Raw genomic sequence first — 60,948 nt, 5'->3', positions numbered from 1 at the left:
AGCAATTGCACTGCTGGGGATTTACCCCAAAGATACAGATGCAATGAAACGCCGGGACGCCTGCACCCCGATGTTTCTAGCAGCAATGTCCACAATAGCCAAAGTGTGGAAGGAGCCTCGGTGTCCATCAAAAGATGAATGGATAAAGAAGATGTGGTCTATGTATACAATGGAATATTACTCAGCCATTAGAAACGACAAATACCCACCATTTGCTTCAACGTGGATGGAACTGGAGGGTATTATGCTGAGTGAAGTAAGTCAGTCGGAGAAGGACAAACATTATATGGTCTCATTCATTTGGGGAATATAAATAATAGTGAAAGGGAATAAAGGGGAAAGGAGAAAAAATGAGTGGGAAGTATCAGAAAGGGAGACAGAACATAAGAGACTCCTAACTCTGGGAAACGAACTAGGGGCGGTAGAAGGGGAAGTGGGCAGGCTGTGGGGGTGACTGGGTGACGGGCACTGACGGGGGCACTTGATGGGATGAGCCCTGGGTGTTATTCTATATGTTGACAAATTGAACACCAATAAAAAAAATAAATTTTTTAATAAAAATAAAAAGAAAATAAACTTTAGACAGCCTGAGGCAGGACAAGGTCACTTGAGGATGATGACATGCGGAGTTCGGAGTTCACTGTCGCTCTCCTCACCCAGGTCTTCAGCAGCTGAATTTGTAGCCTGAGGCTTCTCTGCTGGCGCATCACCTTTCTCTCTGCAAAAAAAGAAGAATGCCTTTAACTCTGTAAAGGAACAATTAAACTTTTCATAATTAACTCATTTTAGAAAAGAAGTATAAATTGTCCCCAATCAGGTACCCTGGTTCCTTGTTGAAAATCTCATCCTCATCAGAAGAATCCCTGTCGTGTAGCTTCTGTGCCATGTTTTTCTTCCGTGTGGCATTGAGAGGTCTGTACATGTCCCGAAGCCACAGTGGCCGCCTTCTCCAGAAAAAACCCTCCTAGAAAACAGAAAGGACATAGTTAGTTCTGCATTTCCCCTGCTCTCTCCAGCCATGGGACTTTATCTTCCTCAGATTTACCTGATTCTCCCGTTGGATTGAACATCTCTTATGCAGCAGAGACTTAAAGAAGAGCCTTGGAGGAAACACATATGCAGACAATTAGTGATTCACGCCATTTCCCATGCCTCTCACAATGTGTATCTCTGGTCCTATTAGGACATCTCAGTCCATAATCACAGGAAGCAAAATCATGACAGACCTGGGATCCTGAAAACAATCCCATGCATGCTACACTTCCAGAATTTTCCCATGTCTGTCCATAATGGCCCCACAATTTCTCTGGGGAGGCCTTTGTATGTGGCTTGGCATTGAGTATACGCAAGATTTTCATCCTGCTCACCTGGGCCCTTGGCCAAGTACCCTCGTGCAGTGAACAAACTGTGCAACTCTAACACAGAAGCACCTTACTCTCTCCAGAAGCAATTTACTTTGGTCCCCTTTGGACTTTGTCTCATAGGCATCATTCGCTGGGGAGGAGGAGAGAGAGGTGTTTCTATTTTCCTAGCTGCTGTATCCTACAAGTTGATTCACACCAAATAAATGCACGAGTCCAACCAACAAAGTTACCTAACTCACTGACTTTCTCATTGCAGGCAGTGGCTAATGAGTGAGTGAGGAAGGTCACAGCCAGCACTAAAACACAAAATATTATTTTTGAATACAAACAATATAGAAAAAATCAGAATGTATACTACGTTTGTCTTAGAAACTGCTTATGTTGGCACGCCCAGGTGGCTCAGCAGTTGAGTAATGCCTTTGGCTCAGGGCGTGCGTGGTCCCGGTCTGGGGATCGACTCCACATTAGGCTCCATGAGAGGAGCCTGCTTATCCCTCTATCTCTCTGCTTCTCTCTCTGCGTCTCTCATGAGTAAATTAAAAAATATTTTTAAAAACCTGCTTATGTCTTGACAGTATGTATGTACGGAGTTGTGACATAAAATGTAGCTCGCAGCCCAAGAACAGTATAATCAGAGGAGAAGTGCCCCTCTGGAAAGGAACCATCTTCTGACACTCAGTAGCAGTATGCCCATGGGGCAATTTACCTTCCCTTTCTTCTCCATTTCCTTATTATAAAAGGAAGAGACAAACTATTACCTAAGGCCTCTCCCAGTTAACAGTCTATGGAGTCTGGACAAAGGGAATGGAGAGTGGTGGATCAAAAACTAGGAGGAGGAGGGAAGTCTTCCTGCCGCTTTACAGGAAGGAGTCCTATTTTTCTGCCTTCCATCAGCCTTGAAGACTAGGCCTCTTAGCCCAAGACTCTGTAGCCAGGCCTGATGGTCACTACCAGCAGGAACAGGTGCACCCAACCCCTCTCCACCCTTTTTCTTTAAAGGAGTAGTGACAGACAGTAGATGCTCTGTGTCAGTTCCATTCTAACTCAGATTTGCCTGGGAAGCTAATTTTGCTGGATCCAGGCAAAGCATTAGACCAAATCAATATTCTTTCTGCCTTTGGTAGTTTCCTGGGTGTAAAACAAGGGGAGTGAAATAGGAGTTCTAAAATCTAGTTCTGAAATTCTGTTTTAATAATTGCCAAGTTACCTTGAGCCTCCTTCTTCATCTTCCACTGGTGCTGCTCTATGAGACTAAATATGTTTTGGAAGAAAACATATCACAGGTACCCATCTCAATGACCATGCCTCCAAATCTGTATTCATTCCTTTGTATTTTAAGTCTTATTCAGCCTTTTTTGAGGACAGGAATTCTATTTGTTAGTAGTCCTTTGACTCTTCCATAGTCCCAACTTGGGAACTTGTGTGCAGCTGGCAATACATTTTATTGACTGTTTTAGATGACATCCAACAGGTAATTCCTATTAAAAATTCTTAGAAGTGGGATCCCTGGGTGGCACAGCGGTTTAGTGCCTGCCTTTGGCCCCCGGAGCGATCCTGGAGACCCGGGATCGAATCCCACTTTGGGCTCCCCGTGCATGGAGCTTGCTTCTTCCTGTGCCTCTCTCTCTCTGTGTGTGTGACTATCATAAATAAATAAAAATTAAAAAAAATTCTTAGAAGTAAGAAAAGAAAAGTATCTACCAGAAACCTAAATAGCAGCATTGTTTTAAAGTCTAGGACAAGAGTAGAATGCCTATTATTCCTGTTACTATTCATCATGCTGAAGAGGTCCTAATCAATGCAATAGGAAAAAACTTCTTTTAAAGATTCCAGGCATCTCAATGCAATAGGAAAAATTAAGTATTGGAAAGGAAGAAACAGAACATATTTGCATATGAAATTATGGACAACCTAAAAGGCCCAAGAGAATCAACTTAAATTTACTGGAAGTGGGATATCTGGGTTGCTCAGCAGTTGAGCACCTGCCTCTGGCTCAGGGCATGATCCCAGGGTCCTGGGATCGAGTCCCACATCAGGGTCCCTAAATGGACCCTACTTCTCCCTCTCCCTGTGTCTCTTCTTCTCTCTCTGTGTCTCTCATGAATAAGTGAAATCTTTAAAAAAATAAAAAATAAAAAAAAATAAAAATAAATAAAAATAAAAAATAAATTTTACTGGAAGTGATATGAGAATTCAGTAAGATGGCTAGATACAAAATCAAGAGCTCAACATACAAAATGCAGTAGCTTTCTTATGTTCCACAAATAACTAATTAACAAATGGAAGAATGGTTCCATTTATAATATCAATAAAAGGAAGGACACCTGGGTGGCTCAATGGTTTAGCGCCTGCCTTCAGCCCAGGGTGTGATCCTGGATCCCGGGATCGACTCCCACATCGGGCTCCCTGCATGGAGCCTGCTTCTCCCTCTGCCTGTGTCTCTGCCTCTCTCTCTGTGTGTCTCATGAATAAATAAATAAAATCCTTTAAAAAAGATTAAAAATATCAATAAAAGACATAAAGTACCTAGGAATAAATTTACAGCAAAGAATGGGCAAGACCTTTGAGATGAAAACATTAAAAGTCTTCTGAAGGACATTAAGAAATGAATATATGATACCGTGTTCCTAGAATATTGCAAAGATGTCAATTCTCCTCAAACTCAATGCAATTCTATTCAAATCCCAAGATAGTTTTTCTTTTTTTTTTAAATAAAAACTGTCCAGCTGACATATGGTAAAGGGATATGCAAGTCTAGCTATGAAATGTATGAAAAAGGAGGTCAAAGAGCAGGAGCTTAACTCTACCAGACATCAAAAGAGGTTATTATAAAGCAATTGGAATTAAGTATATAGAATGATATGGGAAAGGAAACTGGACTGATAAGAGTCCAGATAAGAAAAGTATTTTAGAGACGCCTCAGTGGCTGAGTGGTAGAGCATCTGCCTTTGACTCACAGGGTGAACCCGGGTCTGGGGATCAAGTCCCACATTGCGCTCCCTGAGACGAGCATGCTTTTCTCTCTGCCTATGTCTCTGTCTCTGTGTGTGTGTGTCTCATGAATAAATGAAATCTTACAAAAGAAAAAAAGAATAGTATTTTAGATCTGTTAAGAAAGAATGAGCAATTCAATAAAAGATTTTAAAGTAACTGGTTCTTTCTGTAGGGGGAAAATGTTAGATCCCCTACCTCAACCATACCTAAAAACAAAGCAGATTCTATACAGGTTAAAAAATATAAATTACAACAAATATAAGTAGAAGAAGATAGTATAAAGGCAACAAATGTCTCACTAACAAGACCCACATCCCATAGGCCACAAGGAAAGAACTCGCAGATATGGTGACAGACTCAAAACACCTCCTATTTTTTGTAGTCTCGCCCCCTTCATCCTTGGATTGTTGGTCATCTTCTGGTGATTGTAGTTGGGTTCCTGGAGAGGGAACTGCAGAATCCATGATCCCGGAAACTCTGTGGTCAGATCCACAAGGTGGGCACAACTTTGGCTTTGAGTCCTGAGAATTCCAGTCCCACTTTCCCCAGGTTCCCCTTCTTGGGGCTGGCCTAGTGAGGATCTCAAGCTACCAGTAAGCCCCCTCTCCTCCCAACCCCCACCACTCACCTCCAGCACATTCTTCCTGCTAGATTTCTCTTTGGGGGCCCAGGAGAGAGAGGGCCCCCTCAACTCCACTGTGTACTCAGGGGTAGAGAGCTTGGGAGGCTGCCTCTGTGGGAGAATCATTGGGGGAAGCAGAGTTACTGGGAGCCCGCAGTTCAGACAGGCCTGCCACAGCCCCTGCCTCCAATCCACCAGGCTCCCTTGGCTCAAGGGCCAGAATGGGGAAGGGGCACCCAAGGGTTCCTGGAACCCAGCGGTCCTGGGCTCGCAGGTCCTTTGCTGCCTGCCCACCCAGGAGAGGAAAAGGGAAAGGCACAGCCCTTGTCCCGGGGAGCAGGGGCCCCAGTCCCCAGTCCGCCTGCCTCCCAGGCTGGAGCGGCCACCCTCAAGGACTGCTCCCCATGCCCAGGGTGGCTGGAAGCGCTTGTCATGGGCTGAATCCACTGTCATCACCCCCTGCCAAGGCCCGGCTCCCTTGTCACTCATGATCCACTATTGCAGACCTAGCCTCTGACAAGCCAGATCAAGTAAAGAGCTGCACGAGTCAGGAGCAGATGGGGCTGGAGGTGGGGGGCAGGCAGTGTCCCTACCCTGGGAGCCTGGGCCTTACCAGGCCGCCTGCAGCTGAGGCCTTCGAGTCCTTGAAGAATGTCAGGACGCCACCCTCCAGCACCGTCCAGGAGGCACTCCAGTGCTTCTTCCTAGGTGGAGGTAGGGAAGTGGGGGGGTGGGGGGCTGGGCTTGCATTTGGCCCTGAGCTGAGGCCCCCTTCCACCCCCAGGAGCAGGGCACAGAGCTTAAGAACACAGCTCAACTTGGGCCATCCAACGGTGAGGGCTGGACTCCCAATTCTAACACTTGGTAGCCAAGGGACCCTGGGCAAGTTACTACCTCTAGGTGCCTCAGTGTCCTCATGCGACTTCTTAGCAAGCTGCTATAAGGATTAACAAGAGCCGGGAGGGGCTCGGTAAATGTCATCGTTAAGGCCCACTCTGCCGTGGTCTGGGTGCAGCCGCCTCTTACCGGAGCCGCTTCCCCTTGTCCACCGTCTTGGTGCGATGAAGCACACCGGCCTTGTCCAGAGTCTTGATCTTAGAAAGCCAAGGGGAAAGAGGAGGCAGTTAAGGGGCTGGGCCACAAGGGGGCAGAGGCTAGTCTCCTCCACAGCCAGCAACTCCTTACAGGCTGGGCCTGAGTCACCACTGAACCCTCCTTGCCGCTGGTGCAGGTGGGGTGCCAGTTCTCAGCCCAGGAGGAGAGATTTTCTCCCAGTTCCCAACCTCACGCATCCCTGGGGGGTGGGGGATGACCCAGACCCAGGCCCAGGCTAGTCGCTGGGGCCTGTGGGGGAGACATGCCCAAGTCTGTCCCGGCCCCCACAGCCTTCAGGAAGCCCCTGTGTCTTCTGTGGGGGTCCTGCCAAGGCCTACGAGCTCCTTCCCTTACCTTCTCCTCAGGGGGGCTGGCCTGGGCTGGGGTCTCACTGTCCTGGTTGGATCTGCAGATGCTTCGAGGGGCAGGGACAGGAACCTGAGGAGAGAGAGACGTCATCTATAATCCCCTCCTCTCTCCCCAAGGCTCTCCCTATCCCAGCTGGTTACCTGGGGCAGCTCCCACTGAACTGAGGTGTCTTCTGGGTTGTAGAAGTAGGGCTTCCCATGTTGGTCCTCCAACCGCACCCACTGTGGGAAGAAGGATGGTCAGGGCTCTCAGCCCACCTCATGGGAGGCAGGCAAAGTTTCCCCCTGTACCAGAGCCCAATTCAGCCCCAAGGAGTTTGGAGGGTCAGGTGCAGGCTACCGGCCCAGGAGCTGCGGTTTATGGTGTTAAGGGGAACTACTGGAACTACTAGTGAGGACGAGGTGGAGGAGTGACCGGGGGGCTGTCCGGGCACATCTGCCCGCTGCCCATACCTGCTCTTGGGTGTAGTGGTTGGTGTAGAGTGTCTGGCCCTCGGGGCTCACATGGCAAGACCAGCCCGGGGGCGCGGCCAACGGAGAGGTGGGCCGAGGCTCACTCAAAGAGCCCACGGGGGAGTAGTCCTCCTCGGGGTAACTGGTCAGCGACTCGGGGTAGTCCGTTTCAGGGGTAGGGGGCTGCAAGGAGCAGGAGACAGAGTCAGACGCTCTCCGAGCCAGTAGGGACCCTGGGCCCCGCCCTTTCATACCAGGCCACGCCCCTCTATAGCAGTCCAGGGGACTGCGGGGTGCAGGAGGCGGGGCCTGAGGCCTGAGTCACCCGCACCCCCCGCACCCCTCCCCCCCCCCCGCCCCGCGCCTCACCCTCATTCCCGGGGGGCGGGGGCAGGAGGCGGGGTCTGAGGCCTCAGTCACCCCGCCCCCCCTCCAACCCCCCCCCCCGGCCCGGCCCCGCCCCTCTCCCTCATTCCCGGGGGGCGGGGGCAGGAGGCGGGGTCCGAGGCCTCAGTCACCCCGCCCCCCCGGCCAGGCCCCGCCCCTCACCCTCATTCCCGGGGAGGGGCAGGAGGCGGGGTCCGAGGCCTCAGTCACCCCGCCCCCCCTCCAACCCTCCCCCGGCCCCGCCCCTCTCCCTCATTCCCGGGGGGCGGGGGCAGGAGGCGGGGTCCGAGGCCTCAGTCACCCCGCCCCCCCCCCCGGCCAGGCCCCGCCCCTCACCCTCATTCCCGGGGAGGGGCAGGAGGCGGGGTCCGAGGCCTCAGTCACCCCGCCCCCCCTCCAACCCTTCCCCGGCCCCGCCCCTCTCCCTTATTCCCGGGGGGCGGGGGCAGGAGGCGGGGTCCGAGGCCTCAGTCACCCCGCCCCCCCCCGGCCAGGCCCCGCCCCTCACCCTCATTCCCGGGGCGGGGCAGGAGGCGGGGCCTGAAGCCTCAGTCACTCCGCCCACCCGGGCCAGGCCCCGCCCCCTCACCCTGCGGTCCCCGGGGTCCAGTGGGCTCAGGCCTGGCTGCATGTCCTCCAGCGCGTCCTCGGGCTCGTCCTCGGGCTCGTCCTCGGGCTCGTCCTCCGGCTCGTCCTCCCAGACGGCCTCGCCCGTCAGCGGGTTGTAGAAGAACACCCTGCGGCTCTCCTCATCCCAATACTGGCCCCAGTCTGTCTCGAGGCTCTCGCGGCTGCCCACCGAGGCCGGAGAGGTGGCTGGGCTGGCGGCGCCCTCAGAGGCCTCGAAGGGCGACTCCCAGGTGGTCACGCCCGTGTCTGGGTTGTAGTAGTAGCGGCGCCCGCTGCCCGCGTCCCTGTGCGTCTCCCATGCGGGGGGGCGGGGGACCGAGGCGGTGCCGGGTGACGTGGGCAGGGGCTGCCTCTCGACGTTCTCGTACACGGGCTCCGGGGGGTCGTCCACCTGTGGGAGCAGGAAGGAGGCGTGACCGTCAGGGCAGCTCCGGGGTCACCCAGTCCCGACCCAGCCACTTCCCACCTGGGCGACCTTGGGCAAGTTGGAGTACCCCCTGCTTCAGTCCCGCCGCTGCGCAATGTCTGCCCTGCCCGCTCCGGAAATTGTAGTGAAGAGAGAATGAGGAAATATTCGTGAAGGGGCATTGTCAAATATGAAATGTCCCAGATGCGTAGGGCACTTACATTATTTATTAGCAATAATAAAATATCGATATCTTGAGTTCTCCCAGCTGCGCCCTCACTGTGCACTCCAGGGGGCCAATCAGAGGTTGGGCAGGAATAGAGACATGGCCTGGGCCCCATTCCTTTTCCTCCCCATTCAGGTCACAGAGGGGCAGGGCCCTGCTGCACTCTACAGCCCCCACCCCTCCTTCCTTCCTGTCCCTGAAATCTCTGGGACTGGAATCCGTACCACCTCTGATCTGGGACTGAAACTTCCTGAATGTGGTTTTTGCAGACCTCAGGATCAACTGCAGAGAAGGGAGAGAGGCAAGCCAGATGGGAGGAAGGAAGGAGGAGCTAGGAAAGAGGAGCCCCTCGTGCCCTCCAAAGGAAAGCGAGGTGGGCTGGAGGGTCCGGCCACACACAACATACCTCTGGTCATGCTCAACACCCCACTGCTCCTTGCGGCCTGCGGGGCAAAGTCTACGCCTTTAACAGGGCACCGGAGGGGCCTGTCGCCTCTCTGTCTACTTTATTTCCTGCCATTCCTGGCCCCCTGCCTTGAACTTTATGCTCTAGTAGCCTGGGGCTGCTGGAGGCTCCACCCTCCCTGCTGTATATCTTTTATGGGCCTGGATCCTTCAGAGTGCCTAGGCCCATCCCCACCCCTTTTTTCACCTGGCCCACTCCAATTCCTTCTTCAGGACTCGGCTCAGGTGTCAGGGTCAAGACCTTTCCTGAGATTCCTCTGGCGTGCCCACCATCGCCCAGCACCCTCAGCTGGCCAGAGGGATAGATAAGGACACTCTTAAACCCCAGGCAGCGGAAGAGCACCAGAAGATTAAGACTGTTTCTAGGATGATCTAATGCTACGGGGGAAATGCAGACTTCGACATGGGGAGCAAGTATATAGTTTCAAATCTGTGTTTTTAGAAACCCTCCAAAATGCTAACAGAGATAGTTATCTCCTCTGGGCAGTATAGTTATGGGGATGGGGTATTTATTTATTTATTTATTCTTTAAACTTTTCTCAAAATTTTGTACAATCACCCTCCCCCCCCGCCCCGCCTTTTTTAATCACAGAACTGCCTGTGATGCCTTCACTAAGCTGTAAACTTCCCAAGAGGGGAAGCCGGTCATGTCAAGGTGGCATCTCCCTGGGCCTTAGGAAGGCGCCTAAAAACACACTCGTTTGTCCCACAAAGATTCACCTGTCCGGTGCACGCACTGTTCTAGGCACTGGGGATCGCAGCAGTGAACAAAGGGACCCACATCCCTACTGGGCAGCCTGTGTAAATGGTCAGGGAGCAGGGAGGGAGATGAGCAGGGTGAGAAGTGAAATGCACAGCACAGCACGTTGTCCGTGGTAGTTACTGCTAGCAGGAGACAAAGTGTCAGAAAAGCAGTGGTAGAGTTATAGATCATCAGGGGCAGGTCCCAGGCATGGAGGGAACAGGAGGAGCTGGATACACCAGATCCTCACTCCTCTCCCTCACCCTGCAAGCGCTTGTGTGGCTGAGACAGAACCCCCCACCCCACTTCTCCTTTCTCTCTGTCCACCGCAGCCATCCCATATTCCACCCACACCGGCCCATGGACCCTCCCGCAAACACAAAGCCACCTCCTATCTCTGCACCTTTGCTCCAGTGGGTCCTTCAGCCTGGAACTCTCTGCTCTCATACCTGCCTACCCAGATCCTGCTCCTCTGCTGGTGCTCTGCTCCAAGCCTCCGGGAGAGGCCTTCTCCCTCAGGAGAGACGTCTGGCGCACGGACATGCTGTTCATCCCTCTGTTCGGGCTGGCAGCATTCCGCCTTGGGTTGTCCACTCATCTGCCTACCTCCTCTGACCCCAAAGATGGGGTTTTGTTTTTGAGCAGGGGACCCAGGATGATGTACTTGACCCCAGTTGCCCTCTAGCTGCTGGCCCAATGCCCTGAAGCACACATCCAATCCACCAAAAGTACTTATTGCTTGAGTACAAAAGCCAATTCCAAGCCACATTTCAGCAGCAAACAACAAACAAACACACCTGACACCACAGGAGACTCAAGTTAGCTTTGGACAAGGACTTCCTGGGAGTGGGGGTTCAGCACAGGAGTCTCTTTGGGAGACCAGGATGGAGGCAGTGGACAGAGGAAGGTGGGTGACCAGACACATCTCCCACCTGCCCCAGCTGGACCTGCTGAGGCAGGCGCCTTCCCCTCCTTGGGACAGGGGCTGGGAGGTCATGTGGGGCATAGATGAGCTGAGGAAGGAGCCAGGCTCTATGGAGCGGGGATTTCCACCTGCAGGCTGCTAGTCTTGGCTGTGAGTCCATGGGGAGTCCCAGGCTGGCCAGGGTGATGGGGATCTCACACGAAGTAGCCCTAGTGGGTACAGAGGTGAGACCTAGGAGCTGGATGTTTAGGCTCTCAGCATGAGGGGGCTGTCAGAGGAAGAGAAGATGCAGAATCGCACTGTGGGGCTCCAGGCTGCAGACCAGAGGCCAAATGGGGGCAGGGCAGGGCCCCTGGGAGGGGCTGCCCCAGAGACACAGGCTGCTTCAGGAGGTAGGAAGGGGCTTTCACTGGACGGGAGCAGGCAAAGTCCAACCCCCTGTCAGTGATGCTACAGCCCTGTGGTGGGAGCTGGACCACACGCAGCGGCCCTGAGGCCCCTTCAAACTCTAGAACTTTCTCCCTGTAGAGCCCCTCCAGTGCTAGGATAAAGCCAGGATCAGACTGGAAGCCAGGCAGGGCCAGTCCCCCTGTGCCCTCTGGCCTTCAAGGGGAAGCTCGTGCAGGTTAGAGCAGGGTCTGCCACCCTGCCCACGACTCCTGGAGGTCCAGGCAACACCCAGTGACAGCCCATCAGTGGGGCCCTGACTAGGCACCAACAGCTCTCGGGGCCCAGATCCCAATCACAACAGAGACACGGGGGACAACAGTAGGAAAGGGGAAGTGGTCTCCTACCTCAGCGGCAAGAGGGGCTCTGGCTCTCACCACGCCCAGCTGCCCAGCCCCGCAGCCCTCCCCTTGCCCACAAGCAGGTGGCAGGCCTGCCTCTGCCCCTGCGCTGATCACCATCTCTCAGGGTCCCCCTGCAGCCCCTCCCAGGCAGGCGAAGGCCTTGGCAAAGGGAAGAGGAAAGCAGGGAGGAGTCCCCGAAGTCTGAGATGTCCTGCTCCGAAGCTCCGCTCAGCCAGCCCCTGAGAGGGCCAGAGAACAGAGGCCCACTAGTGGCACCTTGATCCCGAGGCCCTCGGCCATCCCCACCAGAGGCTGAGCTTGCCCCCAAATGCCACGGCCCCCTACCTGTCCCCGCAGGGCCTGACTCCGCCTCCTGGTCAGCCTGGCAATCATGTCCACCATCCTGTCCCCTCAGAGCTGCTGGGACGAAGCCCTGGGCAGGCTTTAGGGGTGGAGCCAAGGGGCACAACCCCAGGGCTGGCACAAGGCAACAAGGAAACAAGAAGTGGCTTTGAGGTGGCAGGAGGCTGAGCCTCCAGCCCATTTCATGTCAGGGCTGCGGAAGTGCTGCCTGAGACAGAGGCTGCCTGCTGTGGGGGGGGGTGGGGGGGGTGAAGTGGGGGGGGTCTTAGGTCGGGGGTGTTTCTATGTGTCCAGGGAAGCGCCGGCCTTCCTACTCCATACTCTGATCACCGGCAAGGTCTGAATCCCAGGGCAGATACAGCCAGGGAGCAGGATGGCGCCAAACCGAGGTTGGGGGAGGGGAGGCCAGACAGCTGGGAGAGGGCAGAGGGGGCAGTTGGGTGCTGGGGCCCCAGGCTGGCGTAGACAGGACACGGAGTGGCCCTCAACTCCCCCAGTGCCCAGGGCGATGGGGAAGAGGAAGCTTGTGTGTGGGGTGCCGGGGCGGGGGGGCAACGTGTCAAAGAGGAAGGGGTCTGGGCAGCTGTGGCATCAGACGGAGTCAGTGTCTGGAGTTCTGCAGCCTCACAGAGGACAGGAGGGATTCTGACCACACCACAGTCCACTCGCCTGACTGCCTGAGCCTGTCCCCTCCCGGTTCGCTCTCCAAGATGCACGCATGCACCCTCGCCTGGGTGTCTAATACGTGCACAAGTATGCCTGCGTCCCCACTCTCTAAGGACCCGGAGAAGGGGACAGGGACTAGCCTCTCCACAACCCCACAACCAAGAGCTTCCCCTGGGCCTGGTCTCTCTCCTGTTTCAGGCTCTGACCCCACCTTCCACCGGGATCCCAGACCCATTGTCTCCTGCTCTTCCATTCCAGTAACCCTCCTGTCCCCAGCCCTGGTCTTACTTCCTCCCCTGCCCATGCCCCCCCAGACCACTCCTTCCCTGCACCCACTGTGGGCCCAGGACAGGGACACCCAAGGAGAGCCAGGCGTGGTGTAGATTTGGAGTGTGGGCCCTTTGGGCAGACCGCATCCAGAACAAGCCAGGGATTCATGCCCTACTCTGCCCTCCAAGCTCCTGTATTGCTCCCCTCCCATCCCAGGTGGGACTCAGAAGCCTGGAACACTGAGGGCAGAGAGGCCTGGGGTCCTCCCACTTGTCACACACATGACAAATCCCACTGCCCCCGCCCTGGGGGACATGGGCCACACGCAAAATAGGTCACCAGGAGAGATGGAGCCAGGCCCAGAAGATGGGAAAGGCCGGAAACTCTGAGCTGGCAGCAGGCAGGAGCTGGGGAAGGAGAGAGAGGACATGGGTGTGGGGACCTGAGCCCTCAGCACTGCCCCGCTGGAGAACTAGGGAGCAGGGTCTTCCTGTGGCAGGAACCAAGAGTGACAGTACAGGAGACTGGGACCACCGAAAAGGCAGCCCACGTGCTGTTCCTCCTCTGTAAGAAGCTGGGCCCCCCAGGCCTGGGGTCTTCCCAGGGGGCTCTGGCCCCCCACCACAGGGGCTGAGCCAAACCCACACAGCTCTGGCCTGCTCTTCTTGGTCAAGGAGCTTGGTTCCTCAGGCTTCCAGTCTAGGCTTCCCCTCAGCAAGAGGAGGTGTGACCACAGCAGCTCCCCAGTGGTGTCCTCCTCCCTCAACCGCATCTTCACGCCTGGCCTGGCCCTCTAGAGGCACACGGTGGAGGAGGGGACAGAACAAGCCGGCTGCTCTGTCCTCACCCCTTCTCCCCAAAACCCTCACAGGAGGCTTGTGGTAACCAGAAAAATCCTATCAGCTCTCTGAAGCCAGAGGCAAAAGAAATGCCTGCAAACCAGTGACTGGAGCCCAGAGACTGGCTCAGGGGGGCTGCCGCGGGGTCGGGACCTCCTTTGCTGACTTCAGTGCCTCCAGAGCTGAGCGGAGGGAGAGTGGAGGATGGGTTGTGATCTTTGCCTCAGGGAGCCTTGCAGGGTGCCCAGAGCTGGCGTCCTTCCCTTCCCTGAGCACGCCATCTCCAGGACGGAGTCCGGGCCTCACTGTACCCACCCCCAGCCCTGAGCCACAAGTCCACTGATGTGCAGTGGGGGAACTGGGGGTCCCCTCAGAACGGAGGGAACCACGCCTGGAGCTGTCCCCAGAGTCTGGTGTAACAGGTTTGGGCCGGGGCTCAGACCCCTCGTTTTGTACTAAAGCCCAGGTGAGGCTCAGTGTAACCTTACTGCTCGGCCTGTAGCCTGCGAAGACGAACACAGTAGCCCGAGGTCAGGTTCCTCTGTGGGGCTTAGAGCAGAGGCATCATCATTTGATTAAAGGGGGGCGGGGAGAATGACGCAGGATTCAGAGAAATGGCTTCTTGTGTCGCTGGTGCCCTAGCTTCTCCCCGGGCAGCCCCTTGAATCTCTGCGCCTCTGTTTCTTTATCCATAGAATGGTGCTGTCATGCTCTCCCCGCTCCCAGGGCTGGCTTCTGTGGAGGCGTCAAGCCGCCCCCGGGATCCTACACCCTACACTCTACACTCAGGGACGTGGGAAAGAAAGCGGGGTGACACTTCCGTTTTTTTGGTTCTGGGTTTCGATTGAGTGCCCTCGGCTCTGGACTCTGCCCTCAGCCTCTTGGTGACCTCATGGGACTGTGTGCTCGGCCTGCTCCTCAGGGTAGGTGGGGTGGGGGGTGGAGCCCCTTTGCCACTCACATGCTCTGTGCTCTGGATAAGGCTGGCTGACGCCCAGGAGGAATCAGAAACCGTCTGTCAAGGAAACTGCTGGCTGGCAAAGGCTGTCATCGTGAGCCAACCGAGGGAGAGAGATGTGACAGGGGCCTGTCCCTCCAAATGTGTCTGCACCTGTACCCACCGCACCTCCTCACTTCCCCACTGGAGGGACCAGGTTCCCCCGTCCAAGAGGGCCTCCCGAATATGGGCCCCTGAGGATCCCACTGCCTCTTGCTCAGAAGCTGCCTCTCCACAAACCTCTCACTAACCCTCCCACTTGATGGCTGCAGGCCCTTTGGCGTGGCAACAAATTCCAGGTCTCTCCATCTTAAAAAGAAAATGTGTGCTCCTGGACCCAGCTCATCCTGCCTCCTTTCCGGAGCCCACGTGTTGAAGGTGTGTGTATGTGTCTGCCGTCCTGCTTCTGACGTCCAGCCCACTGCCCGGGGGTCCTACAACTCCTTTGATGACAGCAGTGGTCCTTGGAGGGTCTGACTCTCCTCAGGACTTAGTCCTTACAGGCCTCTCCCTCCTCACCCTCTGGTGCCTCCTGGGCTGTGAGCCATGCTCCTCTTCCTCCACTTAACTCCTTGATACTGGGTCTCCCATTTGCTTCTCACTCTCCTGTCCCGGGGAAGCCCAGCCGGATCTGTTAGCTTAACTACCTGCAAGACCATCTCCAGGAGCAAAAACCTGAGTGGAGTCCTGGGGGTCCTTGGTACACCCTACAAGCTGCATATCCCAGAAACCAAGTTCACCTTCCTCCCCTCCTCCTTCCCATCTTGGCATCATCTTGTTTTTGTTTTTTTCTTTTTTTTTTTTTAAGATTTTATTTATTCACGAGAGACAGAGAGAGAGGCAGAGACACAGACAGAGGGAGAAGCAGGCTCCCTGCAGGGAGCCCAATGTGGGACTTGATCCCAGGACCCTGGGATCATGACCCAAGCAAAAGACAGCCGCTCAACCACTGAACCATCCAGGTGCCCCATCTCGGTTGTTCAAGCAGAGACCTAGAGTCCCCGAGGCTGGGGACCAGCCTAAGCCTTTCGGACCTATCAGTCCCCAGGTAACACAGGGGCTAGGGGAACATGGCAACCCCACCACAAGGAAGCAGAAATTCAAATCTAGAATAGATGTCCTATGGGGCTACCACTCTGGTCCCTGTCCAGGCAGGAGAAGAGGGAGGCAACCAGCAAGAGAGATTTAAGAGACAAATAAGATGCATGATCCTTGAGCTGATTCTGGTTCAAACAAAGTGACTATGAGAGATTTGTTTTAGGACAATGAGGGACATTTGACTATGGCCTGGATCTTAGCTGATATGAAGGAACTAATATTAATTTTGTTAGATATAATAATGGGTATAGTATTGAGGTTATGGAAAAAAACATTTTTAAGACATACAGGCTGGGGCACCTCAGAAGCTCAGTTGGTTAAGCGTCTGCCTTTGGCCCAGGTCATGATCCTGGAATCCCCGGGGCGCATAGGGCTCCCTGCTCAGCAGGGAGCCTACTTCTCCTTCTGTCTCTTTCCCCTTGCTCATGTTCTCTCTCTCACTCACTCAACATCTCTCAAATAAATAAATAAATAAATAAATAAATAAATAAATAAATAAATAAAATCTTGTTAAAAAAAGACATACAGGCTGAGTTTTTAAGGGATGAGATAGGATAAATTCTGGAATTTATTATTTCTCAGCAAAAAGAAAAAAGAGAGAGAACTAACTTGACAAGAATTGTTAAATCTAAGTAATAGGTATAATTATATTAATTATAATATTCTTTTCACTTCTTTGCATGTTTGAAAATCTTCATAATAGGGACACCTGGGTGGTTCAGTGGTTGAGTACCTGCCTTTGGCTAAGGTCATGATCCTGGGGTCCTGGGATCGAGTCCCGCATCAGGCTCCCTATAGGGAGCTTGCTTCTCCCTCTGCCTCTCTCTGTGTGTCTCTCATGAATAAATTATAAAATCTTTAAAAATTTTTTCATAATAAAAAGGGGAGAAAACCTCCCTTAAACTTGTTTACTCTTCTGGATTCTCAATGTTACTACTCCAAGGTGTTCACTGTTTCTTATCCAGAAAGACAGGCCCTTCCAGCTCTCCCCTACCCCTGGTAGTAATTTCTCTCCTTTATGATGCAGCTCTGGCTCTAGGAATTCTGGAAACATGGCAGCTTAAACATGTCCTGCTTCTTCTCTTCTCCTGGACGCTACCCTCAAGGAAGGGGCTGTGCCAGCTCCTGGGCAGGGCTGGCTGGCAGGAGTAGAGGGCCTGAGATAGAAGCTGGAACCCAGGAGACCCCGGGGCAGACCAGGCCACCATAGGACCCTAGGGGGAAAGCAGGGTGACCCCGAGGAGCTGACAGGGAGTCAAACAGGTGGGCTCAGCACTCTCTGCCCAACAGGCTGGGGATGCCGAGGAGGCAGCAGGCAGGGAGAATTCTTGATGGTGTCTTAGAAGAGGCTGCCCAGCCCGGCTGGCCCACTGGCAGAGACCACCATTCCTCTGCTCTAGGGCCGCGCCTAGTGGGGACACTTCAACAGCTCATCCCAGCCCCAGTGAGAAAAGACACATAAACCCCACTCCTCTGACAGGACAGTGGCTGGAGAGAGGTGGAGCAAAGAGAACAACCAAATCTACCCGGGCTGCAAGACCCTAATACAGCAGGGTCAGGACGTGCTAAAGACCAATCACCAATCCGGGTAGGAAGAGGAGTTTGTCAGTAAAAGGTGGCAGGATAGGTGGATGGCCATCCAGAAAAATAATTAAAGGTGGGTTGACATCCTACTCTGTCCACTCGGATATACCCCCAAATAGATCAAAGATTCAGACATAAAAAGCGAAACCATAAAAATACTTAAAGAGAAAAACATAAGCAAAATTGTATATTAAAAATAAAAAAGGCAGAAGGACACCTGGGTGGCTCAGTGGTTGCGCATCTGCCTTTGGCTCAGGCAGTGATCCCGGGGTCCTGGGACTGAGTCCTGTATTGGGCTCTCCCTGCAGGGAGCCTGCTTCTCCCTCTGCCTGTCTTTGCCTCTCTCTGTGTGTTTCTCATGAATAAATAAATAAAATCTTCAAACCAAACCAAACCAAACAAACAAAAAAGCAGAGACTCAAACTCTAAAAGCCATACATTTGACCACGTAAGTGCATCTTAAGTCATTTGCGTGGCCAGAAAATAACATTAGCAAAGTCAGAAGAGAAACTTACATGACAACTCCTGTAAGAGATAGAGGGCTGTTTTCCTTCGTATGGCAAAACCTCCTAATAACCAATAAGTAAAAGACCAATAAGTCAATGGAAAAATGAGCACTGGCTCTGAACAGGTTAACAGAAAAAGGAAAACAAACAGTCCTTAAATCTATGAGAAGATGCTCACTCTCACTGAAAAGAGAAATGCAAATTCAAGCTATCCTAAGATCATATATTTTACTATTGGATCAGCAGGAAACGACATCTTGTTGACACCTGGTTGGCAAGGCTGTGGGGGATCAGACACTCACATCTGTGTTGGTGGGAATGTAAATTGGTATAAGCCCCCAGGAAAGGGACAGCAATTTGGCAAAATTTAACAAATATCCATCGTTTATCCTTCCACCCAGCAATCCTACTTCTGGGATTTATCCTTGATTTATCTGCACGTGGGGTGAAAGATTATCTATTACAGGATTGTGCATAATAGCAAGAGATGGGAAACGATTCAAGGGCCCATCACCAGCGGACCGGTTGAAGAATTTCTGATACATCCGTACAGTGAAAACCATGTAGCTCTAAGGAAGGAGACTGATACTCTCTCTGCACAGACTCCAAGATATATTGTTAAATCAAAAAGGCAAAGAAGAAGCAAGATGCGGTGTTGTGTGTACTGCATGTTACCTTTACGGAAGAGAGACAGAAAAGCAAGTAATCAAATGTGTTTTCATACAGGTTTGTGTTTGCATAAAGAAACTCTGGCAGAATCGAGAAAGAATTAATGAAAGTGGTGACTTATGAGTTGATGGAGAGAACAGGGCACAGAAGCAGGTGTGTGTGTGGGGATTTTTACTATATACTTTTTAATATTGCTTTTATTTTTATTTTATGTTTTAAAGATTTCAGGGCAGCCCGGGTGGCTCAGCAATTTAGCGCCGCCTTCAGCCCAGGGTGTGATCCTGGAGACCCAAGATCGAGTCCCACTTCGAGCTCCCTGCATGGAGTCTGCTTCTCCCTCTGCCTGTGTCTCTGCCTCTCTTTCTGTGTGTCTCTCATGAATACATAAATAAAATCTTAAAAAAAGATGTCATTTATGTATTCATGAGAGACACACACAGAGAGGAAGAGACACAGGCAGAGGGAGAAGCAGGCTTCCTTCGAGGAGCCTGATGTGAGACTGTATCCCAGGATCCCAGGATCACTACCTGAGCCAAAGGCAGGCGCTCAACCACTGAGCCACCCAGGCACCCTATTGCTTTGATTTTTAAAAACCGTGAAAGTACATTATCTAATTTAAAAAAAAATCTTGCTATTAGCAAGATAGAAGGGCTGGAAAACACAGTGACTACTGGAACAACAACAAAAGGGAAATCTTCAGGAGATTCAAGTAAGACACTAAAGAAAAAAAAAAAAAGACTACTACTTTAGAATTTAAAATATATCATGTACTACTCATTGAAGGTGAGGACAGTCCCTTTCCAGACTCAAATTTGTGGCCTGGAAGAGAAAGCAGGAGAAATATCTCAGAACTGATGTACGCAGAGGCAAGACATAGAGGGGGCAAAGCTACAAAGCTGGAGACGCCAGTCAAGAGAGCTAACGTGCAAATGAAAGTAAAAGGCAAAGACCCCAATACTCATGCAACAAAGAGATTTCTCTAAGCTGAAAAAAGACACACGGCTATCCGGAGACTGACGGGGTTTTATGAGTTCCAGGAGGAGGAGTGTTGAGAAAAAGCATCCCTCCCTTCTGCACATCCTAGAGGGGATGTTTGATCAGGAGCCGCAGGGAAAAGCAGAAGCCACGAATGAAATGCAAGGGGTAGCAGGACAGCAGAGGAACAGGACAATCAGGAGCAACCTGATAGAAGGGGGAAAAGGAAACCCGTTAAAGATTCTGAAAAGAGTGCATTATCCCAACAAAAAGACAGTCAGTTTGGGTTTCCAAATTCAGTGGTAGGAGATATATATATGAAATAGACGTAAAAACATGATAATGTTGAATATAGAAGGATACTGAGAGATACCAGCAAGTGCAAAAAATAAAACCCAATAAAATAGAAAGAGTGGCCCTGCTTGTAACAGCAAGATGGTGATTCAGGTTGAAACCACCCACCGGGTAAAGAGGGACACCAGGGGATGATACAAAGGCACACTCTGTGATGCCAGGACAGTCAAAATCTGTGTGCACTGCCAACAAACTTGTAGTTAAATATAAAAAGCAAAACCTGAGATGCCTGGGTGGCTCAGTGGTTGAGCATCTGCCTTGGCTCAGGGTGTGATCCCGTGACGTGATCCCGGGGTCCTGGGATTGAGGGATTGAGTCCTCCCCGCAGGGAGCCTGCTTCTCCCTCTGCCTGTGTCTCTGCCTCTCTCTGAGTCTCTCATGAACAAAAAATAAAACCTTAAAAAAAAAAAAAGCAAAACCTGCTAAAAGTACAAGATCTTTACAAAGAAAATCTGAGCGAGAGATGTAATAAACCTCTATTGGAACTGGAGTAAAAGACAAAAACAAAAGGAAGTCTACAAAGGAAACACAGGTTTCAATAACGTAATCGATCAGCTTGGCTTGATATATACCAGACCTTATGTCCCTTAGATGGAAAATATACGATTTTTCCACTATGAAAAACTTAGAAAAACCATTTATTTTTTCGGTCACGAAGGAATCCATAGAGAAATTTAAAAATGGAGATTTTGCAAATCTAGGAAAAATGAATACTTTCCTAGGAAAAAGGCAAAATGGCCAAAGTGAACAAGAAGGAGTGGAAAACGTGAAAAGACCAAACTACCGTTGATGAGAAAAAAAGTCTGCCCCTAACAAAGCACCAGGTAGGTCCAGAGGGTTTCAGGGAGGAGGCTGAATGGTAGGAACCTCTCGGATTCAGCCGCTGTCCCCCTTCCTTGGCCAGGAGGCAATCCTAAGTTTCTCTCTAGCGACTGGCGGGATTCTGGGGACTCCGGGGACAGCTCCTCCAGCGCACTCCCACGGCATCCTGCAGGCACCCCTGCCACACCAGATCCTACCTGTGGGTCTGCTAGCCCATCTCTCTTCTGGGACAGAAAACTACCTGATGGCAGGGACCATGCCTTGTTTCTCAGTGGCACCTGCCATGTACTGAATCCATGACACAGTAGGTGAAAAATCGCAGTGCCATTGTCAGTGTACCGGGATGCCCCGGGGTCTGTAAAAACTCTCCCACACAGAGTAAAGCAGAATGGATGAAAAGAAGCCAAAATGCTAATAGTCATTATTATTTTAAAAAAGATTTTATTTATTTATTCATGATAGACCAAGAGAGAGAGAGAGAGAGAGAGAGAGAGAGGCAGAGACACAGGCAGAGGGAGAAGCAGGCTCCATGCAGGGAGCCTGACCTGGGACTTGATCCCAGGACTCCAGGATCACGCCCTAGGCGGAAGGCAGGCGCTAAAGCGCTGAGCCACCCAGGGATTCCCTCTAATAGTCATTAGAGTGAGATTGCCCATATTCGCCAAATATTTGCAATGGCGTTAAGCTATTTAAAAAAAAAAAAGATTTTATTTATTTATTTGAGACAGAGAGATAGAGCACGAGTGGGGATAGGGGCAGAGGTAGAGTTCTCTATGCGGGGCTTGATCCCAGGACACTAGGATCCTGATCTGAGCCAAAGGCAGATGCTTAACCTAGGGAGCCTCCCCAGAGCCCCTCCTTAAGCTATTTTTATGGGGGGGGGGGATAGTAATTTACAAGTTGAGAAGATTCCAGGAGCACTCCAGTTGCGTGCAGCAGAGGCAGGAAGGCCCCCCTCTGGCACCTTTCTTGGTTCCTCTGGCTTCCTCTCCTAGGCCAAGTTGGCTCAGCCCCCAGGACAGACATGGAAGCCCTGAGAGGGCCCCCTGCCCTGCTCACCCAATGCCTCACGGTGGACCTCCACTCGGAGGACCCATAGGAGCCCAGAGCCTGGGCTAGGCAGAAGGGTCCTGCAGGCTCTGCTGTGCCTAAGCAGCTGCTCTGGAAGTCCCCTCAACACCACAATCCTTCCTCAATTTGGCAAGAGAGCCTCCTGCACTTGAGCAAGGACCCCTATGTCCCTCAGACCCAGTCCCTGGCAGCACCATTTCCCTCAACGCCAATCAACCTCAACTGTCCCCTGACCTTCTAGTCTGGAACCCTGACCATGTTTGCATCAGCTGGGCCTGGCCCTCCCCACTACTGGACACAGACAGCTCCAGGAAAGGCAGAGACAACAGATTGAGTGAGAAGCCGGCCCCTGGCGCTCAGGAAGGAAGTGGGGAGGCAGGTGGACCCGTCTCAGGGGGGCTGGGGACTGAGAGGTGAATCATAAGGCTCAGGTTCAGGGGAGATCACCCAGGGGACTCCACAGAGCCATGGGGGCTGCCAGGGGCCTGGGAGGTTGCTCCTTTCTGCCCTGGGAGCTGTGGGTGGGGAGGACAACTGGTGGCCAGGAATGTGGGCTGGGTTGGGAGGGGGCTACCCAAGAAGCTGCTCTTTCATGGGTCAGGCCTTAGGCTGGGCAGTGGGGCTCTAGGGTCAGCCTGGGGCTGCAGGTGAGTCATGGGGAGGGAAAGGTCAAGCCAGGTGTGAAGAAACCAGCCGGGCCAGCCCAGGGCTGCTGTTCTCCAAGGGTGGGTGGGGGGGAGGTAAGACAGTTGCTGGGAGGAGGGCATACAGACAAGGGCGCTCACTGCCCCCCCTCCTTGGCCTCAGCTCCCCTGCTCCTCCTAGAGGGCCCCCTGGCTGGTCCCAAAGGGGGATCCAGGTGGAGGGATCCCTAAGGCCAGTTCCTTTGCCTTAATCACCGCTGCCTGGGGCGGCTCTTGGAGTCTGTCCCAAGGGGTGGGTGCCAGGCCTGGGATCCAGAGAGGAGGGTGAGGTGCCTGCCCGCCAGGCACCTGGCAGGGGAGTTTCAGCATGAGTGCAGGAAAAGACCAGGTGGAGGTCAGGGAAGGAGGAGAGAGGGTGGGAGAGCTGCCAGGGCACGACCCCGCCTTCCCCGGGCCCCATTGGGAGTTGAGGGGTCACTCACAGTTCTCAGCACAGGACAGGGAACCAGGGCCCCGAAGGCTCCTTCTAGTCCGGCTGCCTACTCAGGTGAGTAGGGCTGGGCTGGCTGCATAGGAAGCTGCCGAGGCCTCTGGCTGCACCTCTTTCCTCCCTGTGGCCAATGTCTGGGCAGCAGGGGCGGGCTCCCGTCCAGAGGGCCGGCCTGGGCCTTTCCACCTCAGAGGCCCTGGGGTGGGGATGGTGACCACACCCTGAGATCCCCAAGTCAGCAGGTCCCCCTCCCCCACTCCACCGCAACCACGGGGGAGGAGTCTCAGAGGCCCCTCCTCCTCCCTTAGAGGGGGTGGGGGCAGAGTGCTCCAGAAGGTGTGCCTCTGCCCTCTCCTGGGACAGCTTCTCCCACTGCGCCCTGGGTAGCTGGGTGCTGGCTGGTGGACGAGGGCTGGGAATTCCTGCCTCCTTCCCTGTGGCCGGTGCCCACCGCTGGGGACACGCAGGGTGCTTGGAAAGTGAATACTTGTTTGCCTTCCGATTGTCCTGTCCCTGCTGAGGGGAACAGGCTGGCCAAGGCTGTGGCCACCCAGCTGAGACTGCCTTCCGAGCTGCTGCGGGGATGAACCTTTGAGTGAAAGCCCATGGGACCACGAGCCCCTTTGGGACAGGATCGTGTCAGGTGTAACATGCTTTGCGTCCCCAGGGTCCAGCACTTTGACCAGCACACAGCAGGTGCTCATTACATGTCAGTTGAGTGGAAGGTGAATGACGAGGCTATAAAATGCCACACAGTGCAGAGGCTTCTCTCCTCTGGGGTGGGTCCCTGCCTCTGCTGATTCCTCCCCCCGTGCCACCCTCTCCCCTTGTCCACTGGTCGACTATCCCCAATGACCCAACCCTGATCCTATGTCACCTCCACCCTCAGATCATTGCCCCTCGCCTCAGAGGAAATGGGTCCCTCCCTCTCTGCCCGGGGCACCCCACCCCCACCCTGTTGGCCTCTCTCCCTGCGTCCCGTCGTCTCCCCAACCACCTCTTCACCATCCTCAGCCTCCCACTCTTCTGGCTCCTGACCGTTCGCTTAGATTTGGGGAGCCTCCCCCCTTGACCTCCACCTGCCTCTGGCCACAAAGCATCTCTCCCTTCCCTGCCAAGCTCCTGAGTTGTCTACGCTCAGCCGGTGTCCTTACCTCATCCCTCTGGCCCCTGCCTTGAGCCCTCAGTAACCCCTTGACCAGCTCCTGATGAGGTGGCTGCTGACCTCGCAGTCACCGTTTCTGATACATGTTTAATGGCCTTTATCTCACTTCTCCTTTCTTCTGGACGTTTCTCGGTGTCTGGACAGGCACTCTCCTGTTCTTCCTCCTTGTTGCCTATTCCTTCCTCTGGGGCTTCTCTTCCCTCCCTTTGTCTGTTACCCGAATGTGGTGGGGCCTGACTGTCTCAGGTGTTCCCGGCCCCACGTCCACGCACTCTGCCCGCCCCCGGTCCACATGCTGCAGGCCACACGCTGCAGGCCTTCTGCTGGGCAGCAGGCCCCCTCTCCAGCTGCTGTCTGGACCTGGCGCCACCGAATAAACAGACCACTGTCTGCGGGGTGTGCGACTGGGAGACTGCGACTCATTCCGACTTCTCTCCCACTTTCCTCAGCCCGTCGGCCACTAGATTCCAGGGAATCGACTTCCCAAATCTCCTGTCATCACTGTGTGCCTGGGAGACCATGGAGGTCTGTCCTCTGCTATTCTCAAAGTCCCAGCCACGGGGGTCTTTTCTGAACCCCCTCTCTTCTCTGCTGAGAATCTTCCAGCAGCTGCAGGATTAAGTCCACATTGCTGGTGAGAGTCCACGAGGCCCTGCCTGGCCAGGCACTGCCCATTCCCCACAAGAGCCCCAGCAGTACAGGATGGGAGTGGAGCTGCAAGGCCTCAAGGGTGCCACATCTCACACCTGCACCCATGCCTCGGCACCACGGCACGCTGGGTGTCCTTCTATCCCAGATGGCCTGTGCCACGCTGGTCTGAGGCATCTGCCCTCTTGCCAGGCTCCTGACTCAGATGGTAGCTCTCCAGGGCTGGCGCTGTGCCTCATCAGATGCTTGGCAGGCAGGTGGGAGGCCAGTTCATGCTTAGTCAAGGAGTGAATGAAGGGGAAGGGTAGGTGCTGCCTCTCCTGCCTCCTCTAAGAAGGAAACAGGGAGGCTCACCTTTCAGGAAATTCCCTTCTCTAAATTCTGCCTTCGGGTCCCCTGGGTGGCTCAGCGGTTGAGCACCTGCCTTCTGCCCAGGTCATGATCCTGGAGTTCCTGGATCCAGTCCTGCATCGGGCTCCCTGCCTGGAGCCTGCTTCTCCCTCTGCCTGGGTCTCTGCCTCTCTCTCTGTCTCTCATGAATAAATAAATAAATAAATAAATAAATAAATAAATAAATAAATAATCAATCTTAAAAAAAAAGAAGGCTGCCTTCAATAACTAAGAGCAGACTGGGGATCCTTCCCAGGAGAGAACCAACTCCCCACCCCTGGAGTTTGTAGGGGACAGGGGGTCAGGGAGACCCACACATGACACTGGAATAAAGCAGGGTCACAGGGGAAACAGGAACAGAGATACCAAGCCTCTTGTTGAGATCGCACGGGGAATTAGGGCCAGAAGGGGGAGCAGGCTGGGCGTCTCGACCAATACCCAGGTCTCTCCGCGGACGCCCGGTTCCTCCCGGCGCGAGCACCACCCCGCCATCACGTGTGTCCCCACCCCCTCACTCCCCGGTAACTGCTGCTGAAGAAGGAGAAAGAGAATATGGAAAGGCCCCGGAATGCGCCTCCGACGGCCTGCCTGGGAACGGAGGGGCGCCAGGGTAAGGAGCGCTGGCATCCAGCCATCTGCCCCGGAGAAGCTGGCCACCTGGCCCCCAGGGCCGCCGGGCGCAAGATCCCCCTGGCCCCCGCCCCCGTTCCTTCCGGGCGGAATCTGGGTCCGCGTCCTCACCCGCAGAATGCTGTTCCCCGCCATGGCCACAGGGGGGCGGGCTGCTCCTTGCAGAAATCAAAGCGAAGGCGGCGCCGAAGGGGATGCTAAATGCGACCCGGGTCTGCCTCCGTGCGGCGCCTGCTACGTGCCAAGCGCTTCCACGCCTCACCTCGTCGAAGGCTCACAACGCTAATCCTTTACACAGGAGGACACTGGGGCTGGGGCAATTAAGGGATTCCTCAGCAGCTGGCAGGTCACCCAGCAGGGTCAAATTCGAGTCTCTCTAGCTTCAAATCCTGAGCTCTTTGCACTGTAACCAGACCTGGTGGTGGGAAGACCCAGGAAGTCCCAGAGCGGGACGGTGCCTCCTTCCGCGGGGCATCCCACACTCAGTCCTGGCATGTGCCAGGCAACCACGCTGACATCAAGTACATCAAGGACAAAGAAAGAAACCAGAGACACAAGGTTGGGGGGTCATCCATTCACCCTTTCCACCCGTCTTTGGGCCAAGGGACAAACTGAGACCCTGAGAGAGGAAGTGAATCTCCCATAATTACCCAGCTGGTGGCAGATGTCAAAAAGATGTTTGTGCATCCTCCCTCCACGTCTCCACACCCCCCTTCCCCTGCCGCAAGTTCCTAAAGCTCAAGATGTCAGGGCCATGGAAAGGATTCTGGGGATGTAAGAGCGTTTTAAAACCGTGCTCTATTTTCGGTTGCCCAAATCAACACAACCGGATTCGAAACGAAACGAAAGAAAACAAAACAAACAACAACAACAACAAAAAACCCTCGCTGTAACCAGACCTCTTCCTGAAACAAAAAATTGGTGTGCGTGCGTGTGCGTGCGTGCGTGTGTGTGTTTAGAGGGGAACTGAAATGACTGAAATGTTGGAAGAAGCCAAAACGGGAAGCAGATCCCTGACTTTCACATCCATTATCTCATCTGATCCCCAAGCGTCTATGAGACAGGGGAGGCGGAGAGATCCTGCAGGCCCAGGATCCCGACGCCTCTCGGAATGGTGCCACGGCTGTCAGGCAGGTGAGGTGGCGCGCACCTGCCAGCACGGGGTGGGCGGCACACCGTACTCCAGGTCATCTGCATTTCTGCAGGAAAACGAAGTGTAATAAATAAATAAAGACCACCAACGGCTTCACCCGGGCTCAAGTCCAACTTTGCCACCAACTGAGTTACGGAAAACACTCGCGCTTCGGGGAGCTTTGGCATTTCGGAATTGCAGATGTGACTGGGAGCCTGCACCCCTCTCGTTTCGTGGTTGAGGAACGTGGGGCTCCGCGTGAGGCAGCCCGTCCAGAGCCGGCGGACGCTAAGCGGAGCGGGGCTCCTGGAGCCCGGGCGCAGCCCCCCGCCCGCCTCCTCGCTCCCGGGCGCCCCATACCTGCTGCGGGCGCTCGTCCCGCGCCGGGCCGCGCTCGTCCAGGATGGCCTCGTAGACGTTCCCCGAGTCGCTGCGCGCCAGGGGGCGCGGGCACACCCAGGAGCCCGCCACGCTGCAGGCCTTGAAGCTGCCCGCGCTTCCCAGGAGGCCAGCAGGGGGCGCGACGGCGGCGCGCGCCAGGTCGTCCAGGGACCGCGCGGGCCGCACGGGCGCCGCGGGCCGCGTGTACAGGCAGGTGGGCAGGCCGGGCCCGGGGCTGCCGTGCTGGGTCGAGGCGCCGCGCCGCGCGGGGCCGCACAGGGAGCTCACGCGGCCCCGGGGCTTGGCGGCCGTGCCGTCGGGGCCCGCGGGCGCCGGCGCGCTCACGAAGCGGTAGTCGTAGGCGAGCGGTTCGGGGGCTGCGGGGCCCGGGCGGAGCGCGGGCGGCGGCGAGGAGGCGGCGGGGTCCCCGAGCGCCGGCAGCTCGCGCACGTACTGCGCCGGCAGGTAGAAGGGGCGGCCGCCGGGCTCGCGCCGGACGTGCCACCAGTGCTCCGTGCTCCGGCGCAGCAGCCGGTAGCGCTCGTTGGGCTGGATGGCGACGCGCCGCCCGTCCTTGCCGGTGTACTCGAAGGGATGCTCCACCAGCACGTACACGTCCCCCTCGACGTCCGCCGCCATCGCCATCGCGGCCGCGGAGTCTCCCTGTGGGCACGAGGAGGAGGGGCGCGGAGGTCAGGGCCACCCAGCCGGGAGGCGCGCCGCGCTAGGGGGACAAGAGACTTGGTTGAGTCCCGAAGCCGCGTTCCTCCTGTGCCTTAGGGCCTTGGTATCTCCAAAACGGGGCACTCGGATAAAATAATCTCGAAGGTTCCCATGCCCACAGTCGCTGATGTAATTATGCCAACGCTGATTCTGTGGCATTGCTGATAAGATTTGAGCCTGCATTCAATCCCCCGGTGGGGAGGTTGTGGGTAATACTGGTCCAACTTTGCAGCCAAGGAAGCCTTGACTCAAAGAGATGGGGTTGACTGGCGGCGGTAAGTCGACACCACACTTGCCAAAAAGTTGCCTGAACCTCAGTTTCCCCGTCTGTGAAGTGGGAAAAAGAGCTCATTCCTTCCGCGCCCGCCCGCCCCCGCCCCCGCCCCCGCCCCCGCCCCGACGCCACCAGCCCTCAGGAAATCCGGGTCCACAGAGCCTCTTCCCTCCAGGATCCTGCGCCCCCGGCCCGGGCCCTCGGGGTCAGAGTTGAGGCGCGGGGCTCTAGGAGCTGCCCCGGCGCCGCTCTACCCCGGGAGTGTCCCCGCTTCGCGTAGACCAAGGGCCTTGGCATGAGGCACCAGGACTGCCAAGGCCGGGGAACCGGTTCTCTTGGTTTCTCTTTTCTTCCCCAGCGGCTCTGCGGGGAACGTGAACTCGGAGCCTGGCCCGCCCAGAGCGGCCCGCACCGCCCCCGACTGCAGATCCCACCTCCAACCTCCCGAGAGAGGCTGGAGGGCCTGCCCACCTGCCCTGTGATCTCCACGTTGCCCCACGAGAGCAGAGCGGCCCCTAGAGAATGCACTACCCAGGCGGTGTCCTCCCCAAAGCTGTCCTGGAGTGATGGCCCCAACCCACCCCTCTGCATGCCAGCTTAGCTTGGCTCTGGGTGGGGCAGCCTTGGTCAGAGCCTAACTGTAAAGCTGCCCAGGTCTCACCATCAACAAGATGAATGAGTGACTTCTTGCGTGGCTGCTCCCTCCCGATCTTTACACTGACCACATCTCCTGCCCAACTGGGTCTCCCCGGGGGCAGCAGGTAGGAGCCCCTGTGGCTTGCTGAGGCTGAGGAACCCAAGGAACAGGGTCTGGCCGGCAGGGGTCCGGGTAGGGGCTCCTAGTGCCCCTTCCCCACTTTCTTAAGCTCTCCTCGATGGGGAAAGGGGTGCACAGTGGGCCCTGGAGGCGCAGTCAGTAAGCTGCCTGGAGCAAAGGCAACAAACCCTGGGAGGATACCCCTTCTCGTCACCTTCTCCTGGACCCCTGGCACTCGCTCACCTTGGCAGGGCAGGTCTCTGCGGGCCCATGGGCTAGATAGACCTTCCAGCCAGCAAACGATGCAGGTTAGGCCCCCATCTCGTTGGGCGGGGCTTCTGAGGGCTGGGTCGGGAAACCTCGGGGAGCAGGAGCTGCCAAGGGGAGCAAAGAGGCAGAGGGAGGCTCCGGAGGGCTGCCCCCAATTCTGGGAGGGGCGAGGAGGAGCCTGAAGGAGTGTCTGGGCCAGTGGAGACATTGGGAGCGGGCCCAGGGCAAGAGAAGGCAGGAGGGAGGGGCGGCAGCTGGCAGGGCTGCGACTGAAGGTGTGGTGTGCTGCCTGCTGGCAAGCAGAGCCCAAGGTGGGTAGACTCCCACCCTGCGCCCTCCACCAACGCCCCCCCCCCCCCCCGCGGGATTTGTTGGCCTCCAGCCTCTGTGTCCCCTGGGTGCGCTGCTCCGGGGCTGCTCCACCCCGGATCGTCGTCTCCAGGCGTCCCCTTACGGGTGAGGCCATTTGCACCCTGAATCACCAACTGCCAACCGCGAGCCCTCTCCAGCCCGATTGCTGGCACTACTCGCTTCGGGCCCACCTCCGCCCTCCCCAGGCCCTTTCCCCACACAGCTTGGCCGGGCCTGGAAAGACTCAGGGCGGGGGTCCCAAGGCAGGGATGCCCACCAGAGCGGGGGTCTCGGGCTGGGTGGGGAGGGAACCCGGACTCGGCTCCTTCCCCAACTCAGGGGAGAGCGGAGGTTCCCTGAAACTCCAGGACTGATCCGTCCCCAGGAGCTGCTTTGGGTCCACTGGCCTGGGGACGAGAGCCACAGCGGCGCCAACGCCTGGGTCGGCGCGGGGGGCCTGCACCTGGGCCCGTCCTGTCCCCGGACGGAGGGCAGCCCTTTTCATCTCCGCTCCTCGCGGGGGGATCCGAGCCGCGCGGCCCTGCTCGCGGGTCCCGCAGCTCCGGCCCCAGCGCCCCGGGAAGGGGAGCCGGCGAGAGAGAACCCGCCACCTGCAGCACCGCACCCCCACCGGCCCCCGGCTCAGCGCCCCCCGCCCGGCCCGGCCCCGGCCCCCCGGGGTGTCCGCTCACTGGCTTCGCCTCCACTCGTCCCCGGCAGGGCGCGTGGTTTCGGCGTCCGCGCTCCCTCCTCCACCGCCCAGCTCCCGCGCAGCCCGGTTTCCTGCTCAACAATACAGCGAGGGAGGCACCAGCGGAGAGCGCCGGGCAGAACTTCCTCCCGGGCCGAGGCTGGGCTGTGGCTGCTAGAGACAATCCCCGGTGTCCCGCTTCCTGTCCCCTCTGGGCCCAGGGAGCGCAGACGCCACCGCTCCCCCCTCCCCCCGCCGCCCCCCCCCCCCCCCCGCCCTTCCTGGGCCACACCTGGCTGTCTCCCGGAGGTGTAAGCAGGAGGGCGAGGATGGTGGTGTGAGGTGGGGGCTTTGGGGGGGGGGCGTGGGGGGGCAGCCTCCTCGACTACTTCTGGCCAGATTTCCCTCCCACTGTTTGATTCCGTCCCCCTGCTGCCTGGATCCTCCTCTGGAAGAGGGCCACCCTCCAGTCTGTAGGGTAAGCCCAGAGCAGCCTGCTGGAGCTGGACTCCTAGCACTTGAAATTTTCTCTCCTGTAAACTGGGGACAGTGACACCTACTTCCCAGGGTAGTTGGCGAGATTGAATGAGATGCACTAAGCACAGTATAGTATCACATTATTATAGGAGCACACATTTGTTATTATGAACATTATTTTTATTAGAAGATGAGCTGTCTTCTCTGGTGTTGGGTTGTCTCCAACCCCTCATTCTCCTTCAGGCAGGAGGGGGAAGGGAGAAAGGAATGTCCTCAGAGGCACCTTGCTGAGGATGAGGCACCCAGGTCGCCTGGCCCTGGCCTCCCTGTCCCTAGGCCTCAAACCCAGTTCCTTTTGTCTTCTCAGAGCCCACTTCCTACTGACCTGGAGAGACTTGAGGCCCCTGAGGGAAGCTGGGGCTCAGGGGATGTGCAGAAGGTGCTCCCCCAGGGCCAAAAGGCATCTTCAAGGACAAGGAACTGCAGACAGAGCAGAGTGTTTCAGTCACATTTTCCCACAATCTGCCTTCCCTGGAACTAGTCTGTTTCCTTCTTCTGGCCTCACCACGGGCAGTGGTGGGCTTCTCCTGGCACTTAGAGGAAGGTAGTGGCCAAGTCTAGGCCACTGGGATCCCTGATTCTGGTGCTGCTCAGCCTTTTCTAAGCCCCCCCTCTTGCCTTGGAAAACCCAGTAGGAAATAGTCCCAACATTCTTCATGTTCCAGTGTCAGGGCTCTGTGCTTTGACAGGCACAGGGAAGGTGCCACTCTGGTGGGATTTCAGGCAGCAGCTTCATCTGTTATGCATGAGTGTACGTGAGGAGACCTCCAGCAAGGCCCCGAAATCTCCCCCTGGCTCCCTGGCCAGGACTCCTAGTGGCACCTCTTCTCCCCTGCGTGCCCGCGCCCCTTGCTTGCAAATGTTTACTACCAACCCTCCCTCTCCAGGCCTCCCCAGCTAATGAGGGGAGGGGGGCATCCAACCACAGGATGGCTGGTGGCCTCCCCCAGCCAGTGGCAGCATCAGGATTCAGAAGCAAGATCACAGGTGAAAAAGATCAGGTCTTTACTGCAAAATCACCCAAAATGCACACGGTAGCAGTTCCTTCCATACATTGCAAAGCGCTGTTCAGGGCCAGCGCCCCCCCCCGCTAGAAACAGTTTATTGCATAAAATGGCATTTTAAAAATAGTGTGGGCACCACTGAGGTTCACATCAGCTTTCCATTGGAGGTGAGAGGGTAAAAGTCAACTCATTTGATTAGCAGCTTTCTGGTGCTGGGGAGAGGGTCAGTTCTAATGCTACTAGTCCCTGGGAGGGCGGGCGGTGGCGGGGTGGATACCCAACCTAAGCAAGCTCCCTAGGGCCTCACTCCTGCTGCCTCCTAGGGCACCTTCTGGTGCACATAACATACTCACGGGCCTGAGGAGCCAGGGCTGGGCCTGGGCAGCACTGCCCACCCCAGGCCAGCCCCTGTCCACTTGGGGACCTGGGGCACCTGCAGCTCTGCTTAGGCTGGGTCTGTGGGGGAGCATTAATGCTGGCTATGGGGGTGCAGGATGGGGATAAGGACCCACTTTCCCATTTAGGAGGCTTTGGCATGCTGGGCCTAGGTGTGCACCATCTTCCGTGCCGGGGACAGAGAAGTTGTGGGGCAGCCCCCTGTTACAGGCACCCCCACCCCCCACCACCTCCTCTGTTCTATTGCACAATTTATCCAGCTTCACAGGGCTGGGCAGGTGACTCAGCAGCCGAATCACCCCCAGGGAGAGGTGGGAGTAGATTCAGCTCTTTACAGTGACAGGCAATCTCCACCTGAGGCCCCCAATTCAAGCTGAGAGCAGAGAGGATGGCCAGAGGACCCAGGGCTGCGGGGTGGGGGTGGGGGCTGTGGGTCCAGGAAAGATGGGATAAGGCAGCAGAGAAATCAACCCCCAAACCCCAGGGTCTAAAGGTCACTTTGAAAACAATGGCAGGCTCCTGCTCTACCCCAAGACCCCCTTGAAAAGGCAATCATGCTCCAATGACGTCTTCCGGTCTCTGGTAGGGCCCCTCCTGGGCCAGTCCAGCAAAGCTTTGTGAATTCATGGCTTTGTAAACTGAGGCTCAGTGTCCTTCCAACAGGTGGCTGCTCCCACGTGTCCCTGTGCGTCTCTGCAGCAGGGCCGGCACTCTTTGTGGAAGGATGGGGTCACCACTCCACAGTGCGGGGCCTGGCAGTCCCGATGCCCAAGGCTGGCCACTGGCCTGGGCTTGTTGCCCTCTCTGTGGGCCCAGCCTGCCTCTGTTCCCAGAGGGCTCAGTCATGCGGTGGGGGAACAGGGCGAGAGTATGTCTGCAGCCGCCCCCGGCCCATCTGGCTGCGGGTCTGTGGTAGGATGGGACGGCGAGGGGCTGAGGGGTAGGCAAGATGACCACCCTGCCCTGAGCCAAGGAAGGCTCAAAGTGCTGACAGTGCGGGTTCCAAGTCCCTCCCTTCTCCCTCAGGGACCAAGATCCCTAGCTGCACGAGAGCTGGGGGGCTCTGACATGGAGAAAGGGGATGGGGCTTCCAGGTGAGGTGGACAGGGCAGGGCAAACAGAGGGAGAGGGAGAGGACGGTCATCGAGACCCATCCCACCAGCCCCCGGGCAGTTTGGCACGTCGTACTTGAGCCGTGGGCAGTGAGCACCCGGTGTAGGAGAAGGAAAGGCACCCAGTCCAGCTGGCAGGCTCTGGCCCAGCAGTGGCCTGCCTGTCCAGCCGCCCGCCTGCCTGCGGGCCAAGTGTTCCCACACATTTGCTCAGCATGAGAAGGCCTGGATTTCTTGGGTGACTTGTGTAGGGTCAAGAATAAAAAAATATTTTCCGTTGAAATATGAAGGGGAAAAAAAAACCTGCCTTAAAAAACTAGACCTTTTAATCAGGAATGTGGAATTGAGAATGCGCCCAAGTCTTGTTTCCACAGTGTTTGAACAGCCCTGATGGATGTGCCATGTCTGTGAGGTGAGCTGGGGCCTGATTAGTGCAAAGTTCCCCCTCCCTGCATCCCCTGGAATGGGGGCATCTGATGATGTCCCCATGTCCGGGAGCAGACAGGTGGTAGAGGGACTGGGTGACATCATCGAGGGCTTCCTCTGGTAGGCTCGTGCTCTGGTCACATCGGAGTCTTCGTGACAGGGGAGACAGCTGTGACACCTTGAGAGGATCCGGACTGACGCCAAACCCAGCTGAGATGGGTGAGCCGAGCCGCCACCCCGCAGCCTTGGTGGGGACAGCTCGCTGACTTAGGTGAGAGTGCTCTGTTCTTGGTACTTGCGCCGGCGGGCACAGCGGGGGCAGCCCTTCTTCACCACGGCCTGGCAGCTCTGGTGGAAGACGGTCTTGCACTCGCCACACCTGGGGGATAGCAGCAAGCACCGCCTGTGCCATGGGCCGGGGGGCTGGCCAGCCTTCCTGACCAGAACCCGCGGGGAGGCTGAGCGGCTCCCGCCACCCAAGGCACCTGTGCGCTGCCCCTGCATGGTCAAATAAGACCTCGCGACAATGCTTACCCTCCTTCACACCACAGGCACTGCTGACACTCTCTGTTCAAATTCACTTTTTAAGATGCTGCTTGAGACTCATGACATGACTTCTTGCCTATGTTGAAAACCCTCTGCCGTTTAAAAAACTCAGCCTAGGGGCTGAATCTAGGCCATGAGACACCTACTGAACATGAATGAATGCTCCCACCTGCTCAGTTTTCCCCTCCCACACGGGCTGGAATGGAGGTTTGGTGGATGAATTTTTCCATTTAGAGGCTTCTGATAATGAGTGATAATCGGGTAAGATCCATCATTACTGCAGGAGAGAGGCAGGCAGGTACCACCCACAGGGTGCCCACTTTGTGCCTGGCCTGTGCCAATGCTCCGGGGCAGTAACTCATTCAGTCCCTCCTCACCCTGTTTGTAGATGACAAAACTGAGGCTCCCGCTCAAAGAGGCAGCAAGCCACCTCCTCTCTAGGGAGACAGACAGCTTCCTTGATCTAGGCAGGGGCCTTTGGAGGGCTCTCTGAGCTGGACCGGAGCCTCCGTGACTGCTCAGGGCATCGGTACCGGCACAGACAGGGTGTCTCTGTATTTCTGCACAATGGCACTGGGCCTGCCTCCCTGGATAGCTGGGGCCAGCTGTGGATAGGGGTGGGGTGGCAGGCTGGGTGTCCCGCATACCTGACTGTGGTGTCAAACTCGAAGGGGAAGATGATGTCGTGGTGATGGCAGATCTGGCAGATGAAGCCACGCTGGGTGCACAGGTCACAGTGGTAGACGTGCTGGGAGGCAAATCCAATCAGGGTGTTGAGGAACCCTTCATACACTCCGTCCAGGATCTGTGGAGGGCAAGTGCAGGCCGACAGGCCTTTCGGGTAGCTGTGCTGAGGCTGAGGCTGAGGCCATCTATAAAATGTGGCTCCACCTTGCCTCAAGAACTCCTATTCCCAAAGAGTATCTTCCCACTTGGGCAAGAACCACCCCCCCCACCCCCCGGTCCAGGCTGAACAATGCAGGTGTACAGCTCCCCCACATGGAGGTCACTGGGGGTAACTGGCTTAAGGATGAGACCCAAATCCACAGTGCCCTCCCTGAAGGAAGGAATGTCCTCAACTTTCAGGCCTGGGGCCTCTCCTCCTGCTGCCCTCTAGCTGGGGACGAGGCCAGAGGCAGGGAAGGGGCCAAGGCGCTCCTGTTCCCCAGGCTTTGCTGGACTGCCTGCTAACTGCAGGGGGCTGGCGCTCAGTCACTGCCCAGGAATCCTGGGACAGCCAGACACATAGTCTGAGGTGCTGAAAAGCTGCAGCCACCCCTCCCGTCTGATGTCTCCAGGAATGAGGCCCCTCTGGGGGTAGAGAAAGGCAGTCTCACCTGCTGGAGGTCGGCAACACTGTACTTGTGGGGAGACTCCAAGAGGTAATTCCTGTGGTTGAGCCTTCAAACAAAACAGAAGAGGCCCCTTATAAGGGTTTCCCGATCCGGGCCAGCCTGTGTTTGTTTTCATTCCTTCAGCTGCTCACCGGGTATGAACGCCTGGCCAGGGCGGTGCCTAAGAGCGCGGTCGGGCGCCCGGGTTGGGGATCTGGTCTTCCAGGTGACCCAGGGCAAATTACTCAACATCTCTACAACTCAAGCTTCCTCACCTGAGAAATAGAGCTCTTTGAGGATTAAATAATTTATTTAAAGCATTTGGCATAGTGCCCAGCACACAGTAAAAAACGAATGATTATCAGCTAGAGTTGATAACACTGTATCGTATAACTGAAATTTGCTGAGAGTAGAACTTAAATGCTCTCACCAAAAATCTACACCTAAGTAGTGAGGTGATGGATGTGTGAATAAACCAGATGGGAGGAACCGTCTCACAATGTATATACATACACCAAATTATCATGATATCCACTTTCAACATGTTATAATTTTATCAGTTATGCCTCAATAGAGCTGAAGAATATTCCAAAAAAATTTAAAGGTTATAAAACATAGAACGTCTTTAAAAAAATTATAATGAGGAGGAGGATGACCAGAGCCAACATTTATACTGGGAACTGGGCTTAGAGGTTTATATCCATTAACTCATTGCACTGTCCTGTGAGGTTGGTACTCTTATAATCCCCACCTCGACAGGAGAGCTGGAGACCTGAATGCAGAAGTCAGCCTCTGGAGCCTGCACCCTTATCCATCCCAGTGAATGCCTGAAGGTGTTAGCTGTTGTCATTACTGCCACCATTCCATACTAGGGACAGTGGGACAGAAATGCATAGGAGGCAGCCTCTGCCCCCCTATAGCCCCTGGGCAAGCGGAGGGACACAGTCAAGCATCCAGTTTCAGTGCTATGTGAGAGTCATGGCGATGTGGTCTAAGGAAGGCAGATCCCATTTCACAGTGGGGTGGGGCATGGGGGAGACACGATGAGGGTGGCTCTACTTTCAACCTCAGTAGTGGCAGAGATCTGAGGGGTTCCATCCTCAGGGATAGAGAGTAAATGGCTGCAGAAATCCCCTATACCTAACAGCTGCAGAGTATACATTTTTATCAAACACACGTGGTATCTCATTGGTTTGATTTCCACAACTAATGAACACACTTTTATATATTTATTGGCTACTGGGCTATTCCAGATGCCATGAGGGCTCTGCCTTTAGGGAACTCTATCTAGGATAGTTGTTACCAGGACTGAGAGTTAGAAGCATAGAGTCTGACAGGCTGTAGTAGTGCAAAGGTTAAGATTTCTTACCCATGGTGAATGAGATGTGATAAAGAAGTGTACCAGCTTGTGTAATTTATCTGGCATTTCAGAGCAATGAAGAAATTACTAGGACTGTGGAACTGGGTGGTTATGGCTGAACACCAGTGATTTACCAAAAAAAAAAAAAAAAAAAAAGAATGACAGACTTAGGTCAGTTAAGTACCAATTTAAAGTAAAGAATACAAATCAAAGGGCAAACGTGACTTAAGATTAGCAATGCAACTTAATTATAAGGGTTGCAGAGCTAAAGAGAAGGCTGATTTCTCACCCAGTCAAGTCTTCTATGCCAATGTCAGGGCCCTATTGGAGAGGTAGGACTCTGAGCCCTGATGTGGGGATATTAAGACTGATGCAGTTGAGAATTTTGAGCACTCAGACTATCTTCAACCCTTTGGGCCCAAGAAAGAGAACCACTTCCACTTGTTAGGGGATAGGGACTCTATCTTATTTGATGACCACACAGGTTTCAAATGAAGCAGGTGCTTTATAATGCTTTTATTTTTCAGAACCTGACTTCATTTCACTTCCTGGGCACCAGAGGAATGAGTGTCAATCTCAGAATGGCCCCACTGGAGAAATCTTGGGCTTGCTGAGGGAGGAGAGAGATTTATTGCCAAAAGAGAGTAGATGCACCTGGCTAATATGCAGTGTAGGAACTGTCAGAATATGCCTGGAATCTTGAGGGTGCTGGACCAGAGAATTGGAATATAAATTGCTTAATGGGGGATCTTTTCCATGACTCAGATTTAATGCCCTGACAAGGATTCTTGGAGTCAGTTTTTAATACACTGATGGGGTGGTTCTTGGAAAAGTGAAAGAATGATGGCCCATTTTAGAGATTTGATAAATGGTGTAATAAACTATTCAGAAAGCAGTAAAAACCTCAGAGAAATGGGTATGCTGGAGTGGACATTATACATAAAATACAGCTTATACTATGTTCCCTGGAAGGATTTGGAAGCAAGTTTCAAATAGCAACCAGAGGGTGCCTGATCCACAGGGGTTTATGGACATATCTCATAGAACATATTACTAGAGGCAAGATAAAACACTAGAGGTATTTCATAACACATATTCAAAAAAAGATCAAGATTGAATGAACAGAGAGATAAAAGTTGGCCACTTCAATGGAAAGTCATAATCCCTTGCTATTTCCAGACCAGAGACAGTTCTCAGATCCAGAATCCATTGATTGAAAGAGAAGCTAAGGTCTAATTGTCACTAAAGAAAGCAAAAGAATACAGTAGTGGCTGACTTCATCTTTCTAGGGTCTATAAACAATGAAATATACTACCTTATGTTAATATATATATATTCCAACTTTCATTTGATTAGTGTTAATATGGTATATCTATTCCCATCCTTTAACTTCTAAACCATTTGAATATTTATATTTAAGTCGTTTTGTTGTAGGTAGCATATATTTGGGTCTTGCTGTTTTCTACATAATCTAGCAATCTCTGTCCTTTAATTAGTGTAGTTAGGCCATTTACATTTAATGTGATTACTGAAGATGACATTTAAGTCTATTATCTTGCTATATGTTTGGAATCGAGCATTTTTTGAGAACTCCATTCTCTTTTGTTGCTTATTAACTATAGCTATTTTTAAATTAAGAAAGTTTATAGTATACAACTTTATCAGTCTAACTTCGAATGATATTATACCACTTTGTATACAGTATAAGAACTTTATAATAATTCTTTCATTTTTCCATTTTATTCAATAGCTTTTGTGCTACTCTTATCATGGATTTCGCTTTTTGTGTTATAAAAACAGTACATTGCTATTATTTTTGTTTCAAATAATCAATTACCTTTAAACATATTTAATAATTTTTTAAAAATTTAATATAATTGCCATTTTCAAGGCTTTTCATTATGTGGTATAATTTTCCATTTGTCTGAAGTTTCCTTTAACAGTTTTTGTTGTGCAGGTCTGCTAATGATAAATTCTTTCAGTTTTTGTACATCTGAAAAAGTCTGTATTTCATCTTTGAAATGTACTTTTTCTGTTTATAGAATTTCAGTTTAACTTTATTTTTTCTTTCAATACTCTAAAGAGGGGAGGAGCAAGATGGCGGAAGAGTAGGGTCTCCAAATCACCTGTCTCCACCAAATTACCTAGAAAACCTTCCAATCATCCTGAAAATCTATGAATTCGGCCTGAGAATTAAAGAGAGACCAGCTGGAATGCTACAGTGAGAAGAGTTCGCGCTTCTATCAAGGTAGGAAGACGGGGAAAAAGAAGTAAAGAAACAAAGGCCTCCGAGGGGGAGGGGCCCGCGAGGAGCCGGGCTGAGGCCGGGGCGAGTGTCCCCAGGACAGGAGAGCCCCGTCCCGGAGGAGCAGGAGCTGCACCGACCTTCCCGGGCGGAAAGGGGCTCGCGGGGAGGTGGAGCAGGACCCAGGAGGGCGAGGATGCCCTCGGGCTCCCCGGGACAGTAACAGCAACTGCGCGCCCAGGAGAGTGCGCCGAGCTCCCTAAGGGCTGCAGCGCGCACGGCGGGACCCGGCGGGACACGGAGCAGCTGGAGGGGCTCGGTTGGCGGCTCCCCGGAGGGGGCTGCGCGGCCCCGGGAGCAGCTCGGAGGGGCTCGGGCAGAGGAAGAGGCTCCGTGCGGAGGGGGCTGCGCGGTTCCAGGAGCAGCTCGGAGGGGCTCGGGCGGCGGCTCCGCGGTTGGGGTTGCGCGGCCCAGGAGCGCGAATCCGCCAGCGCAGGCTCCGGAGCACAGGGCGCCGGGACACAGCCCAGGATCCCGCCTCCCCCGGGACAGGCAGAGGCCGGGAGGGCCCAGGACAGCAAGGAAGCTCCTGCCCCAGCTGAGCAGATCAGCGGCCCCGCCCCGGAGCCTCCAGGCCCTGCAGACGGAGTTCCTGCCGGAGCTGAATCCAGGTTTCCAGAGCTGCCCCGCCACTGGGGCTGTTCCTCCTGCGGCCTCACGGGGTAAACAACCCCCACTGAGCCCTGCACCAGGCAGGGACACAGCAGCTCCCCCAAGTGCTAACACCTGAAAACCAGCACAACAGGCCCCTCCCCCAGAACACCAGCTAGACGGACAACTTCCAGGAGAAGCCAAGGGACTTAAAAGTACACAGAATCAGAAGATACTGCCCCGTGGTTCTTTTTTTTTTGTTTGTTTGTTTGTTTGTTTTGTTTTGCTTTTTGATTTGTTTCCTTCCTCCACCCCCTTTTTTTCTCCTTTCTTTTTCTTTCTCTTTTTCTTCTTTTTTTTTCTTTTTTTTTCGTTTTTTTTTTCCTTCCCTTTTTTTTCTCTTTCTCTTTTCTTTCCTTCTTTCTCTCCTCTCTTTTTCTCTTTTTCCCAATACAACTTGCTTTTGGCCACTCTGCACTGAGCAAAATGTCTAGAAGGAAAACCTCACCTCAAAAGAAAGAATCAGAAACAGTCCTCTCTCCCACAGAGTTACAAAATCTGGATTACAATTCAATGTCAGAAAGCCAATTCAGAAGCACTATTATACAGCTACTGGTGGCTCTAGAAAAAAGTATAAAGGACTCAAGAGACTTCATGACTGCAGAATTTAGAGCTAATCAGGCAGAAATTAAAAATCAATTGAATGAGATGCAATCCAAACTAGAAGTCCTAACGACGAGGGTTAACGAGGTGGAAGAACGAGTGAGTGACCTAGAAGACAAGTTGATAGCAAAGAGGGAAACTGAGGAAAAAAGAGACAGACAATTAAAAGACCATGAGGATAGATTAAGGGAAATAAACGACAGCCTGAGAAAGAAAAACCTACGTTTAATTGGGGTTCCCGAGGGCGCCGAAAGGCCAGAGGGCCAGAATATGTATTTGAACAAATTCTAGCTGAAAACTTTCCTAATTTGGGAAGGGAAACAGGCATTCAGATCCAGGAAATAGAGAGATCCCCCCCTAAAATCAATAAAAACCGTTCAACACCTCGACATTTAATAGTGAAGCTTGCAAATTCCAAAGATAAAGAGAAGATCCTTAAAGCAGCAAGAGACAAGAAATCCCTGACTTTTATGGGGAGGAGTATTAGGGTAACAGCAGACCTCTCCACAGAGACCTGGCAGGCCAGAAAGGGCTGGCAGGATATATTCAGGGTCCTAAATGAGAAGAACATGCAACCAAGAATACTTTATCCAGCAAGGCTCTCATTCAAAATGGAAGGAGAGATAAAGAGCTTCCAAGACAGGCAGCAACTAAAAGAATATGTGACCTCCAAACCAGCTCTGCAAGAAATTTTAAGGGGGACTCTTAAAATTCCCCTTTAAGAAGAAGTTCAGGGGAACAGTCCACAAAAACAAGGACTGAATAGATAACATGATGACACTAAACTCATATCTCTCCATAGTAACTCTGAATGTGAGCGGGCTTAATGACCCCATCAAAAGGCGCAGGGTTTCAGACTGGATAAAAAAGCAGGACCCATCTATTTGCTGTCTACAAGAGACTCATTTTAGACAGAAGGACACCTACAGCCTGAAAATAAAAGGTTGGAGAACTATTTACCATTCGAATGGTCCTCAAAAGAAAGCAGGGGTAGCCATCCTTATATCAGATAAACTAAAATTTACCCCAAAGACTGTAGTGAGAGATGAAGAGGGACACTATCTCATACTTAAAGGATCTATTCAACAAGAGGACTTAACAATCCTCAATATATATGCCCCGAATGTGGGAGCTGCCAAATATATCAATCAATTATTAACCAAAGTGAAGAAATACTTAGATAATAATACACTTATACTTGGTGACTTCAATCTAGCTCTTTCTATACTCGATAGGTCTTCTAAGCACAACATCTCCAAAGAAACGAGAGCTTTAAATGATACACTGGACCAGATGGATTTCACAGATATCTACAGAACTTTACATCCAAACTCAACTGAATACACATTCTTCTCAAGCGCACATGGAACTTTCTCCAGAATAGACCACATATTGGGTCACAAATCGGGTCTGAACCGATACCAAAAGATTGGGATCGTCCCCTGCATATTCTCAGACCATAATGCCTTGAAATTAGAACTAAATCACAACAAGAAGTTTGGAAGGACCTCAAACACGTGGAGGTTAAGGACCATCCTGCTAAAAGATGAAAGGTTCAACCAGGAAATTAAGGAAGAATTAAAAAGATTCATGGAAACTAATGAGAATGAAGATACAACCGTTCAAAATCTTTGGGATGCAGCAAAAGCAGTCCTAAGGGGGAAATACATCGCAATACAAGCATCCATTCAAAAACTGGAAAGAACTCAAATACAAAAGCTAACCTTACACATAAAGGAGCTAGAGAAAAAACAGCAAATAGATCCTACACCCAAGAGAAGAAGGGAGTTAATAAAGATTCGAGCAGAACTCAATGAAATCGAGACCAGAAGAACTGTGGAACAGATCAACAAAACCAGGAGTTGGTTCTTTGAAAGAATTAACAAGATAGATAAACCATTAGCCAGCCTTATTAAAAAGAAGAGAGAGAAGACTCAAATTAATAAAATCATGAATGAGAAAGGAGAGATCACTACCAACACCAAGGAAATACAAACGATTTTAAAAACATATTATGAACAGCTATACGCCAATAAATTAGGCAATCTAGAAGAAATGGACGCATTCCTGGAAAGCCACAAACTACCAAAACTGGAAGAGGAAGAAATAGAAAACCTGAACAGGCCAATAACCAGGGAGGAAATTGAAGCAGTCATCAAAAACCTCCCAAGACACAAGAGTCCAGGGCCAGATGGCTTCCCAGGGGAATTCTATCAAACGTTTAAAGAAGAAACCATACCTATTCTCCTAAAGCTGTTTGGAAAGATAGAAAGAGATGGAGTCCTTCCAAATTCGTGTTATGAGGCCAGCATCACCTTAATTCCAAAACCAGACAAAGACCCCACCAAAAAGGAGAATTACAGACCAATATCCCTGATGAACATGGATGCAAAAATTCTCAACAAGATACTGGCCAATAGGATCCAACAGTACATTAAAAAAATTATTCACCATGACCAAGTAGGATTTATCCCTGGGACACAAGGCTGGTTCAACACCCGTAAAACAATCAATGTGATTCATCATATCAGCAAGAGAAAAACCAAGAACCATATGATCCTCTCATTGGATGCAGAGAAAGCATTTGACAAAATACAGCATCCATTCCTGATCAAAACTCTTCAGAGTGTAGGGATAGAGGGAACATTCCTCGACATCTTAAAAGCCATCTATGAAAAGCCCACAGCAAATATCATTCTCAATGGGGAAGCACTGGGAGCCTTTCCCCTAAGATCAGGAACAAGACAGGGATGTCCACTCTCACCACTGCTGTTCAACATAGTACTGGAAGTCCTAGCCTCAGCAATCAGACAACAAAAAGACATTAAAGGCATTCAAATTGGCAAAGAAGAAGTCAAACTCTCCCTCTTCACCGATGACATGATACTCTACATAGAAAACCCAAAAGTCTCCACCCCAAGGTTGCTAGAACTCATACAGCAATTCGGTAGCGTGGCAGGATACAAAATCAATGCCCAGAAGTCAGTGGCATTTCTATACACTAACAATGAGACTGAAGAAAGAGAAATTAAGGAGTCAATCCCATTTACAATTGCACCCAAAAGCATAAGATACCTAGGAATAAACCTAACCAAAGATGTAAAGGATCTATACCCTCAAAACTATAGAACACTTCTGAAAGAAATTGAGGAAGACACAAAGAGATGGAAAAATATTCCATGCTCATGGATTGGCAGAATTAATATTGTGAAAATGTCAATGTTACCCAGGGCAATATACACGTTTAATGCAATCCCTATCAAAATACCATGGACTTTCTTCAGAGAGTTAGAACAAATTATTTTAAGATTTGTGTGGAATCAGAAAAGACCCCGAATAGCCAGGGGAATTTTAAAAAAGAAAACCATATCTGGGGGCATCACAATGCCAGATTTCAGGTTGTACTACAAAGCTGTGGTCATCAAGACAGTGTGGTACTGGCACAAAAACAGACACATAGATCAGTGGAACAGAATAGAGAATCCAGAAGTGGACCCTGAACTTTATGGGCAACTAATATTCGATAAAGGAGGAAAGACTATCCATTGGAAGAAAGACAGTCTCTTCAATAAATGGTGCTGGGAAAATTGGACATCCACATGCAGAAGAATGAAACTAGACCACTCTCTTTCACCATACACAAAGATAAACTCAAAATGGATAAAAGATCTAAATGTGAGACAAGATTCCATCAAAATCCAAGAGAAGAACACAGGCAACACCCTTTTTGAACTCGGCCATAGTAACTTCTTGCAAGATACATCCACGAAGGCAAAAGAAACAAAAGCAAAAATGAACTATTGGGACTTCATCAAGATAAGAAGCTTTTGTACAGCAAAGGATACAGTCAACAAAACTCAAAGACAACCTACAGAATGGGAGAAGATATTTGCAAATGACATATCAGATAAAGGGCTAGTTTCCAAGATCTATAAAGAACTTATTAAACTCAACACCAAAGAAACAAACAATCCAATCATGAAATGGGCAAAAGACATGAACAGAAATCTCACAGAGGAAGACATAGACATGGCCAACATGCACATGAGAAAATGCTCTGCATCACTTGCCATCAGGGAAATACAAATCAAAACCACAATGAGATACCACCTCACACCAGTGAGAATGGGGAAAATTAACAAGGCAGGAAACAACAAATGTTGGAGAGGATGTGGAGAAAAGGGAACCCTCTTACACTGTTGGTGGGAATGTGAACTGGTGCAGCCACTCTGGAAAACTGTGTGGAGGTTCCTCAAAGAGTTAAAAATAGACCTGCCCTACGACCCAGCAATTGCACTGTTGGGGATTTACCCCAAAGATACAGATGCAGTGAAATGCCGGGACACCTGCACCCCGATGTTTATAGCAGCAATGGCCACGATAGCCAAACTGTGGAAGGAGCCTCGGTGTCCAACGAAAGATGAATGGATAAAGAAGCTGTGGTTTATGTATACAATGGAATATTACTCAGCTATTAGAAATGACAAATACCCACCATTTGCTTCAACGTGGATGGAACTGGAGGGTATCATGCTGAGTGAAGTAAGCCAGTCGGAGAAGGACAAACATTATATGTTCTCATTCATTTGGGGAATATAAATAATAGTGAAAGGGAATATAAGGGAAGGGGGAAGAAATGTGTGGGAAATATCAGAAAGGGAGACAGAACGTAAAGACTGCTAACTCTGGGAAACGAACTAGGGGTGTTGGAAGGGGAGGAGGGCGGGGGGTGGGAGTGAATGGGTGACGGGCACTGGGGGTTATTCTGTATGTTAGTAAATTGAACACCAATAAAAAAAAAACTGGAAAGAACTCAAATACAAAAGCTAACCTTGCAGGAACTGGAGAAAAAAAAACAAATAGATCCTATACCCAGTAGAAGAAGAGAGTTAATAAAGATTCGAGCAGAACTCAATGAAATAGAGACGAGAATAACTGTGGAACAGATCAACAAAACCAGGAGTTGGTTCTTTGAAAGATTAATAAGTTAGATAAACCATTAGCCATCCTTAATAAAAAGAAGAGAGAAAAACTCAAATTAATAAAATCATGAATGAGAAAGGAGAGGTCACCACCAATACCAAGGAAGTGAAGTGTCAAAAGAAGTTAACAGCCTTGCCCAAAGTCAACCAGTTTTTAAGTGACATTGTCAGAACTTGAAATTGAGCCTTTGGATTTTAAGTTCAGGGCTCTGTAAATATTTCACTGCCCTATGACAGATGGGTGCATTGACACACACACACACTCACACACCTCACCAAGAAGCTGTCATTTACCTCTGTCTTACCTAGTATTGTCTAGGAAACAGCTGGGCTTCATCTTGGAGTGGTATAGAAATGGGGACTTTATATATTCAGTTGTCTCTGATCAGGAAAGTTCCTAGGACTGTGCAAGCAAAAAGAACTGCCCATCTCTATGGAGGAGAACTTGGCACGAATTGGATGATCCTGAAGTGGGAGTAGATGCCCAGATAGAACAACACAGAAAACAATCACACCCCTCTATGGACAGACAGTTGGAAAAATAAACTATATGAAGTCATTCCAGTTCTTGTGGGATGGTATATGATGTGAATGAACAAATAAAGTGAAATGGAGGATTCTCAAAAAAAAAAAAAATACTCTAAAGATGTTTCTCCACTGTCTTCTGGCTTGCATTGATTCCAAAGAGAAATCTGCTGTCATTTTTATCTTTGTTTCTCTATACATAATGTGTCTTCTTTTCTTTAGATGCTTTTAAATTGTTCTACTTCATACTGATTTTAAGCAATTTGAGTATGATGTGCTTTAGTGTAGTTTTCTTTTCTTTTCTTTTCTTTCTTGTGCATGGATCTTGTTGAGACAGTTGGACCTGTTGGGTTTATAATTTTCACCAAATTTGGAAAAATTTCAACTATTTCTTGGATTTTTTTTTGTACTCCTGAATTTATCCTTCACAGGATTCCAAAAATTACACAAAAATTAGGCCACACAAAGTTACCCCACAACTCATAGAAGCTTTGGTAATTATTTTTTTGTTATTTTTCTTTCCATGTGTCATTTTGGATAGTTTCTTTTTATAAGTCTTGAAGTTGACTCATCTTTTCTTCTGAAATATCTAATCTGTAAATCACTTCCTGACATGATATTCTTCATCCCAGACATGGTAGTTTTAGGTTTTTAGTTTTAGGTTTAGGTAGTTTTAGGTAGTTGAGTTTTTAGTTTTAGTTTTAGGTAGTTTTAGGTAGTTTAGTTTTATAGGTTCAAGTAGAGTATTTTTTATCTTTAATGTGCCTATTTAATATATTCCTGATTTCTAACTTTGTGAATATATGAAATCCACTTATGACAGCTGTCTTCATCTACTAATTCTATCTTCTGTATCATTTTGGTTTGGTTTAGATTCATTTTTTCCTTATTCTGGGTCTAAATATTTTGTTCAAGTCTGTAGCTTATTGTTTCACTCGTTTAACAATGTTATTCAAATAGCAGAAATTGTCAACTTTCCTGAAGTCCAACTTATCTTTTTCATTTATGGTTCAGGTTTCTTTCCCTCATATATAAAATCTTTTACTAAGCCTCAGGTCAGAAAGATTTTATATTTTCTTCAAGAACTTGTAGAGTGTTAGATTTTTATTTTATTAGCAGTTTAAAATTAGTATTTGTATATAGTAAAATATAGATAAAGGTATTTATTTACTTGTTTCTGGCGTTATGTATTAAAAAGAGTATTCTCTTTCCATTGGATTGTCTTTGACCCTTTGTCAAAAATTTTTGTCTATTTTTGGGCTTTCTATTTTGTTCCATTAATCTTTCAGTCTAACCTACCATCACTATCACACTGTTTTAATACTGTGGCTTTCCCTCCTCATCAAATACATTGAATTGATGATTTAAAAAAATATAGTGATATGGTGAATCATACTGATTTTAGAATGTTGAACCAACCTTTTATTCTTGGAATAAACCTGATTTGGTCATGATGTATCATTCTGTTTACATATTATTCAACTCAATTTGTTAATATTTTATTATGGATTTTTTTGTGTTTATAAGAGTTACTGGTCTGTAGTTCTCTGCTCTTACAATGCCACTGATTTTGGTATCAACAAAATGCTGACCTCATAAAATGTGTGGGAAAGTATTCCTTCATTTTCTATTTCCTAAAAGAAATTGTTTAGGACTGGCATGATTTCTTCCTTAAATGTTGGTCGAACATGCCAGTGATGCCATCTGTGCTGAGTGTTTTAAAGAAAAGGAAGGTATTTTAACTACACATCAACTTCTTTAATAGACATAAAACCATGCAGGCTGGGGTGCCTGGGTGGCTCAGTGGTTGAGCATCTGCTTTTAGCTCAGTTCGTGATCCTGGAGTCTGGGGATTGAGTCTTGCATCAGGCTCCCCGGGAGACTGCTTCTCCCTCTGCCTATGTCTTTGTCTCTCTGCGTCTCTCATGAATAAATAAATACACTCTTAAAAAATATAAAAATAAATAAAATAAAACTATGCCAGTTATTTCATCTTCACTGAATTTTTGTAGTTGTTCAATGAATTTTTCCATTTCATTTAGGTTATCATCTTTATTGACAAAGTTATTTACTTATCTCTTATTATTCATATAGTATCTGTCAGATCTTTAGTACTGTTCTTTCTTAGTTGTGATAATTTGTGTCTTCTCACTTTTTTTCTTGTTCAGTCTGCCTAGATGTTTATCAATTTTAGTATGCTTTGCAAAGAACCAACTTTTTGGCATAGTGATTTTCCCCACGGTTTTCAGTTTCATTGGTTTATGCTTTTATCTTTATTATTTTCTTACTTTCTTCTGTTTTGACTTTGTTTTCTTAAGACATTATTGATTCAAAACTTTTGGTTTCTAAAATAAGGCATTAAATCTGATTTCTCTGTAGGTACTTCTTTAGCTTTATCTTACATAGTGCATTTTCATTGTCATTTAATTCAAAATATTTTCTAATTTCACTGTGACTGCTTAACTTCCCACATTCTTGTTATTGATGTTTAGTTCAGTTTGTAGTCAGATAATATATTTTGTCTTACCTCAATACTTTAATTTTTTTAAGGCCAGAAAGTAATCTATTTTTGTGAATCTTCCAAGTATTTTCAAAAAGAATCTGTATTTTACTCTTGGAAGGTGGAACATTTCTCTTAGTTTTATTTTCCTGAATGGCCATTAACTTTTTAAAAATAAAACTTCACAAAGAGAAAGAATAGGTCACATAGATTGGATTCAGAAATCTGATGGTTTGGGATGCCTAGGTGGCTCAGTGGTTGAGCGTTTGCCTTTGGCTTAGGGTGTGATCCCGGAGTCCCGGGATCAAGTCCCACATCGGGCTTCCTGTGTGGAGTCTGCTTCTCTCTCTGCCTATGTCTCTGCCTCTCTCTCTCTCTCTGTGGCTCTCATGAATAAATAAAATATTAAAAAAAAAGAAATCTGATGGTTCAATACATGAATCTGAAAAATAAAAAAGTATTTTATAAAAGTTATGGTAGTAAGTACTTTTCAATATGAACACAACAAAGTACATGTATATACACTTAATAATGACAGAAGAGACCATGTACCAGCAAATAAATGCAGATAATGAATGTTATTTCTCCATATGCTTACCTTCTAATCTGCTCCTAGTATGATTCAATGACCCACTGTCTATACTCTGGCCACAGAGGTTTTTAGTTCTTCCAAGCAGCCAAATTTCTTGTTGTCTTAAAGTTTACTGAATATATTTCTCTACATGGAAAATATTTTCTCCCTCTTTTTGTCTAATTTCTCTTCAATTTTCAGCATTCACCTTGAAGTCACTTTCTTCAGGAAGCCTTTTCTGACATGATCAGTTCCTCCTGGTTTACATTTTCATGGCACCCTGTATGTTTCTTTCACAGAATTTACTATGATTGAAATGAAAAATATAAGGGCAGTTTAGGGCAGATTATCAAAAATGTTAAGGTTTCTTAAAGGGCTCAAAATCATTGACTCAAAAAAGTTACCAAATTAAGACAAGGATCAGCCAAGTAAGTTGACTTAGTGAACTTAAACCTAGTTAATAAATGGCATTTCTCTTTTGAAGACATCTCTGAAAGCAGAATTATATACCTCCAGAGGAATTTTAAAAGCATCTGACTTCCATATTAAATATCTTACACATCCAAGAAAATATAATGTATAAAATGTTGCACATAGCAGGGCACACAAAACCAACCAAAATGAGAAATCCCATTTTATTGTCTTCAAATATCCAGACAAATAGATAAGGTGTCTGCTTCTCTAAGACATACCTTGCTTTAGAAAGGAAAATCCATACACAAATAGCAAGTTGGGTTCAAACTTTTTTTTCCAATTGAATACAAAAATTAATACTTTAGAGTCTTTTAGTTTCTTGTAAATTTTTAGGCAAAGAATTTGGGTGAAGAGACTGAGAGGAAAAGCTTTGTCTTTCATGAATATTTGGAACCTTAATTTCTTTTAAATAGCACTTGACAATATTACCAGGGAGCACTTATAGGAAAATATACAGAGCTTCCTTGGCAGTGGGGTCGGAAGAGCTGCTTTCCCCATGTCTTTCAGACTCACTTTGTAAATTATGTGAAACACTTTTAGACAGACACTGGCACTCATAAATTATACAGCTCATTTGCATATTCCAGTCATGAGACATTATGCAAAGTGACATGATTTGCATAATGGATTCCTCTTGTCGCTTCACTTGCTGCATGCTTTTAAAAAACAAAATGAAATAAAATGAAAGCATGAAAAGGTGAAAGCATCGTTTCCAGCTTCGCCTGTCTCCTTCCCAACTACAGTATCAACTGCTTTCATTTTCTACAGGGGAAGGGGTGAAGGGGACAGAAAGCAAAAATCTACAAACATACAAACAAAAAGAGCTTTCACATGAATTTTGTTCTTAACTACAATGTACCTACTTTCCTGGTGAAATCTTCCATCATAAATAACTCATCTGAGTCAAGAGGAATGAGAACAAATTAAAACACTAAATACAGAGTAAGAAACTTTATGGAACTTTTTCCTTAAAAAATTTTTTTTCTTTAGGGGTGATATTTAGGGAAAGGGTAGCCTTCCTCCTTGTAAGTGAAAAGAGGCTTCAAGGATTTTCTTCTTATTGGAAAAAAAGCATATTAAGGATGAGATAAATGGGCTAGGGGAGGGATTCCCCCCACCCCCCCAAGAACTTCTGAAAGGTTTTCCTGTTTTGAAAGATGGAGGGAGAAGAAAGACAGGGTGTGCTTTGATTATTTAACAAAATATAGAATGTCTATATATACTGTAAGGATGAGGCAGTACCATGTCGACTTCTATCGGCTCTACTCCAATAAGCAGGCAACGTTCCCTCAGCAGTTGCCAGTTTTGCTGCGGGCTTTCCCTGCCCCCCTGCACCAGTGCGAAAGGCAGAGTGTGCCAAGCGGCTGGCGTCTGTACCCTGTGGGAAAAGTTAACTGTAATTCTTCGGCTTTTAAAATCAATTAACCCGTGTGTTCATTAACGTCAAGTCGACGGGAGGAGGAGGAGAAGAAGGGGAGGGAGGGAGGAAAGAAAAAAGCTGCAAGGGCAGATGGCAGAAGAGTTGGCACAGTGCCATCCATTCAGGGGCAACGCCACAGTTTCGTGCGATAGCAGCAGCGGGTATATGTTACGAGGGCCCTGTATGCGGGCCAGGCAGTGCGGTAAAGCCAAGGGAGATTATCCAGACCCCCAGGAGCGAACAGAAAGCAGCAACCGAAGGCGCAAGTGCCAGGATTACAGCCTAGGCTGCTCCAACTATGAGCCCTTCCTCGGACCCAGGGACTCGGCTACTTGGGGTTTGGGGGTCTTCCACACCAAAGAGGCACAAAGCTGACTTTAATCACTTTCTTCCTTTAAACTTGATTCTGCCGCAGTGGAGCCAGCACAGCGGATGCTTTCACACCCAGCAAGACAAAGGCCGTCGTCTCCGCCATGACACTGTTCCGTTCCAAGCAGAGGCCAGGATCTTGGACTCCTTGAAAAATCAAAAGGAAACAAGGAAAACAAACAACAAATACAGCAACAAACAGAAAAAATTAACAACCACCAAAATCGGGTGCCCATTTGCCCATGCCAGGGGTGATCTGGGCATCTGTTGCAGCAGAAGGCGCTTGTGTGGGGCTATTTCTTTTTCTTTTCTTTTCTTTTTTTTTTCTTTTTGGGCAAGCTGTTGGTTTGTTTGCTATTCAACTTCGTTTATAATTAACTTAAAAAAAAAAACAACTCACCATTCAGCCTAGTCAACAACAAACAAAGAGAAAAAGCAGACATCGGAAGAGAAATGCCATAGGAAGCGGCATGAATACATGCCACAGCCGGTGCCACTTGCCATTCGGAAAACCTCAGGGAAAGATGCCAATTCTACAGCTCGGAAGAAGGCAGAGAAGGGAGCATAAAGATCTACAAATAGAAATCATAAGGAAAGAATACTGCTTATACAATCCTGGATTGCAATTGCACACAGCATCTGCTGGGAGAAGAGAGGGAATATTTAAATGGAGACATAGATGGGTATAAATTGAAAGATAGGCACCTATCGATTGGATATAGACACACTTGTAAGGCTGTATGTGTATATAAATACACATTATTTTCAGACAAATTAAACATTTAGATATGTATATATTTTTGTGTTATAGGTATGGGTATGTATACAGGTGTGTATGTTTATGCATATATACACATACTGTGGGATGTATGCATGTGTGAGGAAAAGGAGAGGAGGACAGAGAAGGAGAGAGAGGGAAATGTGTGTATGTGCATGTATGTGTGTGCATACAATCCCACTTTTTGACCCAGGTATACACAGAAGACAAAATAAAAATCATACTCCAGCAGCAAGCAGGCAGTCAGAGATTTATCTACATTCACTGCTATCACCAGGGAGATGAATGGGGCCGATCTGAAGCCCTTTTACAAGATCCACTATGGGAGTGAAGGAGGAGGAGGGATGCCACACAGACATGCACAAACTTGAAGGCAGAGGGATTTGGAAGGTGCTACTTAGGAAACCCTGGTGGCATAACGCAGGGGAGAAGAAGGGGAAAGAAGGGGGAAGAGGCTTGTCTCTATGTTTTAGGTGGTCGTTTAAAAAAAAAATCTGAAAAGGGGTTTCAGGAAACGGCTGGTACTTACGTTGTCTGCGTTGCTGTGGATCCTGAAAGGTGTTCTGTTGGCACCAGGCACTGAGCCAGGGGCAGGCGCTGGAAACAAAAGAGAGAGACAAAAAATAATAATAATAATAATAAAGTCATTCTATGGAAGTATTAATTGCTGCTCTTGTGGATTTTACAAAACACACAAACTGTTTTCTTTTTCTTTCTTTCTTTTTTTTTTTTTTTTAAATGTGGATTGGCGCGTGTCCCTTTCGCATGGAATATACAAGTAGTATGGGATTTACAGCCCAGTACGGGACTCAGGATTAACCGCGCTGGCATCTTTTGGGCATATTCTTCCTTTTAATGAATGAGCTTTCGCTGTTAATGAGGAATAATCGTTTGGCTAATGAGCTTTGAAACATTAAGAGAAAAGAGTTTTTTTTTTTTTTCTCCCCGTTAATCGCTCTGGTGTGACTGCATGGATGGATTACAAAAGACAGCAATAGGAACGCAGTACAAAGGGGGGGAACCTCTCCTGGAGTGGGAGAAGCATCGAGATGGGTGATGTGTCCCTGCACCTTTCCTTCCTTCTTGCTCTTTCACTCTCTCTGCCAACTGCTATGGGTTTCCATAACTCCGCAATCAAAGTGGATGGTCGGGAAGGATTATTACAAAGAGTGAAGCCTCCGCTGTTAATGTCTCCAGTGTTTAATCATCATACAGTAGAATGGTTTTATGCATATTTCATTTGCATATCATTAAACTGTGTTAGCGAGGGGCATTCAGAGCCAGGAGAAGTACAAAGTTGGGGAGAGAGGGAAGAAAAAAGGTCCCTATGATGCTTATCTTCAAACAGGGACTTGTTCCATGATCTATCTTCTACTTTTGCTAAAATCATTATGACTTGGAAACCTTTGAAGTTGGATACAACCTTGGATTCTTCTAATTCCTGCAGAGCGGTATATTTTTAAAAACAGCAGAAATGTTCCTGCACTAGACAATTAAAGGAATATAAACTCCAGTGGGTTGAAACTAGTAGCTCTTTGGGGAATGCAGTGGCAGAGGCTTCTACAAATACCAACAGTTAAAAAAAAAATAAAGAGCATCATATTAAAACAAAAGAAAACGAAGACAAGAAATATTAACACGTGGATTATAGTTTCTTTTGGGGGGTAATGAACTAAAGAGAATGAAGAAGCCATCGGTAATTTATCCCTTCATTAATGAACAGTCACCTTTTTGTATGTTTGTTTTTGTCCTTTCTTTTAAGGGGGATGTTGTCACTTTCGGAGCGATTAGTCAATTATTTTGTAGCTCTGATCTTTTTCTCCTGCACCCGACAGGAAAGAAAGGTTGTGGTTAGGGAATATGTGTGTATTGGGGGGATTTGTGGGGAGAGAGGAATACAGTGAGTTCTTTGTAGATGTAATACATGCACAACATATTAATTGGGAGCTTTTAAGGCTCCCTCAATAGGCTATTTCATTCCTGGTACAACAGCAGCTGGTTAGCCACTGTTGGTGACTCTTCAAATATCACTTTAAGTATTTTTATTCTGTCACTGTTGTTGTTGTCTTGTTTTGTTTTTCCTTGGTCAAGAATGAGAATATAATGTCATCTCTTCTTTATCAAGTGTCTTCTCTTTTCCATCTTCTTCACTTCCAATTTCCAAACTGCAAAACAATGTTGGTTTAATATTGAATCCTAGTGCAGAGTCTAACTGGCACAACTTGATTTGGAAATGAGATGCTGTTTTATATTTAAATTATCCCCACTCCTCCCTTATCCTCCAAAGCTTTGTCTCTGTTATGAATATTCAGATGAGGCATGATGTGATTACACTGTACAATTACTCCTATCCATAGTGGTGGCAGGGGCTGCTGGGGAGAGAGAGAGCCAGACAGCCTCCAAGCCAATACGGAGTTTGTTTTCGGTATTTTTCCTATCTCCTTGGCGCTGCGGCACATGCAGATGTCGCTGTTGTTCTTTATAAAGCCCTAATGATATGCAAAAGCATAACGACTCGGTTTGGATGCAAAGCATCAGCGAAATATTATGAATGTCTTTAAGAAAAGAGGAGAGAAAATCCTGACTGAAGGAATGTCCACATAAATTATTTTTATTTAAATGAATTCAAAGGATGGGGTGAGGGCAAGTCAGAAGGAGTCACATGGAAAACATGCATAATATTAATATGCATAAAGAGTTCTCACCGAGGAGAAGAAGCTCCTCAGTACAGCTCATGGGACAAACTGGTTCATTAGGAAATAGCTCAGAGCGACTACAGCATTTTGCTATTTCAATTTTTTTCCTTATTTTAAATGAAGAGTCAGACAGATGTGTTTTCTTTGCATGGCAGCATCGAGATGGATCCAATCTGTGAAATTTGCTGCCCAGATAGCATTTCTAATGGAAACTGGAACTAAACAAGGGCATGGATATGGAAGGGAGAGGAGAAGAGAGAATACACGAAGAGGAGTATGTTCAGAGCCACAGCATAATGTTCTGTAGTGCAGGAGGTTTTCAGAAACCATCTTTCCTTCATTAGTCTCAGATGGGGGCTCCTGTTGCAGGGAGCTATCAGGGTTTACAAGATGAGCACCGAGACAGGCCCTTCTAGGTCTGAGGCTGAGGAAAGCAGCGGCAACTTGGTGCCTGTCCCCCACCAAGCTGTCTACAGCTCGGAAGCCAAAAGCACAGCTACTCCTAATTTGGGGATGCAGTAGAGTGCTCCTGGTCCAGGTATTCGTGACAGAGGGAATTCTTGGTGCTATCCTAGTATACATTGCTAAAGAGCAGATGGAATCAACTGAGTGCTTACGCAGGCCTGATAATGTCATTGCCGCTTCATTCTCAGGGTAAAGATTACTGTGGTTTTCTGACATTTTCGGAATGTTGAAATTACCAGTGTGGATTAGTGCATGTTTATGATGAATAGAGATGAATAAGTAGTGAATGAGTCTATTGGTTGGATTCAAAACTGATAAAATATTTGGAATAATACGAATAGCCTCAAAAGATTAACAAAGAAAACTGAAGCAAGAAGCAGCAGTCGGAAAAAAAAAAAAGAAAGAGAGAGAGAATTCATTACTTCCTTGGTCAGGTATACATAGTTTAAATTATTTTAATAATTCAGGGTAAAACAATTTTATACTGTTTAAATTACCTTAAGACAAAGACAGTTTTGCTCTGATCTATGTTCTTGTACAAATGTCTACTTGAACTGGACTCTATTTATACATGAGCATGTAAGCATAATCTAAATTCTGCTGTTCTTCATCCATTAATCTTCAATATTTCCATTTATGAGTTTCCCTTATAACACACACACACACACACATATTCTCAACTGCTACATGATTCTCAACCGGTAAAGTGTACCAAACTACAGAGTACAATGAATGATTAATTGGAGAATGGCTATTTAATCTGAATCTGAATCAAACCTTTAACCTCTTATCTTTTCCATCTTTGTTGACAGAATTATGGCTGTTAAATATTGAAACAATGCATGCAAAGAATTTAGTATAGTATTGCATGTAAACACTAAATAACATTATATTTTATTGTTGCTATATTATTACTTTAGTGTGTTGCTTAGTATTTGAGAAAAATAAGGAGAAGGAAATAACATTCAATCTTTCCTAATAGTGATGCATGGAAAGGTTTAATGAGAAACCATTAAATAGGTTTCCATGTTGGATAAAATGTGAATGATCAATAATCAAGTCAAACTATAGCTTATATGAATACAGTTCATAAAAGACCCTTGAAAAGTTTCCTTTAAAAATATATGTGTAATTCTGAAATGATGATCGTGCTGCATGAAATCTACAGACTGATAAGAGAGTTCTATCATGGTTGGTGTAGACAACTATGGTAACTCAGAGATGCTCATTATTTACCACATTGACAGGTCAATGCCGATTTTCAGAACCTTTTTAAAAAAAAAGATTTTTGAATAGGTAAAATATTATTTTTAAATATTAATAATTTAAATAACATAGAAAGCAAAAAGTCTCTCTCTAGTCCCCCATTCTAGCTATGAGTTTTTAACCTCACTTCCAAGTTGGTAATCACTGTGCTGGTCTCTTGTTTATCCTTCCAGACATAATATGTTATACACAAATATTAATATGATATTAATACATTTTCCCTCCCATTTTTTGGTACACAAATGGTAGTTTTAAAAAAGGTAATTTAGAATTTTTTACAAATGCAGTAATCTCATCTGTGAATAGCCTGCTTAATGTCTTCATTTGCAGTAATCATGTCCATTAAATTTTGTCTTTAAATTATCTTATTTTATTGGTGAGGACGTCTAGTACCATGTTGAATAGAAGTGGTGTGTGATGAGAATGAACATTTTTGCCTTGCTTCTAATCTTAGGGGACATCATTGCCTTGTTTCTGAACTTAGGGGAGAAAAAAATTCAGTCTTTCATCATTAAGAAAAACACCTTTATCAAGTAGAAGAGGTTGCTAAGTTGCCAAGAATTTTTAAAAATCACGAATGGTTAAATTTTGTCAAATGCCTTTTCTGCCTCTACTGAAACAAATGACAGCTTAAAGTTGTTGCCATGGTGAAATTCAATGACTGATTTTCATGTTAAACCAACCTTGCTGTCCTGGGACAAATGCTACTTGGTCATGATTGACTGATCTATCAATCATGTATAAATGGATTGCAATATTTGACCTGTTAATATTTTTTTGTTAAGGATTTTGGAATCCATCCTATTATCCATGAGAAATATTGGTCTCTAATTTTCTTTTCTTAAAATGACTTTGTTTGGTATTGTTAACAGGGTCTTGCTGACTTTATGAAATGAGTCAGAAAGTGTCCTCCTTCTCTATATGCTGAAAAAGTTTGTGTAAGATTGTTATTTTTTTGTCCTTAAATGTTGGATAGAATATACCAGTGAAGCTATGGGGCCTACAAATTGTGGGCAATTTTCCAATCATAAATTGGATTTTTAAGAAAGTGATCTAGAACTTCAGATTTTCAGTTTCTTGTGTCAATTTTTTTGCAACCTGTTTTTCAAGGAATTTTTCCATCTCATCTTAGTTACCTTGATTGGAACAAAGTTGTTCAAATATCCTATTATTATCCTACTTCTTTCCTGTCAAAACTTCAGTAATGTCCCTCTTTTTTTTGTGATATTGGTGACTTCTATTTTCTTTCCTTTTTTTTTTTTTTTTTTGGTCAGTTTTAAAAAATCAATTTTATTAGTCTTTTCAAGGAATCAACTTCTGTCTGTTAATTTTTCTTTGATTTTTACTCTTAATGTTATAATTTCCTTTCTTAAATTTTGGGTTTAATTTGCTTCTCTTTTTCTAGATTCACAATGTTGAATCTTAGATAATCTTACACTTTTCTAATATAGATGTGTAGAGCTATATGTCTCCAAGAATTGCTTTAGTTGCAACCACATACTTTCATAGAATGTGTGTTTGTTATCGTTTATTAGAGATGTAAAACAATTTCTCTTGTGATTTCTAATCTTGCACACCTATGTTTAGACATATGTTGCTTATTTCCAAATATTTGGTTATTTTCTAGGCATCTTATTACTATGGATTTCTAACTTAACGCTACTGTATTCAGGGGATGTATTCTGCAACTCAAGACTTTTTATGGCCTGATAAATGGTCTATCTTTTTGAAATTCCATGGGTACTTGAGAAGATATTCTACTGATTTCCTGTATTATACAGTTGATTTCTAGTATCTTCTGTTCTTACCTTCTTCCTTCTACCTTCTTTGGGTTTCCTTTCTATTCTATTTCTGATTTCCTGAGAAAGTAATCCTATCATTGATTTTCAGCCTATTTTTCTTTTTAAACATTTGTTTAAAGGCTCTACTTTTCCCTCTATGCATAGCTTGAGATGTAATTCCTAGGTTTTCATATGTCATATTTTCATCATCATTTGGTTTAAAATATTTCCCAATTTACATCATAATTTCCTCTTAGGCCTATAGGTTATTCAGAAGTGTATGGCTTAAGTTCCACACCTTTGAGCATTCACAAAATTTTTAGTTATCTTACTATTATTGATTTTCAGTTTCTTATTCTTGATTTCCAGATTTCTGTCATCAGAGCCTACTTTGAGTGATTTAAATCTTTGCTTTTCAGACTTGTCTTATGGTCAATTTTAGTAAATATCTACTTGAAAAAAAGAATCTTGCCATTGTTGGATACAGTGTTCTACATATAACTAAGTTATGTTGGATAATTGTTTAGTTCACCCATATTCTAACTGATTTTTTTGTCTGCTGATGTATTCGTTTTATTGGTTACCACAAGAAGTGCTAAAGTCTTATACTAAGATGCAAATCTGTGTATGTATTTTTTAGTTTTGTCAATTTTTGCTGCATATATTTTGTGACTATGTTATTAACTTGCAAACAAATTAAGAATGGTCTACCGATCCTTTAATAATATCTCCTGCCTTAAACTCTACTTTGTCTAATGTTAATATAGTTACTCTAGTTATATTTTGGCATAGCTGGATTTTAAAAATCTTGTTACTTTCAATTTTTGGATTTTATTTTTTTAGTTGAATTTTATCTTTTTTTTTTTTACATTCTCTTAATTTTTTTTTTTGAGTTTAGTTCACATATAATGTTAATTTCAGGTGTACAACATAGTGATTCAACTTCTCTTTGTGTCAAGCTATTATCTTTTATTCAATCTAACAATTTTGTCTTTTAACAGAATTGAGTCCACTTATATTTAATGTAATTATGGATATACCTTAAATTATATACATATCAACTTATTATGTTTCCTGTTTGTTCCACCTGACTCATGTTCTTTCACTCCTCTTTTGTGTTCCTTTGGATTAATAAAATATTTTTTTCTTATTCCGTTTGTCTTTTAGATAATTAGTAATACATTAGTCTCATTTTTTAACCCTCTTCACCTTTTATGTTTATGTTAACATGTGTTTTAATTGCTCATGTATTTTAAATCTCACATATTTTAATTTTTTTATTATGTAGTCAAAATTCATTTAGACTTACCAACATATATACCTTGGGCATTGTTCTTTGTTCATTCCTACCTGTCCATGTTCCCTTCTGGGACTGCTTTTCTTCTAGCTAAAGAACTCCCTCTGGTTTTGGGGAGCAGCTCTGCTGCTCATAAGTTCTCTCCATTCTTGTTTGTCTATAAAGTTAATTCATCTTCAGTTTTGAAGGATATTTTAATTGAATATAGAATTCTAGATTGGCAGATCTTTCAGCATTTAAAAGATGTCATTCCATAGGTTTTGGGTCTCCATCATTTCTGTTGAGAAGTCAGCCGTCAGTCTTATTGTTGCATCTATAAAATAATATGTCTTTCTTTATCTTCTTTTATTTTCAGTTTTATTGGTGTGCCTTGGTGTGCTTTTCTTTGTATTTATCATGCTTGGACTACCTGTGGCTTGATATCTTTTCTCCCTTCTGGAAATTGTTGGTTCTTATTGGTGTAAACATTGCTTTTACTACAATCTCTCTTTTCTTTGTAGGATTCCAATTACACATTAGACTTTTTTTTAGTATCTTTCATATGTATCTTATACTGTTTATTTTTCATTTTTAAAAATCTCTTTACACTTTGGCTTGAATATTTTTTTACTGCTCTATCATACAACAGTCTTCTCTTCATCTATTTCCTATCTGGTATTAAATCTAATTATTGGTGCCTTAATTTCAGTTACTGTGTTTTTTTTCAGTTCTAGAATATGTTTGATTCTTTTTTGTGAGTTGCAGTTCTTTTGTTCTCTAAAATGTTATCATTATGGAGGTAAATAGCTATTTCTGATAACTCCAATATCTGGTTTTCTGTGAGTCTGTTTTTATTGTCTGCTTTCTTCCTCCCACTTCTTTTGGTTCTAATTCTTGATATACATTCCTGGACAGTATTAAATTGATGCCAGATATTGTGTGTGAAAATTTTACAGGCTCTGGGTGATGATATCCTCTTCTGAAGAAAATGGCAGAACAAGGGGAGATCATCTCAATCTAGTTAAGTGAATAGGTTGATTTAAAGCTCGATTGTAGTCTTTGTAAAGCTCAGATTATATCTGGTTCACCTCATCTCCTAGGTCCCATTTCCTTGACAGCTCTTGAACTCCAATTTTTGTCTTCCTAGCACTGTAAGAATGATGAAAACTCTATTTAGCTTTCAGTAGCTTTCTGATCTACTTCTTAGCATCTTATCTTAAATAAGGAAAACTGAAAGTTTGAGATATACTCTGATTATAGAATTCTTTTGAAATAATGCCATCAGAAAAGGAAGTGAGGATATTTGTTCTTTGTGAACTTGTGTTCATTCCTAGTAATCAAAA

General features: G+C 48.4%; 2 protein-coding genes and 1 long non-coding RNA gene across 9 annotated transcripts; 1 reads left to right on the top strand and 2 right to left on the bottom strand.

Moving 5' to 3' along the window:
• Nucleotides 1–534: 534 nt before the first annotated feature.
• On the bottom strand, nt 535–30,431 carry LOC140606895 (rho GTPase-activating protein 27-like). 6 transcript variants are annotated; one of them, XM_072780979.1, is made up of 14 exons: nt 30,230–30,431; nt 29,160–29,290; nt 27,142–28,212; nt 7,873–8,304; nt 6,897–7,079; nt 6,585–6,665; nt 6,430–6,513; nt 6,007–6,074; nt 5,594–5,684; nt 4,987–5,091; nt 4,725–4,835; nt 1,046–1,100; nt 822–964; nt 535–718 (listed from the first exon to the last, which is right to left on the bottom strand). In XM_072780979.1, exons 3-11 carry the CDS (start codon nt 27,805–27,807, stop codon nt 4,770–4,772), a joined length of 1,776 nt encoding a protein of 591 aa, XP_072637080.1. In that variant the 5' UTR covers nt 27,808–28,212; nt 29,160–29,290; nt 30,230–30,431; the 3' UTR covers nt 535–718; nt 822–964; nt 1,046–1,100; nt 4,725–4,769. The 6 variants fall into 6 exon arrangements, with proteins under 6 accessions (XP_072637080.1, XP_072637079.1, XP_072637081.1 ...); XM_072780978.1 differs by having other exon boundaries at nt 27,142–27,825; XM_072780980.1 differs by lacking the exon at nt 29,160–29,290 and having other exon boundaries at nt 27,142–27,825.
• Nucleotides 27,612–41,419, top strand: LOC140606901 (uncharacterized). Its single transcript, XR_012009108.1, has 3 exons — nt 27,612–29,497; nt 33,828–33,974; nt 39,027–41,419. It is a non-coding gene; the product is annotated as an uncharacterized lncRNA (long non-coding RNA).
• Nucleotides 31,754–47,155, bottom strand: LOC140606897 (putative pleckstrin homology domain-containing family M member 1P). 2 transcript variants are annotated; one of them, XM_072780987.1, is made up of 4 exons: nt 45,790–47,155; nt 35,587–35,650; nt 34,897–34,997; nt 31,754–34,082 (listed from the first exon to the last, which is right to left on the bottom strand). In XM_072780987.1, exons 1-4 carry the CDS (start codon nt 45,819–45,821, stop codon nt 33,971–33,973), a joined length of 309 nt encoding a protein of 102 aa, XP_072637088.1. In that variant the 5' UTR covers nt 45,822–47,155; the 3' UTR covers nt 31,754–33,970. The 2 variants fall into 2 exon arrangements, with proteins under 2 accessions (XP_072637088.1, XP_072637087.1); XM_072780986.1 differs by having other exon boundaries at nt 34,897–35,054; nt 45,790–47,153.
• Between the last annotated feature and the right edge of the window lie 13,793 nt (nt 47,156–60,948).

Source organism: Canis lupus, chromosome 16, assembly GCF_048164855.1.
Source record: "Canis lupus baileyi chromosome 16, mCanLup2.hap1, whole genome shotgun sequence".
NCBI lineage: Eukaryota > Metazoa > Chordata > Mammalia > Carnivora > Canidae > Canis > Canis lupus.
The sequence above is the reverse complement of the archived record's forward strand: the minus strand, read 5'-3'. Positions and strand labels throughout refer to the sequence as shown.

What these genes read in the sequence shown, in the direction of transcription:
- LOC140606895 (XM_072780979.1), bottom strand. Translation starts at nt 27,807, where the DNA reads ATGGCGATGGCGGCGGACGTCGAGGGGGACGTGTACGTGCTGGTGGAG. An exon ending in CCAGCCCCCCTGAGGAGAAG is followed by an intron (nt 6,075 to 6,429) that starts GTAAGGGAAGGA and finishes TGGCTTTCTAAG; the next exon opens with ATCAAGACTCTGGACAAGGC. An exon ending in CCTCAGCTGCAGGCGGCCTG is followed by an intron (nt 5,092 to 5,593) that starts GTAAGGCCCAGG and finishes ATTCTCCCACAG; the next exon opens with AGGCAGCCTCCCAAGCTCTC.
- LOC140606897 (XM_072780986.1), bottom strand. Translation starts at nt 45,821, where the DNA reads ATGAAGCCCAGCTGTTTCCTAGACAATACTAG. An exon ending in GTGTTGCCGACCTCCAGCAG is followed by an intron (nt 35,055 to 35,586) that starts GTGAGACTGCCT and finishes TGCCCTCCACAG; the next exon opens with ATCCTGGACGGAGTGTATGA. An exon ending in GAGTTTGACACCACAGTCAG is followed by an intron (nt 34,083 to 34,896) that starts GTATGCGGGACA and finishes GCTATCCCCCAG; the next exon opens with GTGTGGCGAGTGCAAGACCG.